This window comes from Phyllopteryx taeniolatus, chromosome 15, assembly GCF_024500385.1.
Source record: "Phyllopteryx taeniolatus isolate TA_2022b chromosome 15, UOR_Ptae_1.2, whole genome shotgun sequence".
Taxonomy (NCBI): Eukaryota; Metazoa; Chordata; class Actinopteri; order Syngnathiformes; family Syngnathidae; genus Phyllopteryx; species Phyllopteryx taeniolatus.
In genome coordinates this window covers 21,069,695-21,131,813 of record NC_084516.1, presented here as the reverse complement: position 1 = coordinate 21,131,813, position 62,119 = coordinate 21,069,695, and the positions used below count along the sequence as shown (strand labels likewise).

At 45.3% G+C, this 62,119-nt stretch overlaps 5 protein-coding genes across 18 annotated transcripts; 4 read left to right on the top strand and 1 right to left on the bottom strand.

The window, feature by feature from the left end:
* Positions 1-2,761: 2,761 nt before the first annotated feature.
* c15h18orf54 (chromosome 15 C18orf54 homolog) lies at positions 2,762-12,256 on the top strand. 7 transcript variants are annotated; one of them, XM_061747736.1, is made up of 16 exons: positions 2,765-2,959; positions 3,149-3,217; positions 3,878-4,013; positions 4,276-4,432; positions 4,658-4,825; positions 4,912-5,023; positions 5,093-5,156; positions 5,238-5,415; positions 5,769-5,854; positions 6,103-6,211; positions 6,304-6,396; positions 7,961-8,039; positions 8,122-8,179; positions 8,569-8,721; positions 9,408-9,460; positions 10,525-12,256. In XM_061747736.1, the coding sequence occupies exons 3-16, from the start codon at positions 3,879-3,881 to the stop codon at positions 10,667-10,669; spliced, it is 1,590 nt and encodes a 529-aa protein (XP_061603720.1). In that variant the 5' UTR covers positions 2,765-2,959; positions 3,149-3,217; position 3,878; the 3' UTR covers positions 10,670-12,256. The 7 variants fall into 7 exon arrangements, 6 of the variants coding, with proteins under 6 accessions (XP_061603721.1, XP_061603722.1, XP_061603720.1 ...); XM_061747737.1 differs by having other exon boundaries at positions 2,762-3,217; positions 10,512-12,256; XR_009784571.1 differs by having other exon boundaries at positions 2,763-3,217; positions 8,928-9,460; positions 10,525-10,686.
* Positions 11,078-15,965, bottom strand: LOC133465208 (sperm-associated antigen 16 protein). Of its 2 annotated transcripts, XM_061747732.1 has the most exons (4): positions 15,526-15,965; positions 14,411-15,452; positions 13,458-13,562; positions 11,078-12,923 (listed from the first exon to the last, which is right to left on the bottom strand). In XM_061747732.1, the coding sequence occupies exons 2-4, from the start codon at positions 15,407-15,409 to the stop codon at positions 12,276-12,278; spliced, it is 1,752 nt and encodes a 583-aa protein (XP_061603716.1). In that variant the 5' UTR covers positions 15,410-15,452; positions 15,526-15,965; the 3' UTR covers positions 11,078-12,275. The 2 variants fall into 2 exon arrangements, with proteins under 2 accessions (XP_061603716.1, XP_061603715.1); XM_061747731.1 differs by having other exon boundaries at positions 14,411-15,965.
* Positions 15,966-26,750, top strand: wdr91 (WD repeat domain 91). Of its 2 annotated transcripts, none has more exons than XM_061747729.1 (18): positions 15,966-16,253; positions 16,321-16,457; positions 16,589-16,768; positions 16,841-17,048; positions 17,453-17,535; positions 20,180-20,289; positions 21,952-22,126; positions 22,270-22,464; positions 22,613-22,809; positions 23,594-23,648; positions 23,767-23,862; positions 24,013-24,107; positions 24,377-24,497; positions 24,871-24,979; positions 25,130-25,242; positions 25,329-25,436; positions 25,567-25,656; positions 25,814-26,750. In XM_061747729.1, the coding sequence occupies exons 2-18, from the start codon at positions 16,335-16,337 to the stop codon at positions 25,976-25,978; spliced, it is 2,223 nt and encodes a 740-aa protein (XP_061603713.1). In that variant the 5' UTR covers positions 15,966-16,253; positions 16,321-16,334; the 3' UTR covers positions 25,979-26,750. The 2 variants fall into 2 exon arrangements, with proteins under 2 accessions (XP_061603713.1, XP_061603714.1); XM_061747730.1 differs by having other exon boundaries at positions 15,967-16,144.
* A 146-nt stretch (positions 26,751-26,896) lies between these two features.
* ccdc82 (coiled-coil domain containing 82) lies at positions 26,897-35,125 on the top strand. 3 transcript variants are annotated; one of them, XR_009784573.1, is made up of 3 exons: positions 26,897-28,036; positions 29,707-29,873; positions 29,966-30,980. XR_009784573.1 is itself a non-coding variant. In XM_061747744.1 (2 exons), exons 1-2 carry the CDS (start codon positions 27,437-27,439, stop codon positions 32,915-32,917), a joined length of 744 nt encoding a protein of 247 aa, XP_061603728.1. In that variant the 5' UTR covers positions 26,903-27,436; the 3' UTR covers positions 32,918-35,125. The 3 variants fall into 3 exon arrangements, 1 of the variants encoding a protein (XP_061603728.1); XR_009784574.1 differs by lacking the exon at positions 29,966-30,980 and adding an exon at positions 28,247-29,335 and having other exon boundaries at positions 26,898-28,036; positions 29,707-29,846; XM_061747744.1 differs by lacking the exons at positions 29,707-29,873; positions 29,966-30,980 and adding an exon at positions 32,774-35,125 and having other exon boundaries at positions 26,903-28,036.
* Positions 35,126-35,519: 394 nt separating this feature from the next.
* On the top strand, positions 35,520-37,964 carry thap1 (THAP domain containing, apoptosis associated protein 1). Of its 4 annotated transcripts, none has more exons than XM_061747741.1 (4): positions 35,520-35,779; positions 36,333-36,443; positions 36,601-36,793; positions 37,092-37,964. In XM_061747741.1, exons 1-4 carry the CDS (start codon positions 35,709-35,711, stop codon positions 37,485-37,487), a joined length of 771 nt encoding a protein of 256 aa, XP_061603725.1. In that variant the 5' UTR covers positions 35,520-35,708; the 3' UTR covers positions 37,488-37,964. The 4 variants fall into 4 exon arrangements, with proteins under 4 accessions (XP_061603725.1, XP_061603724.1, XP_061603727.1 ...); XM_061747740.1 differs by having other exon boundaries at positions 35,525-35,779; positions 37,089-37,964; XM_061747743.1 differs by lacking the exon at positions 36,333-36,443 and having other exon boundaries at positions 35,528-35,779.
* Positions 37,965-62,119: the final 24,155 nt, after the last annotated feature.

Below are 62,119 nucleotides of genomic sequence, written 5' to 3'. Positions count from 1 at the left end.
TGCGGCGCCCCAAGGTTGTGTCCTCTCTCCGCTGCTCTTCTCTCTCTACACGAACGACTGCACCTCAGCGAACCCGACTGTCAAACTCCTGAAGTTTGCAGATGACACCGCTGTCATCGGCCTCATCAAGGACGGTGACGAGTCTGCATATCGACAGGAAGCGGAGCTCCGGCCGACGCAACCTGGAGCTGAACACGCTCAAGACTGTAGAGATGATCGTGGACTTCAGGAGGCATCCTTCGCCACAGCTGCCCCTCACGTTGTCCAGCCGCCTTGTGTCAACCGTCGAGACCTTCAAGTTCCTGGGAATTACAATCTCTCAGGACCCGAAGTCAACTCCGTCCTCAAAAAGGCCCAGCAAAGGATGTACTTCCTGCGGCTTCTGAGAAAGCACGGCCTGCCACCGGAGCTGCTGAGACAGTTCTACACAGCGGTCGTCGAATCGGTCCTGTGTTCTTCCATCACAGTCTGGTTTGGCGCCGCTACAAAAAAGGACAAACTCCGACTGCAACGGACAATCAAAACTGCTGAAAGGATTGTCGGTACGCCCCTACCCACCCTTGAGGACTTGCACGCTGCCAAAACTAAGACAAGGGCGTGCAAAATCCTCTCGGACCCTCCGCACCCCGGTCACCAGCTCTTCCAGCGCTACCGATCAATGCAAACTAGAACTAGTAGACATTCCGACAGCTTCTTCCCTCTTGCGATCAACTTCTTAAACAGCTAACCTATAATTCCATTACAACAAGCTGGCAATTTTTTTTTTGGACTTGACTTTTTGGAGTTGGTTGTCACATTTCTGTGGGGCCAATGATGTATTACTCGTGCACTCTCTGTCGTTGTCTCGCCATGCTGCATGCACTATTTGCATATAGTGGCCACTCATGCCAGAGTAGCATCTGCTCCATTTGCACACTGATTGAGGAGTATCTGTAACATTTGCACAATCGACATTGTCCCAGATGATCACACTACTCGTCACTTTCAACCGCATCCACTCCTTGAAGTCTCGGCGCCCTTTGCACAATGCTCATTGCACCGGACTATTGCGATATTAGCCATTGGAACTGCTCGAAGTGCTTAGAGGACTCTGCATCTTTTTGCACAATTGTTTTTTGTCAATGTCTTTATGTCTCCAACGTGTTCTGTGTCAATTGACTGTCTGTTGTCGTACTCGAGCGGCTCCAACTACCGGAGACAAATTCCTTGTGTGTTTTGGACATACTTGGCAAATAAAGATGATTCTGATTCTGATTCTGATTCTGATAGCAGACTTGCTGTGTATGCTAAGCTAACGAGCATAACTAGGATTAATGACATGATCGTTTGAAGCCGAACTCGCAAAAAAATGGTTTTCTTCATGGCTCGTGTCTTTGGACAAAAGTTACATACATGCATGCCATTTATGCACATATGATACAATACATGTAAACACGAACAAAGCAAAAGACAATCGACTGTCATCTTTGGTCGTTCTGTGGCGATAGCTCGTGTTTAAAAAGAGACATTGTCAACGTTTAACGTTCCTATGGGTGCTTTGAAACACCCAAGCGAGGAGCAAGCGCTTTTCACCATTTTGCCAAATGCAGAAGTTGACCGGATTGGACGGAGTTTCTGTCGTCCATTACCGCAGCGACATTGTCCTGCTTCAAGTATTGATTGGTCAGTGATCATTAAGTGTTGGATCTGGATGACCAGCTCTTATAGGTCAACCACTCCCGCGCAGAAAGTCTCAGTCATCGTAATCATAAGTTGCAAGTCAGACTTATTGTTTCTAAACAGTCCCTGTCGAGGATAATCGGTTGTGTGTAACTATTGAAACATATTGTATAATCCCAATTATATATATATATATATATATGTGTGTGTGTGTGTGTGTGTCTATATACTCTGTATGAAAGGCTCCTCCCTACTACAGTGTCTCTACTACTATCCAGTAAGTTTTATGTTTAACATTACTCAGTATCACATATTTAGTGGACGTAGTCTCTCCAGCGTGTCCTGGGTCGTCCCCGGGGTCTCCTACTGGTGAGACATGCCCGGAACATCTCACCGGGAAGGCGTCCAGGAGGCATCAAATGCCCGAGCCACCTCATCTGGCTCCTCTCGATCGATGTGGGGGAGCAGCGGCTCTACTCTGAGCCCCTCGCGGCTGACCGAGCTTCTCACCCTATCTCTGAGGGACAGCCCGGACATTAATCATTAACATCTCATTAATGTACACACAGGACCCCATATTGACAAAAAAAACAACAAACGTAATTGTTGACTTTAGAGCGTCTGCCTCACAGTTCTGAGGACCGGGGTTCGATCCCCGGCCCCGCCTGTGTGGAGTTTGCATGTTCTCCCCGTGCCTGTGTGGCTTTTCTCCGGGCACTCCGCTTTCCTCCCACATCCCAAAAACATGCATGCTAGGTTAATTGACAACTCTAAATTGCCCGTAGGTGTGAGTGCGAATGGTTATTTGTTTGTATGTGCCCTGCGATTGGCTGGCAACCGGTTCAGGGTGTACCTACCCCGCCTCCTGCCCGATGATCGCTGGGATAGGCTCCAGCACGCCCGCGACCCGCGTGAGGAGAAGCGGCTCAGAAAATGAATGGATGGATGGATTAATGAAAAGGAAACTGATTGTCAGCCAAAGCAGTAATCGATGCAACGCTGTAGGTGGCGGTAATGTACTAATTCAGTATGAAAATTACCCTTAAGCGTCAAACAAAAGAAGAAGAAAGCTCAAATCTAACCAATCGAGGACGCAAAGGGGACGAAAAAGAGAATGACGCATAGATATGAACATGGGTGGAGAAAAACGAGCCTCCAAAGATATTGTCTGCCTAAACCGACGGTAAGATAGTAGGGGCAAAGTCGTCAGCACAGTCCATGTGTGTGGATGGCAAAACAACCCGAAAGAACAACGGTAACGGCACAAGTACGACAATGGACCTAGGAATAGACTTCACAGGTATAATGTTTTTTTTTTTTTTTTTAAAGTTTTGTTAATGTTAACTGTTGATAGAACATACTTTGGCATTGACAGTAAAGTAAACCTCGTAGCAATCTGTTGAGAAATGAGAAGGTTACGACTTAATTTCAAGACCAATGCATTGCCGTTGATGCGAAAGTCGCCCCTGTCAACATGGCCGCTTCATAGACACTTCGGTTAGCCGGACCTGTCTACGTTCCCCGGGAGCCTTGAATGTGCGCCTCAGAGCAACAGGAAGTAAGTTTTCTTTCTTTCTCCCCCCCCCCGCCCCCCCGTTTCTGTTAGTAGTGCTTAAAAAGTGAGAGGACGTCCCGGACACAGTTTTGCGTAAGTTTTGTCTATCTTACAAGAACATTAAATGTTGCTACTTTTGATTACGATGATGTGCGAGTTTTGCCAGTCACCTGGGTGTTCGCTCAACTATCGTTCGAAAAACAGCTCCTCTCAATCTTGGTTCTTTGGCAAAACGCAAAGCACAGTAAATGCTTTTCTCATCGGCAAGTCGCTTGCACGTGGAATGCTGAGACATCCATCCATCCATCCATCCATCCATCCATCCATTTTCTTTAGCGCGGGAGCCTCGTCGAAGTAAATTGCATTGTTTCAAATGCAATGTTAATCACATCATTCAGGACGGTTTCCTCAAGATTTGACCCCAAAATCGGAGTCACCGTAATCTCAGAAGGTCCGGATTGCATTTATTTTGTAACCAACAAAGCACTTAACATCGCCTCTTCTGAGTTTGCTTGAGTGAAATCTCAACGCAAGCAGGAGGGCACTGACCGAAAAAGCTTTTTAAGGATATCATTCTCCACGTTGAGCATTTTATACAATATACAACGGAAAATGTAGGTTTGTCTTCGTAATTTGTAAACGATCGACTTTTTTTTTTGTCAGCATGGACTCCACCAGCCCTGGGAGTGACTTCGTATCTCCAGAGTCAACGGTGACTACGCTGCTGTCAAGCTCTGGACACTTTAGGACCAGGCTGGTGACACCAGAGTTCAACTCAACCTTCAGATACAGAGAGAAGGTAGATTCCCTTTCTACACTTCTGGAGTACTTATAGTTATCTTTCATGAAATAACAACCACGCTAAGAAATTCGTCAACTAGAACTTATCCCAGCTGACTTTGGACAAGAGTCTGTGTATGCCCCGGACTGGTTGCCAGCCAATCGGTGGCATTAGCATACCAATTGCTCTCATGACTTAAATATTGATGGTTGAAAATATGAAGGTAGTCTCCTCTCGGGACTGCTAAATGTGAAATAGTCATTGTTTTTGATTTACAAAGGAATATGACTCCGCCTCGGCAGCTCTGGATGCCTACATCGCAGACTTTGACAGATGTCTACACACGGAGTCATCAGGAACGCTGGGTCTGGCTCTGCCACCAAATCCATTGTCCACCCCGAGAAGACCTAGAATGAGCACACCAAGAAACAAAGCTGGTAGGGAACCAGTCTGTTGTCTGCTTGTTTCTTACGCACGAGGTATGTCGGGAAAGCCGTACGATTGACAGGCTATCGGTCCAGGCGGTACCCTTTCCTCTCGCCCAAAGTCAGCTGGGATGGGCTCCAGCTCACCTGCAGCCCTAACCGAAGAACAGCAGTATAGAAATGAATGATGGGAGGCACTTTCCCGGACTATAACGTGTTTTGCGTTTGTACTTGTAGCTCTCAGGGAACGTTTAACTGACAGGGAGGTGGATTTCCTGACCCTCCCCGTCAGTTCCCTCCGTCACCGCGACAACCACGACAGACTTTCGATGACGACCGACGAACTGCTGTCCATCCCCCGTGATGGTTCCATGCCTGTCACCCACACAACTGCCTTCATCCGAGGTTTTAAATCCACACGCTGCGACGTCAAGCTAAATGATTGACTCTGAGCACTTCACCGCGCTCCTCTCGTTTGTTTGCATGTTCAGGTTGCCCGTCTCAGTCTGCAGCCTCTCAGGCCCGTGTTTCCTCCGAGCCAGGGTACCGAGCAAGGGATAACATATCCCACTCGCATTTAAGCAGGAAGTGCAGCAGCTCAAGGTTGAGCTCTCGCCCGCTTTACGTTGCGCGTCTCATTTGAGATGGTGACAGATCTTTGTTATCCACCAGGTGCAATCGAGAACCCGAGGTTTCCACTTTGAAACAAGATGTCCCCTTTGTCAGATGCTTAACAGTAATTACTATCCACTATGATCTTTGAGTCTTGAAGCATTTTAGGAGCATACTCTGACTTGAGCTTATCGTCATCTGTTAGTGTGCGCACAGAGCAGCGAGGTCAGAGCAGGTATTGCGGTCTCCGTCGCCCCGCTTACCGCGCAGGCTCCGTGGGAACGAGGCGGACGTAGGCCGCACCGGAACCGGTAATGTGCCTGCCTGGATCCGAGACCGTGAGCCACTACCCCCGTCTGAGGTCTACGTTTGTGACAAGCTTGGTACAGCATCATTCACTCTGTCAAATTCAAAGCTTTTTTCTTCCTTCCTTTATTTTTTTGTCATGACGAGGAAGAACCTTACTTATTCCGTAATGGAGCTTTCCGGGTACTTTCGTGCTTTGAGAAGTTGGTCTAAATGTTTACCGTTCCTTAAATGTTAACTCAACACGAGCCAAAGAATTCCTGCAACTAAAAATTCGAAACATTTCACAGTTGCCAGAATGCTTTTGTCTTCAGGAAACAATATGAATGGTACATTGACTATTAGTCAGTAGTCTATTGCGCAAACGAAAAGTATTTCCAAGTTTTTTTGTTTTTTGTTTTTAGCTTTTTGCTCTTCTTTGCTCCTGAAGGTGTTGTTCCATCAGAAGGACCAAGAACCAGAGCACCATCTTGGTTAGGAGACACAAAGGACGATGCTGCCATGACACCTAATCAGGTATAGGATGAAAATGCCTTTTCTTGATCAATGGCTGGATATTTGAAAACAGATTTTCTGTGAATGCTCAAGGTTCCGTCATATCATTGACGGGATTTATTTCTACGAATTTGTTGTCACTGCGTGTGCGATCTGAAATGTAAAAAAGAAAAAATTCCTATATCAAGCTTAGACTTTCAGAAATTACAAAAAAAAAAAAAAATGCTAATGGTTCATGTTTTTTGTTTTTTGAAATAACTAAAAATCAGGGTGACACCCAGCAGACTCTGAGAGATCTGAGGCTCCAGTTAGCTGAACAGATCTCTTTGATTGCCTCAGACAGAGAAAGCTCCCACTTCTCGGAATTTCTTTGGAAAGGTAAATAATCGAACACGCTATCGTGAAGCTTAAGGGACACAGCGTGTGGACCCCTCCTTATGTTCTGATGGGTGGCGATTTTCTTTTGGCAGACAACCGGCTAGAGTCACTGATCCAAAAAGCGGATCAAGTGCTGAACTCGCTCTCTCAGAGTTTTGGAGGAGCAGACAGTCTTGCAGGTTCAGGTAAGATTAGTGCACGGTAGGGCTGCATGATTGTGGGCAAAATAATAATCGATTATTTTGATCAATATTGGAATCACAATTATTCATCATGATTGTTTCTTGTGTTGGGGAAAAAAAATCTTTAAAAAAAAAAACAGTATGTAACGTTTCAGTTCAAAACGAATCTTTAAATCCGAATAATTGCTAGCTAATTCAAACAAAATTCTACTTGACGACAACTGAATGATGATGCTATTAGAACGGTATGTCTCCGTTGTTCTGCTTGACCATTGGTCAGCCGTGCAACGGTCACAATCTGCAAAGAACTCAGTGGTTGTGATTCCCCTCTCGATTTACTCGCGGTGTTTTTGCCTTGCGTTCAGGCCAGCCCAAAAGTCGAAGTCAAGGCAGCCGCTAGAACAATCGTTCGCGGTGTCTGACCGTGACACGCCGCCTCTTCCAAATAACAGATTCATATATTACTACCTTGGACATCAATGCCGTTTTAGGGTTTCATTTGGAAGTTGGCACCAGAGCGCAGTGCCCGAGCATAATGAAGCCTTAAGCGTGCATTAGCCCGCCCCCTGGTGGCTGGCTGACTAGGTTGCGGGCGCTGCTGCAAGCGTAGCACTTTTCATACGTGGCAGTGTCTGCATTTGAAATGTAAACAAATCCCCAACGATCGGGCTCCTTTGACGGTGGCAGCCCAAATCCCGATCATGATTACAATTCGCTTAATGCTGCAGCCCTCGTGTACAGTGTAGCATTACTTGGGTTCTCATTACCTGCGCTTTCTTTAAGAACCAAGTCATCAAACTGTGAGTGTCAGGTCTGATGGTTACTGATTTTCATAAGCATGTTGACTTTGATCAAATTATTTAACATGATTATTGTTCTTTGGGAACGGGTAGATCAGTACTGTAGATAAAAACATGGGGGCTGGTGATGAGTACAGTCATTGATGACATCTTCAAAGTGCACACTTCAGTTTCCCATTTTATTTCGTTCCGAAAAAGTGACTTTCTAACTCAATATTTGACATGCTTAATAAACAAGTAAAACAACAACAACAGCTGCATAATTCACCTATCTGTGTGTTGAAGTAAGATAATCGTTTTGAGGATGCGTGTATTTTTGTGGTGACAGAAAAGCTTCAAAATGGCTGTATTGCAACAATGCGGACAATTTGAAGAAACTGAGAACAAGAGGGTAACCTGCGCAACTTATAGCTTGGGCTGCAATAACCTTCTGCGACTGAACAAGGCGTTTTATTTGAGGCCGATCGATGGAGAGGTTCCGGTTCCCGGCAAGGCTTTGGCAGCCTCGGGCAAAGCACCCGACCCACAACTTCTCCGGATATCTTATCTCTCCGTTAATGAATGTCTATAGCATTCCTATAGATGTTCTCCTTGTCAATCTTGTCAATGGTTTTCAACAAACACATAGAGGGCAGATATGTTTTGATTCCCTCAAGGCGGCCCTTTAATGGCTCCCTGTAGTCCCCTTAAAACCAAAGAAACTAAATGTCCACTTTTGAAGAGACTTGGCCTCCCACCGTCTCATTTTTCCAAACAACTCTTGTTAGTTCGCAGTGATTCCGTGAATCCAGTGAACGGTGAAGAAATGCAGCTCAGTTCGATTTCGCAGGGTCCCCTGCTCCCAATGTAAGACTGTCTACACTTCCGCATTTACTTGTATTCATTGACAATGCAGCGGCGCATTTCTTCTTCTTTGTCGATGATGCAGAGACTTGACGGGAGCGGCACAGGGCATCACTGAGGCGCTGTCGGAGCAAACCACCCAGGTGGGGCTGACCCGGAATGCTTTGATGCTTACGTTAATCACTCCGCATGCTTTGGAGAGGAGAATTAAACAGGAAAGCGGCTTGGAGAACCACATTGTACCGAATGGGACACATTTTAAGACACGTCTTTACTCACAAAACAACTGGACGACGAGTGGTTTTTCTAAATGTTGATGTAGGGATGAACATTCAACCCATATGGCGCATCATTTCGCAATGTTTAGGACATGCAGGAAAGGCCAACCTTAGTTTAAGCCCTCAGATGTGCAAAAATACAACAGACACATTCACAGATTGTGAATGTGTATTCAATTGGGTTTTCTTCAATATTCCCATCCCACCACATGAAATGTGCTATTTTCACGAAAGATTGTCTCCTCTCGACTCAGGATCGCAGTCACGACGGGAGCGGCATCTGGAAACAGCCCGGTCCGTTGGAGGCTCTGAAACAAATGATGTTTCGAATGCAGGCGGTGGAGGCGGAGCTTCACCGACAACACAAACCACCGATTGTTCCAACTGGCAATAAGGAAACTCATAGGGTAATGTCATTTGTAGGCCAAATCAAAATTGATCATTGTGTTCTGGTGTAATACCATTTTATTTTTTTTTGTCACCCATCCCCCTTTGAAAAGAAATGTCATCGTTGAAAAACCTCTTTTTGGAGGCTTCCGATTTCAAACCGTGTCGTGTATACTGTATGTAATAAGAGTATATGAGGTAATCTTCCATTTATATGGGTTCACAGTCGTAGCGGCCCTCCGCGGGAGGTCATCAGTGCGATGTGGCCCGTGACAAAAATGACGTCGACAGCCCTGCTTTACACGATCAGGATTTTCGGGGCCGATCAGCAAGTTTAAAAAAATACAAATAAAAAAAATAAATAAAATGATATCCAATCCCAAGATGGAGCAAAATGTCTATTTAAAGGACTTGTTCCGTTACCGTCTATATTGTATAGCGAGTATCTTCAAAAGTATTTTCTAGTCAGGTCATGTATTCTAATCAGTCAGCTCAAATACTGCAGCTGAATACCTTTCGGATGAAAATAAGCATTATTACAACACTTTGAGATATAGCGCTTGTATTGAATCGCATTAGATTATGCAAGTGGACAAAAGGTTGTGATTGGTTGCTGTCTCTTGTTGCACGAATGTTAGTCCCTAGTCCGACCAATAGTAGGCTTCTTCTCCGCTACTTTATAGTGCATGGTGTATTTGTATTGCAGAGGCCTGAAAGTGAAGCAGAACAGAGTTTATCTGGTGCACCATCACTGCAAAGGTAACTAACTACATGTGTCAATCATATGCTGTGTCATTTCACATTATTACACACCACTTGAGCTCATTTGTTCTACAACCCCAATTCCAATCAAGTTGGGACGTGGTGTTAAACATAAATAAAAACAAACCCTTCAAAACTACTTTATTGATATGAAGATTCACAAATGCACACACTTGAGTCCCATCGAGGGCAACAACTGCAGCCAGCTCACTCCCGGTGTCGCGCCGCCGCCGCCTTGAAACGTCAGCACACTTGCCGAATACGAGATTACGCTTCAGATTGTACTGACTGATCAGACACTTTTAGTTCTCTTTCTCGCTCTTTTTTTTTTTTTTTTAGATCTAATGTGGAAAACATAACAAAAACACACTTCTGGAATTGTCCATTTCTGGGGTCTACATCTTCATCTTCATGTAGAGTTTTCTTGAAACAAACAAGACAGTTTTGTACAACGAAGTATTAAGGCCTATACTAAAAAAAAGAAGAAAAAAAAAAACATAATATTGGAATGTAATGAGAATAAGGTCATTTTTTTTTTGTTTAGACAAGTTGAACTTTTTCAAGGAAAAATTAAATTGAAGTTAGCTGCATTTTAACATTTTTTTGAGAAGTCTTTAAGGTTTATTTTTCCAGGGTAGAAAAAAAATATTTTTTTTCCCCCCACAATAAAAGGTAGTATTTTATGAAAAACGATGTACTTTCAGGAAAATATCCAAATGTTTTTACAAGAAAAAGGTTATTTTTTGGGGGGGGAAAAGTCTTACTGTAGTGATTTTCTTTTTTGCGGGGGGAACAAAAATTCAATATGGAAATTACAAAATCCCCCATCACCTCCCGGAGCCCTTTTATATTGAAAAAAAAAAATAATAATAATAATTCATTACATTTTCATGACAATAATTCACCCATTTAGCAACCACTGACCTTAAGCTTTTACCCGTTGTGCGCCACTGTGACGAATACAGACCAAAATGCTAATTGTGCCCTTTGAGGTGATAGACATCAAAAGTGCAATATTCTAACCACTGTAAGCAAATGAATTGAATAGTTTCCACCCTCAGGGCTCTGCATCACCTCAGTCGCCTGAAGCTGCTGTTGGAGGAACCGAGAGAAAAGCATGACGAGCGGGACAAGGATATAGATGAAGGACGCTACTCGTCTTTGTCTGCCGACAGACTCACCGGTTCGCAGCAGTATTGCCATTAAAGATGGAAACCCTGTCAGATGGCTATTTTTCGAGTCAGGGTCAGCTGGAGCTTCTCAATGTTGTTTCATAGTTTGACTTCATTTTAGTTATGTCGAGCAAGCCCGAGGAGCAGATGGATGAAAGGTTTTTTGTTTCGGGTGAAAGTGCGATACAGCACATCCAACGATACCCATCGATGCAGAAGTACAACATATCGAATGGGGATTGAAGGCCAATAGTTTTGGGCAAAAAAAATGGAATATTAGTCAATTGTACACCGGAGTGAATTATTGCAATAGAAATGGGAATAGGGAAATGTTTGTTCACCAGAGACGGAACTTTGTAAAATCCTTTTGTACGTAGGTTAAAATGCATAAAATCGCATTTTTACAGCCCACTATTTAACCTTCATTTTTTGATCCAGGTAAGGAAGTTGAGAAGAATGCTGACCTTGCTGCAGAGTCAAGCAAAACTTAAAGCTGTTTGATTAAATGCCACAAAGCTCTACTAGCAGCTCTTTAAGAGCCCCGTCGGCGCTAACCCAGAATGCGTTAAATCAATTCTCAAACCAAGTGAGCCAAGTGTCGATAGCGTTCAAACTGGTTTCAATATGTTCAAGTGTACAGCTTGTATTCTTGATTTCTGCGTTCATACCTTAATTATCTGGAAAAACAGCAACACATCACAGTGCCATCAACTTCAGTTACGGTTTGCATACGGCCATCGTCAACAAAAATACAGTATACTCATTTCGAACGCTTAGCGGTCGATTTGATCAGTTTCTTTTCCGTAGTGGAAGAGTGAGGCTTTTCTTGGCAGTATTCGTAGAGTTCATTTGAATTGCTCGCGTTGCCAGGGCTATCGAGGATTTTGAAATTTGAGCCTGCACTTTGCATCCATGCCCATAACACACAGTTGATCGCAAAGCTATCGAGGCTGCGTTTCTCGCAGCACTTTTTTCAACACGGATGCTAACAGCACAAGTATTGAGGCCATACTACATTCGATTCAAATGTACCGTGACCTTCGTGAATGTCGTTGAGCGGCTGAGCCAGAGCCCGGACTTGAATCCGTTGGAACATCTCTGGAAAGACCTAAACGCGGCTGTCCACCGACGCGGCCCATCCGACCTGACTGACCTTAAGAAGATCGGCCGAGAAGAGTGAGAGAAAATGTCCCAAAACAGCTGAGCCAAGCTTGTAGAGACGCACCCGAGAAGACTTGTGGTTGCTGCCAATGGCGCTTCAACAAAATATTAAGCCACTGGTGTGATTACTTATGTGCCTATGATGTTTCAATGTTTACATTTGCATAACTGTCTGAAAATAGGTTTTTACTTAGTCGTGACAGGATATTTTATGGAGAAGTAAACTACTCAAATCAGCTTTAGAATAAGTCCGTCACATAGCAAAGTGCGGAAAAGGTGAAGGGGTGTGAATACTTTCTGGTGGCACTGTAGATCCATCCATCCATCCATCCAATCTTATTACACACACACAAAGTCCGAAAACATGCCTGGGGTGTGCAACCATCTTGACTGTAATTGTTGAATTGTTTAGCAGTCGAATAAATGACACTTTCACGTGGGTATTTTGTTTTCCACTTCATTTGTGTCCTCTTCATTCTTTACATCCACACGTTAATGAGGCCGTTACTTCCTGCAGACATAACCGTTGTCCCCGTGTGGTCAAACGTGACACTTTGCACACTGTCCCCTTGTCCCGACAGGTTGCCGATTGCGCAGGAGTCCACGTTCACCAGTCTGACCAAACTGTCACTGCTCGCAATTGCAAGCATCCTCCCTGACGGACTGAACGCCACCTGATTGGCGCTCAGGGGCCCGGCGTCTATCGTGCGGACAGCAGAGGCGGGCCTCCTCGTGTCCCACAGGTTGACGGTGCCACGGGTGTCACAGGAAGCAATGACTTCCTCAGCAGGGCCTAAGGCGGCGTGGTTGCACGGGTGCCGGTGTCCGTCGAAGGATGCCGTACACACGCCGAGCCTGATGTCCCACAGGGCGAGAGTTTTATCTGCCGATGAAGTGAGGAGAGTGTTGGAGAAGGACTGGAAGCAGACGCTGTTGACGGAGGCGGTGTGGCGACGCATTGTCAGCCTGCAGCGCTGGCTGTTCAGGTCCCACAGCTTGGCGGTTTTATCAGAGGAACAGGACACCAGGAAATGGCCACACGAGTGGAAGGAGCACCCCCACGTGGGCTGGCTATGACCGGAGAATGTCGACACGCAGCGTCCACATAAAAAATCCCAGAGCCTTACCTGCAGGAAGAACAACGTAAAGGTTCGAGAGTGAAGGCGCAGCAAGCACGGAAAGTTAAAAATGACATGACATGCTCTCACATGAGCTGTGCCCCAAGGCAGAACAATCCTAAAGTGGGGGCATGGGGAGCGAGTCCTGCCACGTGTCGCGAAAATCTGAGAGGAACTACCCGTTGCCCTTTTTTTCTCTATGAGACAAGGGCCTTGTCACAAGGCTACGACCTGACTAAATGAAGCTTCTCCAGTTGCCGTAGACGTGGCTTTGGCCCGAGCACAGAAACATAACAAATAGTCCACTCTTTCAGTGAATAACAGAGAGGACAGGTTCTAAAAAAAAAAACAAGGTGGTACTGATGCTAAGGGGGTTCTTTTCTGTGTAAGAAAGTGCCTGCACTTTGCGTCCATCTAACCCTTAACTACAACTAACAGGTAAATGTCAAGTGACGAAGTGAAACATTAGCAGACGAGTCCAATGCAAAGAACGTTCTGAGATTCCTGTGGATGCTTCAAGGGGACAAGTGAATGCGAACTGACCGTGGTGTCTCCACTGGTTGTTGCCAGTTTAGTTCCTTCTGGGTGAAAACTGCAGCTGGACAGCCAATCGGAGTGGCCCTCACCTGTCAGGACCATCTGACCCACCTGATGACACATAAGACCATACAAATGTCTATAATATGTCACTTCGCATTGATGATGACAATATTTGATTGACCGTGTCACTCCCACCAATGATCTCTGTTACTGTCGGTTAGGCAAACGTACCAGGCGCATTTCTTTTTTACAATTCAACATTCACTGCGATTGGCCGGCGAGGTGCTTCTCATCCGAAATCACCTACGATTGGCTCGAGCACACCGGTCACTCTCATGGGGAGAAGTATAGAAGATGACGGGATGGATATAAAGGAAAAGAGCGTGGACTACTTGGAGACAGTATGAACTCGTGTCCAGGGAATACCGGTACTGTTTCTCCAAACATTTTTAATGGCTCTAAATCGTGTTTTGAAATCCCTGTTTGCATTAAAACACATTTGCAGGCTGTGAAAATCAAGCCAATGCAACCGTTGGTTCGTGAGTGCTAACATAGGGCCATTTTAGCCAATCAGAAGCCTGAAGAAAGTTCTTTCCAGAAAAGGCACATTAACGGCTATTGTGTTCGTCACGTTGACGTGTCGTGTGTTGCCTTTTAAGCTTGTGAATTGTTCTACTGACACTTGAGACTCCTCATCCAGTAAATCCACCAGTGAGCGCTTTCTGCATGTTTTTGTTGTGAAGTTAAACGAAACAAGAAGTTATTGTACTCATTGTCTGACGAATAGGTTATTGGAATTGTATTCTGCCAAATATCGGAATTGGCGCGGGCCTCCAAAACGCCATATTGCATATCCTCTGTAGGACTAAAACCTCCGCCTTGTTTTTCATGCTGCCATTTTTGTATTTGAATGTTCATGAAAGTATTTTGGGGAGTTTTGGAATAAACGTCGTTACCTTCTCCCTGCTGGCCGGCAGCGCCCACAGCTTCCAGCTGCGGTCATCGCTGGCACTCGCGAGGATTTTCTTCCCCGGGTGGAGACTGATGCGGCTTATGGGAAGCGCGTGGGCTTTGATGGAATAGAACAGACCGAAGGAGCCGGGGCTTTTCTGTTCGCCAGGACTTTGCGGAGTGCGGCGAAGGGTCACCGGCCGACTACAGACAGGAAACTCTGTGTCCTTTGGGTGTCTGGCGGCGCTCTGCCATTGGGTCGCGCTCTTCCCGGTGCTTCTCTCCGTCTTGGTTAGGGTTTTGTCCTGGCTTTGGCTCGCAGCCAAGGTGTTCTGCAACCGTTCGCTTTCCAAACTGAGAAGCATCTTCTGCCTCAGGGCTACCTCGTATTTGTCAGCCAGCTGCTTCAGCGCCGGCTCGTAGGACGCCAGGCGCTTCTTCAGCCGTTTGATGTCGTCCATCAGACGGCTTTTGTCAGCAACGAGTCGCCGGCAATGCAGCCGGTGTAGATCCCTGTCCCTTTGCAACCTGACGAGGTGGTCCCCTGCAGATAGGACCTCCTGTTTGAACCGGTCGGTCTCTCTGTAGACCTTCTGCAGCTCCGACTGCAGGAGCCGCTTGTGCGTGAGGGCGTCGGAGAGGACGGGGGCGCCAGGTGCCGGAGGAACCGTCAACAAGGGCTCTGTCAGGAGTTTCTGAGCTGAGCTGTACCACTCTTCCTCAAAACAGTTCAGAGTACGGGTCAGGCCAATTCTCTGGAGGAAGTTCCTGACAAAGTCATCGACCGCTTCTGGGGTGTTGTTGATGTGTTCTTCTTTGGATGGCCCGTAACGGGTAGTAGCAGAGGAGGCGGCGCACGTCTTCACTGGCTCCTTGACGTTCACCTCTTCCTTGCTCTTCTTGTCCTTGGCCTGAAAAAGCTCACTGGTCCCCTCCTTTTCCTTCTCTTTGGCCTCGGCGGACATGTTCTCCCTTCTGGCAGCTTCTTGTTTGGTGGTTGCCATAGTAACTGTACACTGAGCAACTGATTGGGAGTAGTAGTAAATCCTGCACATACATAGTGCAACTTTGTTATTATAGCATTAACTTATATTATTTTGCTGTTTTTTGTAAGGCAAACCTCGATCTGTTTTTATTCCCGACGTCGCCACTTGCTGACGTAATAGAGCGTATGTTACCTACGTCATCCCACAATGCATTGCGAGCACAAGCCCTGCATACGACGTAGGCACGAAAGTTGAACTGCTAGTACCAATGTTTGAAAGAAGCTTAAATGAATACATACAAAGCCATTTGGGAAAACGCTCGAGTTGAACTGGGGGAAAAAAAGTGTTGCTACAATCAAAGAAGAAGAAAAATTCAAAAGAAGAGTTAACAGCGACTGCTTGAATTTCCATCATGTACGGAGCTCGCAGTGCTTGTACAAGTCGTCACAGATGCATTATATGTTCGGTCCTAATTGCGTTTCAGTGCGCTGACAGACTGGCGACCACCAGGGGGCGGCCTTGCTTGAAACACTTGCCCGTACGTCACGGGGAATTGTCACATGACTGTTGGGCGACGAAAACAGGAAGCGTTTGGTCTTTGTCTGTCGATGCGAGAACTGTATGGAATTGAAATTCACAACATGGGAAGTTAAGCAGACGCCACTCTTGTTTTACACGTTTCAGTCAACTTTGACGTTTTGCTCCGACCGGAGAATTTGTTGGAATTTGAGGCAGCCTGGTTTGTGCCGAGAGGTACGTTGATGTTGTTCAACCTCGCATGTTTTAGGGTTATTCCAAATCCACACTCGGCTCGGCTCGGCTCGGCTCGGCTCGGCATCCAACGGATTCATCCGAACTCGATGTGAATATGACAAGCAGCATGGAAATGGACGCAGCGATGATGTATGTATTGATGACACTTCCTCCAGGGTCGGAGATCGCCATGGGCTCGGCGGTGGAGCGAACAGATGAACACGTGAGGGGATATCTGCTTTATCGTGGCTTCACCAACACCCTCAAACACCTGGACGGCGAGATCAAAGCCGACAAGGAGAAAGGCTTCCGGGTTGGACACGTTTGAGCGACTACGCATGTTTATTGGGCTTCATTGTTTTCGGCTAGCTCGCACTGCAGAAAGCGTGCTAAAGTGCATTAGCATCGGTGTATTGCCTTGTGTGAAAATGTCCTTGCCTTCAGGTGGATAAGATCATTGATCAGCTGCTGCAGTTCGTCCAGAGTTTTGAACTGTCTGCTCTGAAGGACTACTGGCTCTACTTGGACAGGCGCCTTTTCTGCAGACTGGAGGATGTTTACCGACCCACTGTGAACAAACTCAGAGCTAGCCTGTACAGATACTACGTTGTAAACACCGTCCAGGTAACGCACGTGGCTCGATTGAATTTCGATGGGTCTCGGAGCGACGGTGTCTCTGCTCTTTTGGCCTGGCAGAGAGGAAACTTGGAGAAGACCCAGGAGTTTTTCCAGAAGCAGGCTACGGAGCTGCAGGGTCAGCCCGAGTGGCGGGATTGGTTCCTCTTGCCGTTTATCCCTGCACCTGAGCAGAACCCGGCTTTCGCTCCGTACTTCTCCCGGCAGTGGTCCGACACCTTCCTGGTCTCGCTGCACAACTTCCTTTCTGTGCTCTTTCAGTGTATGCATATCCTTCAGTCGAAACCGGCCATTTCAGTGACATTGTACACGAAACTAATTGCTGCCAACAATACACACCCAGTGAGGACATGCAACAACTAACCAATAGGCTGGGCGAGAACGGAAAAGGCCTGGCCGAGTAGGGCGGGATGTGGGAGGGGAGCAAGGCAGCGCTGTGGTGGAACGTCTTGGATCGCGTCGAAGCACCCGTAAGAATCTTTGACTTGGTGTCATCGTGACACAACCCGAGGAACTGATGTGATTTGAACACATCGACGGCAGCACGATATTTATTGTCAAACTTTCAAAGTGAAAGTTAGCTAGCGGTTGTTCGGCACCTAAATTGAGGTCAATTGCTCTTGTCCTGGTCACCGTATTTTCAGTTTTGTTTGGTCCTTAACTGGGGTTCACCCCAACCAGTGCTGCTGAGTTTTGATGCTGAAGTCCAGAAGACAACGAGCCTCACTGAGGAGAATGAGCAGCTTCGTCAGCTGGTAAGACCGCGGCCGTGAATAAATTCTTCCTTCTTTTGAGCGCTCAAATATGATCAATATTATCAAAATCAATTTTACTGCGCTTTTTTTTTGGAAGGATTCCAATGTAGCCCCGAATGTCTGCCCTCAGTTTCAGGTTTGAGTATTGCCTATGCGGACTCCATTTGCACTGTAACCAACGTGAAAACCATAAAGCTGTCTAGAGGAGTGAAATAAGCAACTGTCAAGCTGAGCGGCTGATAACCGTGTCTGTATTCCGTGATGGTAAATTGCAGGGACTCATTGTTCCTGGGTTGGGACTCATTGATTGCGTGACACGTGCGTCCCGGGACTCGCAGAGTGTCGAGTGTAAAATGATCCGTGACGAATCGCAATCAATTTACCTTTGTACATTTTCTGCAAAGTCAATTTGAAATAATCGATGATTGAAATAATTGTCGGTTGCAGCTCCGCTCGTGACCGCAGACACACAAGCTTACATGTGAAGCTCAGTGGAGGTGATGTCATGGCTTGGGGCTTTCGTGGTTTCTTTCGGGAGGGCCTCAGTAATGTCAAATGAACTCCGAAGAATGCACAAACATTTTGTCTGTCAGTCTAAAGAAAAAATGCAAACAAACTCATGAGGAGCTCCTTCATCATGGAGCAAGATAATGACCAAGACACTACAATTTGCAATTAAACATTCAATCTGTATGTGGTCCGATACTTTTGCTCACCTAAGAATTTGGTCTTCTGTTACAAATCCGACTTTCTTCTGTGGATCAGATCCAGATGTAAATACATGGAAATTAAAGCTGAAAGGTTGATTTCTTGTCTCATCATCATCTTTGGATGTCATTTTGAATCTACAGCAGCACAAGTTTTAAATTACACTACACTTAAATGAATATAAATAATCACTAGAGGGGTCTGAATATACTCTAAATATAGCACCAAAGTTGGTAAAATGTAAATGCTAATAAGCACACTATCTCAATCGTTAGCTGGAGCTGTGCATTGGCACGCCCCGCTGTAGGGAGGCAGTGTACAAGCCCAAGACCTTGTGTTAAACATAAATACAAATAGAATACAATGATTTGCAAATCATGCTCAACATATATTGATTTGAATACACTACAAAGACAAGATATTTAATGTTCAAACTGATCATCTTGATTGTTTTGAGCAAATAATCATGAACTTGGAATTTTATGGCTGCAACAGGTTCCAAAAAAGCTGGGACAGGGTCGTGTTTACCACTGTGTTCCATCACTTTTTCTTTGAACAACATTCTATCAACGTTTGGGAACTGAGGACACGAATTGTTGAAGCTTCGTAGGTGGAATTCTTTCCCATTCTCGCTTGATGTACAGCTTCAACCGTTCAACAGTCCGGGGTCTCCGTTGTCGTATTTTACGCTTCATAATGCGCCGCACATTTTCAATGGGAGACAGGTCTGGACTGCAGGCAGGCCCGTCAACTACCCGCACTCTTTTACGACGAAGCCACGCTGTTGTAACACGTGCAGAATGTGGTTTGGCATTGTCTTACTGAAATAAACAGGGGTGTCCATGAAAAAGACGTTGCTTGGATGGCAGCATATGTTTCTCCAAAACCTGTATGTACCGTTCAGCATTAATGGTGCCTTCACAGATTTGTAATTTACCCATGCCATTGACACTAACACAGCCCCGTACCATCACAGATGCCGGCTTTTAAACTTTGCGTCCATAGCAGTCCGGATGGTTCTTTTCCTCTTTGGCCCGGAGGACACGAGGTCCACAATTTCCAAAAACAATTTGAAATGTGGACTCATCGGACCACAAAACACTTTTCCACTTTGCGTCAGTCCATCTTTGATGAGCTCGGGCCCAGAGAAGCTGGCGGCGTTTCTGGGTATTGTTGATAAATGGCTTTTGCTTTGCATGGTAGAGTTTCAAGTTGCACTTCCGGATGTAGCGCCAAACTTTATTTACTGACATTGGTTTTCTGAAGTGTTCCTGAGCCCATGCGGTGATATCCTTTACACGTTGATGTCTGTTTTTGATGCAGTGCCGCCTGAGGGATCGAAGGTCACGGGCATTCAATGTTGGTTTTCGGCCTTGCCGCTTCCATGCAGTGAGTCTCTGAACCTTTTGACGATATTATGGACCGTAGATGATGAAATCCCTCAATTCCTTGCAATTGTACGTTGAGGAACATTGTCCTTCAACTGCTGGACTATTTTCTCACGCACGTGTTCACAAAGAGGTGAACTAGTGCGCCCCATGTTTGCTTGTGAATGACGGAGCAATTCAGGGAAGCAATCACGGCACCCACCTGTTCCCAATGAGCCTAACCCTAACCCAAACAGGCGTTTGATGAGCATTCCTCAACTCCCTCGCTCTTTTTTGCCACCTGTCCCAGCTTTTTGGGAACGTGTTGCAGCCATCAAATTCTAAGTTCATGATTATTTGCTAAGAACAATCAAGTTGATCAGTTTGAACATGAAATATCTTGTCTTTGTAGTGTATTCAATGAAATATAGGCTGAACATGATTTGCAAATCATTGTATTCTGTTTTGATTTAGGTTTAACACAACTTCCTTGGAATTGGGCTTGGGCTTGTAGTTACAGAGTTTGTGTTAAAGAATTCTTCTCGTTCGTCTCTCCTCATCTTGTCTAGCTTTTCGCCCTGCAAACAGAAAGTCGAGACCAGAGCGACGGAGACGAGGTGGTCCATCACAAGCTCCCCCCGTATGTCCAGAACATGGACCGACTGGGAGATACCGAGCTGTGAGGCACTAACATCACTGTCTTTACTGATGTACCGTATGACTCCAAAACCGGCTGCCATTTTTGCTCCTTGTCATCTTCTTTCTACTTTGCCCTAATATTTCTTAACTTCCCTGTGACTCTGAACAGAATAAGCGGCAGATGACGAACATACATTTCGGTTTGAAATCATGAGGCGTATGTTGAGACTTGGTTTTAAGTCTGTTGAAGTACTCAAATAGAAAAATGGCAGCCATCTTTTACGTGAAATGTAATCTGCAACTTTTTGCTCTTTACAACCAAACAAGAAATTCGACTGTGAGCACTTTAACATCGCTTTATTACATTTTTAGGATGACCGAGTTTATTTAGCAATATGTTAGATTATGATGTTGAGAAATGTACTTTATTGGAAGCGACTGATTTGTTAGCGTAACATGCTAGAATTTGCAAATCATCTGCGGCACCAAATCTGTATTTACACTTTTCGCTCCAGGAAATGTGGTGATTATTTGTTTTGATTTGATTGGATTTTTTTTTTTCCAAAAATGTTTGTATCTGAATCACAGTTTTAAAACAATTTTCAGGCACTTTACAGCAGTAAAGTAACTGCATTACTATCTGTTTATAAAATGTTTTAATCAACTAAGTTATTTACTAAGTTAAATTACCGATCCAAGTTACATGCTGTTTACACTGTGCTGTGATGCAGTTGATGTTGCAAAATAAACAGTTTACTTATTAATGAATTATTGTTTTTTTGTCAGTAAATTATTTAAAAAAAAACAACAACAACATCATTATGGATCACTAAAATGCCTGATACATTTCAGTAATTGTTTTCGAATGAGGTCATGCCATGTAAGCATTTCTCACGTTAAAAACCGGCGACAACATACTTGGCAACGACTACTGTTGCCATGTTCTGGTGCTAAATTAACTGATTCTTTGAAATACGAATTTTCACATCACGAAGCAATGTTAAAGAAATGGCAATCTCCTATTCCTAAACTGTATAAAGTGCTGAAACAAAATGAATGGCTTTGGAGAAGGACACTACCTCTTTTCACTTATCCAACACTTGAGAACAAATTATGATGGGCAACTATGCCGACGGCTCAGCACGCGTGCCGATTTTTCGCTATACCTCCGAATCAAGATCTAAAAGCTAATCCATCAATCCATTTCATTCAAATACAATACATTCGTTGGAGTTAGGCAAACATACAATCCACACAAATGTAGGCCGGACGAGGAGAGCGCAGACCTCCACTGAGTGTTCTCACCGTTCTAATCTGGATTGGGATCAAATAATGACGAAAAGTGAATAACTGCATTTGCAACCACACCCCGAATGTCATGTAAATCAATAGAATACGGGGATGTCCAGTAATTAGCCCTACGTGGACGACATCGACTCCTAGGGTAGCTTGTTCTTTGGACACGTACTGCACCCATATTGACTGCTTTTAGTGGTCTCTCTGCGATTGGTGGGCTGGCTCAGGCAAAACTAGCGTTAGTCCTCGTGTCCGTATTTGCACACCCAATGAATTTAAAGAACTAATCTTGGTAGCAAAACGTCGTCCTCACTGCATTCGTCACTTTCGGACGTCTGAACGATCTATCCATTTGTTACGATATTTTTGTCTGCACCACAATGCTGACCTCTTCTTCTGCTCTTAGTGACTTAGTGTCAAGCCAGCGGGCTGTCAGTGTTGCCACCACACCATCCAGGAACTTCTTCTCAACATTCCTACCACAAGGTCGGCGCACCCCTGGAGGGAAAACGCAGCAGGTGACCTCTGTGTCTTCACCCGGCCAGGCGGCAGTTGGCAGAAAGGACCAACCGACTAGTCAGGTGAAAGGGCCAAAGAGTTTAAACACAATTGGCGCGACTTTACAGGTGCTACTGTTTGCAGAATTTGTTCTGTAGGATGGCATCATGTGAGAATCATGACTTTGAAATTGGCTGTGCCTTATTTGTACCACCACCTTTTCCAGTCTTCCAAGTCAAAAGATGCAGCCCAGGTCAAAGAAGCTAAACAAGGCTCCAGTCAAATATCAGCCGGCGAACCGTCAAGTGCTCAATCCCAACATGGCAACCAGCAGACAAATCAACCGACACATTTGCGACATAAGAAAATCCAGGCTCATGAAAAGGAGCGCAAGGAGCTTTTCTCCAAACCATCGTCACAGGTACCTGACAGTTCAACGGGGAAGTCGGGAATTCTTGCTCCGGTCACAAATAAACATGACAAAAACGGTGACATCGCTTTGAGTAAAAACGGTTATGTACGTGTTTATGAGGCCGATCAATTTACACTGGCTTAATGGTTCTCTTCAGTTACAAGAGAAAAAGGGGGAGGTAGGAGACGTGGAACCTCCAAATGAGACCTCGGCCGAAGCTCCCGACTCTTCCTCCTCAAGCAGCAGGAGCGCAGGCAGAGGAGCAGAAGGAGTCGGGCTATCGGCAGAGCAGCCATTTATCAAGCTCAGTCAGGAGGAGTATGGAGAACATCATTCCTCCATCATGCACTGCAGGTAGGCCTCCCGCAAAACATGTTGATGACAACCTAACCTTTCCACGTCACACCAATAACTTTGCGGAAGTCGCAACCCGGACCATTTAGGATCTCACCGATCGTCACTTTGTCTTTCAGTTGCAATGTAGCCGTCATGGCGCTAAAAACCGTACCAGTCTGACTTATTGCGGCCTTTGCCGGTTGCTGCCAAAAAGTGATAGCAGTTATGCTTCCATTGCTTTAAAACCACTCGGTGTCGCTGTGAGTGTGAGTCGGAGCCGGCCCATGCCGCCATTGGTCCCGAAGCAAAGTTTGATTTGGGGGCTCTCGGTTTCTGCTAGTAATATTGAATATGGATCAGTCGTTGTTGAATTTCCCTTGGCCATCCATTTCCTTCCACTTATCTTTGGTCAGGTCACAGGGGCATGAGCTTAAGTAGGGAAGCCAAGACTTCCCTCTTCCTAGCCACTCTTTTTTCGGGGGGGGGGGGTCCTGAGACAGTCTCACCAGCCTGTCTATGGTCTCATGTCACCAGTGAGGTTGCCCGGGAAGCATCCTAAGCGGATGCCCGGGCAACCTCATCTGGCTCCTCTCGATGCGGAGGAGCAGCATCTCTACTCTCAGCTCTATGCTCTACGAACCCATCCATCTGTAACGAAGAGAGCCCGGACACCCTGTGGAAAAAAAATCCATTGGTCAGGATAAAAAAATGATTGATGCAAAATGTTTGTTTTAATTGATGCATGGATGTCACCAACGCCCTTTAAAGCTGTTCTATGTCCCAAAATTCTTCTTTTCTTCAGGGTCGATTGCTCGGGTCGCAGAGTTGCCAGTTTGGATGTAGATGGTGTTATTAAGGTGAATCCGGGTCATTCATCTTCAGGGGTTATCAAAAAGTAGACCCAAGTGATTCATTCAACTCACGATAAAGCGTTCATGCACTCTCTGCACACACACGCACACACACACACTCCAGGTGTGGTCCTTCAATCCCATCATGCAGACCAAAGCCACCATCATGTCCAAGTCTCCTCTGCTTTCCCTAGAGTGGGCCACCAAACCTGACAGATTGGTATGAATGCACACACATTCCAAAAACATTGAACTACAAATATTTCAAAACGAGAACTAAGCCCTATTATCATTCATAATTGTCCTGTGTATGATATTCATGTCGTTCAGTTAAAAACAACAACTAATAGGTATTTGCGTGTGTGTCTAGTTGTTACTAGGCAGCGGTGTTGGCACAGTGCGGTTGTATGATACAGAAGCTAAGAAGAATCTTTACGAGATGAACATTGACGAAACCCATCCACGGTAAACCTTTCTGTCTTTATGTCATTGCAGCAAAGTTGGCTCACTGGACTACGGGATTATGTTTTTCTGCAAAAATAGAAAAGTTTGAGAAGGGGACCAATACTTTTTCACGGCACTGTATATATAATATTCTTTTTACAGTGCCATTTTATGTTGGGCGTCCATTATCCACGGATGTTCCCTGGCCTCCACTGTACTGTGTTGCCTCTGTGACGGCAAACCCATTCTGATGGCGGAACCTTGTTTTTCTTCTCAATTCTTCCTCTCAGCATCTTGTCTTTGGCCTGCAGTCCCAGCGGTTCATCCTTCGTCTGTTCAGCTGCGGCCGCCGAGCCAACGCAGGTGTCTGGACAGCTGCTGCTCTGGGACACCAAGACGGTGAAGCAGCAGGTACGACTGAAAATCAGTCGCTAACAGCCCAATCATGCATAAAATCATCATACTTTGACCTTTGCAAGACAGTGTCATTTATTTGGACGACCTCGCTGGGTCCGTTGATCCGAGGAAGATACAACTCGTAGTTGCAGACAAACCACTGTAATAAAACTTTGTCAGTATTTTTAAGTTATTACAGCCAAGTGTGCTATTGAAGGATTTTAGTCGTTCAAAGAAAACGAGTACTGCTACAGTGCTGCCAGCGTGTAGTGGGAGCGGCTTCGCAGTGCCGACAACCGGACGGACGCCGGTGGCATGTTGACAACGAGGACAAGACAATTTGTCGTGGGCGGCTTCTGGCATAATCATTGTTCTGTCCGTCCCTCAGCTCAGGTTCTCTTTAGAACCGGAACCAGTAGCCATTAACTGCACGGCTTTCAACCACAATGGGAACTTGCTGGTAACCGGAGCCGCGGATGGAGTCATCAGACTCTTTGGTCAGTATTTTTCAAGTGCACATTTTGGTGATTAACCATGTGCTTTTACTTGAGTTTTTTGGAACTGAAAGAGCTGAAAGAGTATTCAGAACATTTTGGGACACTGAGTCGTGTGAATTTGCAAAGGTAATTGTCTCGCTTTGCCCGTAGACATGCAGCAGTATGAGAGCGCCATGAGCTGGAGGGCACATGACGGAGAGGTTTACAGTGTCGAGTTCAGCTATGACGAAAACACCGTCTTCAGCATCGGAGAAGACGGCAAGGTGCAAGCGTTGTCGAGCACGCCTCGACGACCTCTCTTGTGCTTTCGAATGAGGCGTATGAATATGGGTTGCTTTTGTATCGTCAGTTCATCCAATGGAACATTCATCGATGCGGAGTAAAGCAGTCGGAGCAGGTTTTACCTCAAGACGCCACCGGGCCTTTTGTCCTGTCGGGGTACAGCGGATATAAACAGGTATACAGTAAGCGGGTGGAACTAAATGAATAAAAGGCTTTCTCCACTGTAGTATGCGCACTCCCCTCAGAAGTGTTGGAACGGTGAGGCCAAGATTTCCGCAAAGAAATATAATTGTACTTTTCTTCAGGTCCAGGTTCCCCGGGGTCGCCTCTTCACCTTTGACTCGGAAGGACAACACGTCCTGACTTGTTCGAGCTCTGGCGGCATCATTTGCAAAGTGAGGACGTCTCATTTAATGTGCAAACCTTTTTTTTTAACACCAGGTTTCTCGTGTGTATTTTCTCATTTTGGTTTTATTGTTGAACAGAGATTGGAATAGTGATTTGAAACATGTTAATGGGATCAAGCGTCTCATGGGTCTCCCTTTCGTCCAGTTGACAAATGGAGAACCTGCTCTGGAGAGCGTGCTGTCCCTGGGCGGACACAAAGCTCCAGTGGTGACAGTTGACTGGTGCTCGGCGCTGGACTGCGGTACCTGCCTGACCGCCTCCATGGACGGAAAGATCAAACTGAGCACGCTCCTTGCACAGAAGTCCTGAGTCGAACCCCGACTTTCATTTGAGGGACTTAATAGAGTTCGTGCAGAGATTATTCCGGAATCTGATGTCAGTGTAAGCAGTTTCATGATGCAATTCAAACCTGTTTTGACATTCATGTCAGTACAGTATTAAAGTCCACACTTTTTTTTTTTTTTTTTACAGACCTGAAAGTGTTTTCCTTTTTATGTAGAAAAGCACTGTGGACATTTGGCAGTTTTTTTTTTTTTTTTGTAGTTTACTATTTTGAAAGTACTTATCCTGTAACATTACACGTGTTCCGAATATTTCTGCAATGCAAAAAAAACCAGAAGGCTTCATGTCAAATCAAAAATTCGAAATTTGAAGAGAGAGAGAAACGGCGAGTTTCATGTTATATCGTTTCATTGGGTCATTTCTGTAAATCCACACATTTACAGTACATCAATAAATGTAACGGAAGGTGCCATCGTGAGTTGCATATTTGCCCCGAAGGTCTGAGGTTTGGGCTTTGAATCTAGACCACCAAACATACAATTTCATCGGTGAAGTATGGTGGCGGTCGTGTCATGGGGTGGGCATGTATGGCTGTCAAAGGGACTGGCTGCCTTGTATTTTGTATTTTTTTTGGGGGGGGGGATTCTGTGACTGCTGACACAAGCAGCAGGATAAATTCGGAAGTGTTTCTGGCAGAATGATCTGCTCAGATTTAGCCAAATGCTTCAGAACTAGAATTAGGATTTGAATACTGTGAACTGTGTAAACATAAACAAATAAATACTTGGAATTGTTTAAATTGTGGGCCCTGAATTTATAATCAATGAAAGTTTCGCTTTTTGAATAGAATTATGGAATTAATATTATTCCATTTTTGGGGGGAAAAGGAACGCAAGTCTGCAGTTCGAGTTTCATTTCAAATCCATTGTGGTGAAAAAGATGAGAATTGTGTTGACGTCCCGATATTTATGAATCCGCTGAGCTTAAAAGTCTCACAGAGTCATCGGCAGGTTGCGACAGCGATATGGAGACCGGAAGAGCCACAGAAAGGCATACGTAGGCTAGGTACTCTTCTACAGAGAACGAATGGGTTTGTCCCCGCACGTCGGGCCGCGAGCAGCTCCTGCGTGGGGGCACTCGCGCACTCTGCTGCAGTTTCTTCTTGGCGAAGAAGAAGAAGACGACGAAGACGAAGAAGAAAACGAAGAAGAAGAAGTGCGAGCCACAACAAAAACAGTGCTAGCAGCAAAGGAATGCGACGCTTTCAGACTTGAATCCAGCTGCAATAGCGGATGACAGCTGCTTTTCGGTTGCGCTTTTTGCCAAGCCACCGAATGCGGACGGTTGCGCCGCTTTAAGAGTCCCGATGCGGCGCACAGCTGCGCGTTCATTTCTCCATGCGCGGGTGACGGGTTAGCCTGCTCCAACTCTGTCGTCCTCGTCGTTTTTGTTTCATGTCACTGGCGTCAGGCCCCGAGCGCAAACATGGAGCGCTTGTACAAGCGCAAAATGTTCGCTTCGATGCGCAAAACCAAGACGGACCTGTCCAAGAAGCGGCAGATCGGTCTGCCCGCCTCCATCCTGGACGACACTGACGAGGGCTCCTTCTCCTCTTCGTCGTCGTCGTCCGGTTCCCAGTCCGACTTCCATAGCTCCCCGGAGGAGGACAGCGAGCAGGAGGAGTGGCAAAGGAGCGAGTCCGGAGCCACGTCCAGCGACGACAGCCGCTCCGTCACCCGCAGAAAGCGCTCTTTTCTGGGAGGCGACGAAACGTCCTCGTCTTCGTCCTCGTCCTCGTCCTCGAGCACTGCGAAGGAGCGAGACGACGACGACGACGACGGCGGCGGCGGCGGCGGCCATGATGCGGGGGAGAAGGAGGCGACGACCCAGCCGAAGAGGATGGTGCAGCCCAGGAAGCGGTGCAGGGTGCAGCGGCACGACGATTCGGACTCGGACCGTGCGGATGAGAAGCGGAGAGAGGAGGAGGAGAAGGCGAAGAGGAGACAGAGACACAACAAGCTGCTGGCGCTGTCCCGCAGGATGAAGGCCCGCCTTCCCAGCCGACGGAGGAACCGCGTGAAACAGGTGATACACCTGGGGAGGATGGGGAAAGGCGCCATCGCACAAACTCGCTTTGCACACCCAAACATATTATTACCGTTACGCAACCAATCGAGGGATAACTACTCTTGAAACCAGAAGACGGGGATAATAGTTTGCTCAAGTATTGTTGAGGTTACTGGAGGAGAACAGAAACATGCAACATCTCAACATTGTTCTTTATTGTTATGACAGATTTGAGCAAACATGACGGAAGTCGCGAGCCACCTACGATGACGTGGCGGGCCGCACCTGGTCCCCGGGCCTTGAGTTTGACCCCTATGCCCTCACGCGACAGAAAGCCCAAGTTCAATATCCTCGGTATCCGGCGGGGAGGGGCCAAGTAGCCGTAGCGGCCTTATTCGGAGGTGTCGGCCCACACTAGCTTCAGATACTTACAGGTGGAGTTGGCGGTCCAAAACAACAACAATATATGTTAAAACTGTCCTCGTGGCCTGACAGTAGAATATTACTCAAATGATCTTTTTGGAAAAAAAAATCATCCCTCTCTGGTCCCACGTTGTGCCTCTAATTTATTAGGGCCTGAGCAGCGACCACTCGAGGGCGGTGACGGAGAATTCCCCGAGCTCGTCGCTGACAGGCGCCCATTTCAAAAGTACTGGTATTCAACACTTAAGTAAAAGTACTGGTACTTGTGCCAGAAAACAACTCTGCCGAAAGTCAAAGTACTGAAGCCGCGTGCCGGCCACCAACATGGAATGCAATGAAACTTTGCCCCCACTAGCATAGCTACATGGAATGCGCCAACACTTTGACCCACTAGCTTAGCATCGCCATGTGCCGGCCACCAACATGGAATGCAATGAAACTTTGCCCCCACTAGCATAGCTACATGGAATGCGCCAACACTTTGACCCACTAGCTTAGCATCGCCATGTGCCGGCCACCAACATGGAATGCAATGAAACTTTGCCCCCACTAGCATAGCTACATGGAATGCGCCAACACTTTGACCCACTAGCTTAGCATCGCCATGTGCCGGCCACCAACATGGAATGCAATGAAACTTTGCCCCCACTAGCATAGCTACATGGAATGCGCCAACACTTTGACCCACTAGCTTAGCATGGCCGTAGGCATGGCCCGTCGTATCTACGACGTCTATGCCTGCGTTCCGTTTGAACTCGCAAGTCGGAAGTTCCGAGTTCCTAGTCGGAAATTCAAACGGAATGCCCTCTGAAGTCGGATTTCCCACTCGGAAAGTCGGAGATTTCGCACTACCCCTGAGTTGGCTTTCAAAGACGGCTGGCCCGAGTGTAAACAGTAAGTAGTAATAATCCCTTTCTTATCACTTCTGAATAGTTTTTTGTCAAGCTCGATCCGCCGTGTACATAGTATTGGTCAGCATAATGATATGGTGTTATTGCTGGAGTTCAAAATACCTTTTTCATGTGGTATATGCGAGCTACAGTACCGCCCGTGCTAACGCTAGCCTGGTGGCTTCGTTTTCATTTGTGTTTATGTGGCAACATTTCCAAAGTAAAAGTACTGTGTAGCAGTCAATGACCTCTGGACTAGGGATGCGCATTCTGAATATTGTTTCAACTGATGTACAGAATTTGTATTCCAAAATATTTCTGATGACCAAAATGAGTGTGGGAAATAGTTGTAATGTAAAGCTTTTCTTCCTCCAGTCTCGTTGGACAACAAAACTGGCCTGTATTTGGACCTCCACAGGAGGACATGTTTCCTGGCCTGTATGTTCAAGAGAACACACGATGCAGCTACAAACTAACTAATGCACTAACTCCTGTGGTTAAGCTGGTTATGGCTAAGGAGGAGCTGGAGCTCATCTCAACAGGTTAGAAAAAAAAAAAAAAAAAAAAAAGAAAGTTAACAAAAGTGATGTCTATATTACAATGTTTGATAGCCACTTGCTCATATGTGTTGTAGAGAGCTTGGAGGAGAATACTCCCTCCATCCCTTCACCTCACCTTCTCCTGCCGTGCTTGCAAATGAAGGCTTTAATAGGGACCAGATGCTGTTCCTGGTTGACCTGAGGGCATCGCGATGTTGTCTTTCCTGTGGCTGGCACGTCCGCGACGGTAGAAGTCAGAAGAGCACAGAATCTCGGACCTTCAGGTGTCACCCTGCCCCCCGGCTCCGGCACCCACACGGCCTCATAAGCGTCAGCGGGAACAAGATGACGCCCACCGATTCCTCCGTGCTGGCTCAACTGAAGTCAGCCCAGCAAGGGGCTTGAGGCCCTGAAGGCTCGACTGATGGATCAACTTTAAAGGCTTCTTTATACTCGCGCTGACGTCACTGCGGCTATCCCGCGCGCAGTTTGCCTTTATACTCGAGCGCAACCGCTGTTTTGAAAATGTGCCGCAGTTCTCCTCCGAGTCGGGGGCGTCGCTACGGCCGGTATCGGCGAGGACACCACAGGGCGGAGGTTCCTCTGCATCTAATGGCCCATTCCGGCAGCCGTTTTGACTTTCCTTCCCGTAACAAGGAACAGAGCAACAACAATGGTGACCGTGGAACAGTGTCTGCCAGAACAAATGGACCTCGATGACCAGATGATACGTTTAATTATGCTGCAAAATCCATCGAGAAGTCGGCGGCGCTGGTATGCGCAACCGAGGGGAAAGCGGAGTACGTCATCGCAGCACGCGACTAAAACAGACCAATCACGAGAGATGATCTCCGCGGCGTCAAGTGCCGCTTTGGGCCTGCGCGGCCCAATGCGGCGGTCACGTGACGCGACGCGATGCGATGCGGCCGTTGTCGGGAGTACAAAGAGGCCTCGAGAGTTAAATTGATCACACTTTTCTTGGAGTTTGCATTTGATGTTGACACTTTTGCACAATGTTCAATACTTTGCTACAGGGAGAAACTTTGTTTTGCCCAATTTGTATCTTGGTGGTGTTTTTTGAGTATTTTATTAAACTGTATTACATTTCAACTTGGAGTCTTTGCAGTTAATGATAAAAATAACTTAGTCAAACTTATTTACTGACATGCAAAAAGCAATGGCAGCAATTCATTGTTGATACCCATTTAGAGTATGAACATTTTAAGAAAAAGCAGGATGACGTCCTAGCACGGCCTCATGACATCTGCAGCGTGGCCCGTAATCCTTGAGTTCTTCCTGTCTTGGGCGTCCGTTTGGCCGTTTCCGAAGCACCCGTGTACATGATGTGGAGGAAACCAGCCGCCATTGTGATGGTCACCGCGACATCCATCTGGGTGCTCCGCAGATCTCGTAGATGCCGCCGCAAAAAGAGAGAGAATATAAATGAAGAGATAAGCCAAAGTTTATCCGAAAATGCAGGACGACAATAAGAACAATTAAGGAAGAAAGCTGCATATCAAATAACGGTGTGAGACTACGGAACAGAGGAGTGTGGAGCTGAAACAAATGCGCAAACATCAGTTCAAATATAAATATCAATGATCATTACAAAATATGAGGAAGTAGTCAAATCAATATTAACCATTATTATATGGGACAAGAAATGCATTAATATGTACAGTATGTTATATCGGTGTTTTTATAGTTTTAGTTTTGTTTGTAGTAGTTGATCTTTTCCTTCAAATCCAACATACTGCTGTTACTGATATCATCATTTGTATTATTGTATTAGTGTATATAGGAATCAGGATGTGTATATATTCATATACACTTAATTCATATATTACTATAGTACTATATTCATGTCCTGTAAAATAACAGTTCTATGGTTAGCGTCATTGGTTGCCGTCTTCAATTCGCTGTGTATGCTGCAGCGTAGCGATTATTCTAGAACATATTTTAGTAAAGAACATGACACAATAATTTACTCGTACATTACTCGTGCACTCACTGTAGTTGTCTCGCCACGCTGCACTATTTGCATATCTGTTGTTGACCAATGCTGGCCACTCATGCCGGAGTAGCATCTGCAACATTTGCACAATCGACATTGTCCCAGATTATCGCACGACTCGCTTGAAGTCTCGGCGCCCTTTGCACGATGCTCATTGCACCGGACTATTGCGAGAATAGTCTTTCGAAGTGCTCTAAGTGCTCGAGGACTCTGCATCTTTTTGTCTTTTTGTCCAAAAAATAAAAAGGTACCGGCATTACCAGATAACTAGCAACCCTTTATTGCTCAGTGACTGTTTTTTTTTTTTGTCAATGTCTTTCTGTCTCCAAAGTGTTTTCTGTCAATTGATCGTCTGTTGTCGTACTCGAGCGGCTCCGACGACCGGAGACAAATTCCTTGTGTGTTTTTTGGACATACTTGGCAAATAAAGAGGATTCTGATTCTGATAACATTTTATGAACCGTTCACCACTTAAATCATTGTTTTAAGTGGTAAGCGGTTTATGCCAAATGACCCTTCACCCGCTGGTTGGGGACCCCAGATTTTAAGTGCTAATTCATCATTTAAGCGGTCGTCAGTGCAACCTCCAGCGGACAAAATTAGCAACCGCAGTTACGGTTACTGAAAAATTGCAGTTCATGTGTTTTTTTTATTCACGGGCCCTCCCTGACAGGCCGGTTCTGGCCCGCGGAACAACCGTTGGACACCACTGCACTAGTCCCTCCTCTTTGTTCTACTAGTGCGCTGATTTGTCTTGCTAGCGAGGATAAAGGAACGTAATCTGTATATCGAGAAGATCAACTAGAAGAATGTCACTTTCTATTTTGAAGACAATAGCGCACCAACCCAAAGTAACACAGTCATACAAAGTTGTTGTTGTTTTTTTCAGCCTGAGGACGAATCAAAAGAAGTGGAAGACGGGGCTCACGGAGAGGAGGATGGAGGAAATAATGGCAAGGCTGAAGCTTCGGGTGGAGATGGAGCAGAGAAAGAAGAAGAAGAGGAGAAAGAGGAAGAGGCGGTGAAGGAATAGATTCGAGGCTGCAGTGAAGGCTACAAGATGTGCAATTGGAATGTGGAAATATTGCAGTCTTATTTTGGAGTTGAAATGGAACTCTGTACGGCGTTTTGTCTCCTCCTGCAGCAGCAGCAGCAGCAGCAGCCACACGCAATCAGGAGGCTTTCATGATGGATGATCCCTTGCTCCCGAGACTGGCATCAGCGAGTTACGGAAGAACCTTACGCACCTGACACGGCTCATCCCGCAATAGCAGTGGATCCTGAAGTCGGACCGGATTTGTTGTTTCAGGCCTATCGCACCCTAAAAGTGAACACTGAGGAGTCTCCTTGTTTTCGTCAACTGGTTTTGCGGTCATATTCCCCCCCCCAATCTTTCAGTAGTTCATATGAACAAGCCAAATTATGATCTTTCTGTAAATAAGAACGATCCTATTTGCATCGGGGCAAATGCTCCCGATTGAAAAGATTAAAAAGGCTGCTTGTTCCCAGGACAGTAGAACTATCAACGTTATCGCTTGAAGATAAAGGGGACATATTATGCAAATGTTCAAGTGCACACTGTTACTTTTGGAAAAATAGACACAATTGTATGCTCCAAAAAAGTAGTTGTTTTTTTTTAAACATCCCTTGCTCCTCCTTCCCTCAAAGTGCTAAAACTACAATATTTTGCATTATGTCTGCTTTCACCAAACCAGACTCCCAGAACTGCGCTGACATCGCGTTTCAGGGTTTTGTGAAAATTTTAATTTGGAAATATTCATATCTAGTTGATTCCCAATTTTGGAATCAAAATGAGCTGAACTTTACGGAAGCTTAAGTGGTTTGTTCATAACTGTGCTGTTCTTTCAATTGCTGCTATCTTATTAACCTCCTTGAAGACACGTCGGCTTCATTTACGTTAAACCCCGCACTTCAAACGCATATTCGGTCACCATAAGGTTTGCTGGGTTTGCTGTATCTGCGGTAACCATGACATTTGATTTTTTGTTAACTTTCGGGCTGAAGATTGCCCAAAAGTGAAATGCCTGTAAATCAGCATTCACTTTTAAGGAATCGGCTTGTGAGGATTTACAGTACCAGAGTACTGAAGTGTCGCCTTCTCGTAACCTCTCCTAATGCGTCGTCAGTGTAAACGAAGAAGCCTTGTGTTCTTTTGCTGGGCGGCAAGTAAGATAAGAGACCATACCATGTCCGTGATCATGACTCCGAACAAGCCAATCACAGAGCTCCTCTTTTGTGTGTTTGTGTGTGGCAACATGCAGTATTAAGAGAAATTCAATACACTTCTTTGACAAAATGTTTGTCTTTCGTTGCTTGAATATGTGTTCCAAAAAAAAAATCAATGAGTAGGCCTGCAATGTACGCGTATTTTTCCACAAGCTTATTAATCAGAATTTGACATGTGGCGCTGCTCTTTTTTGCAGAGTCCTAAAGAGGAGCATCCTTTTTTCTTCTGTTCTTCTGGAACAGCCGGAAGGAACTTGTTTCTGTTCCGTTTTTGACAGACGTTGATTGGCAACGAATGCTTTGGACTGGAAGGCCAGCAGACAATGTTACTTATTGCAGACATTTATCGGACTTCTATAAAAGATTCAAATAAACTCTCAGTCCCGTGGCCACTTTTTAGAACCCGAATGAGTCTCAGACACACACATCCATGATTGGGAGAAAAAAAAACACAAACAAACCCAAACCACTGAATGTAATTGCTTTCTTCCATGTCCAATAAATGTCAGCTTTGGCTTTTTTTTTTTGGCTCCAAAAATGTTTGGCTTCAATGCATTTTGCATCGCTGTGGTCGATGATAATGTATTTGCGTGCCTACGGCATAAGGCAAACAACCAGTACTTTCTCTTTTCACAAATGTCCCATTGTTCTTTACACGAATGACATTTGAGTTTGATCTCACTTTGCTCTATTTTACCCACCGTGCAAAAGTGGTCAACTTTTGATTTATCTGCCCAATGTCAAAAATACAGCACATGTCGGTTCGAGATAAACGAAATGTTTTCATTCGTCGGCAACGTCAGTGTTTTTCAGTCCGAAGATTTTGAGGCCTTTTATTGTGTTTTATTCCTTTTGTCCCATGTACTATCAGTGCTGTGTATATGTTTTCTGAGTGTGTTTCTGGTGGCTTTTCGTTCTGTATAAAACTTTGAGAACCGGCCTGCTTTCTAAAATCAGCTTCATGATGAATAAAATGTCTGTTTCATGACCCAGACATGTTTATCGCGTTTACCGTATTCTCACACAATACAATAGAGTATCAGTAAAGTGAGCGTTTGAAAAAGAAAATGTGTTATTGGAATTCCCCCCCCCCAAAAAAATCTCATTGTACTTTTAATGTCAAATCAACTGAGCTATCTTTCTTGACTTAAGGAAAAAGGACCGACATTTTCGTGAATGCACTTCACAGAGAGGACTCGTAGTACTCTACATTTTTATAATACAGTAATGCGCGGAGAAAAGACACTCACAACCAAATCAACATAAAATACACTGTTACGTGAATTCGCCTCAGAAATATAAATGGCAACAAACACTCTTGTGACGTCACTATTTGATTGGCTGAATCTCGCTTTGAAGGCAATCCATTGGGTGTCAGGGGGACGTAATAGCCAATCGGGTCGGGCAACGCTTGCACGTGACTACAACCTCATTACGCTGCGGCCGCCATCTTTGTTAGTGGCAGCGAGTGAAGCGCGCGGAGGAAAAGGTTAGCGTCGTGGCGCAGTGCGCTAATATCGTCAACACGCAGCACGAGCGGACTTGCGCCTGTCAGATCGGACGGCAGCTGCTCAGCTATGGTGCAGACTTGCTCTGCTTACGGCTGTAAAAACCGTTATCACAAAGATAAAGAGATCTCCTTCCACAAGTGAGTTGAGTATTAGCATTAGCAACATTAGGGAGACACCTCGGGAACTTACTGTGCACAACGACGGGCGCTCTTCACCGTTTTCTCACAAAAGAAGGATCACTTGATGTCATTGGAACGTCGCGAAAACTAGACGTCGTATTTGCAACTTCATACACGCACCGAATCGCGGCTTTTGCCGCAATGATGTTTTGGTTCCCCGCAACTCGCCAATTTGCAGTCCAATTGCCTTGGTTTTCTTCCTTTGACGGTTTGGGCATTTGCAGCGGCTCGCCAAGAACCAAGTGTTGTTGCTTGACGTCACTCGACTAAGGCAGCACCAAAAGCATCTTGGCCGGATGGCAACAGGTGGACGCAGTTGTCGAGTTGTCGAGCGGAAAAGCGGCTCATTGTTCTCCCTGTCACTGAATACCGCTTGACAAATTGTTTATTGTGGGGTGGGGGGGTCAACAAATCATCACTTTTGGACTACTGGCGTGAAACGGGATCATTCGTGTTTGGGGAATCGCTGCACTGTGCAGTTTTGAATTGCAGTTTTTTGTGTCACTTTTAGGCGCTGTCATATGTTCTGTTGCTTTCTGAAAGATTCACTGAACCCCGGTGGGGCAACATTTGCTCTTTGCATTGTGCTCACCCCTTGCAAGAACTGCACTCGGCGTCACAGGTGAGGCAGCCCAAAATAGTGGGCACGCACGCCTCTTGCGGCGGGCCTCGCTGGAAATGACTTGAGTAACTGCGGGCAGTGTCAAACTCCACTTTGGGTCAGGATTCAGAATTCACTTGGCTCTCATTCAGTTGCGCAATTGTCATTGTTCACTCAGGTTTCCCCTCGCGCGTCCGGACATCTGCGATAAATGGGTGGCGGCGATGAGGAGGAACAATTTCAAGCCGACAAAGTACAGCAACATTTGCTCACAGCACTTCGCCAAAGACTGCTTCAAGAGAGAATGCAACAACCGCGTGCTGAAGGACCACGCCGTGCCGTCGCTCTTTGACTTGAACCTCGACATCAAGGTAAATTCATTAGAGGGAAATAGATCTTGTATTGTATATCTTTTTCATTGTAACAAATCAAATCAAATGAAGTATGAAGTTTAATATTGGGAAAAATGTCCACATTGTATACTAAGGCTCTCTCAGCTATTTAATTGGCGAGGCGTTGGTGTGCTTCCCGTAGCCCGACCAATCATTGGGAAGGAAGCCTGTGAGCAAAAGAACAGACGAACGAATTGTGTGACCCTTAATGACCCAATAAAGTCGCCGAGCACAATTGGATCAAAATCTCGATTTTCTTGTTCCGATCTGACAGCAGGAGTGTCTGGAGGATCCCTTCCCCTCCGAGATCCACTTCCCCCTTTCCTTTCCTCTGACCTCCGACGATGTCGTGGAGGAGGTGGAGTCCGAGCCTGTGCGGAGTGCGCCCGACACCCCCGGCGACACGGCGGTGGTCTCCTGTGACCATAACTACACGGCGGAGGACTCTGCGCGGCAGAAGAAGCGCATCCAGCAGCTGGAGGAGCAGCTGGAGCTCCTCAGGAAGAAGCTGAAAACAACCCAACAAAAGTGTCGGCGTCAGGAGAGGCAGCTCAAGAGCCTGAGGGTCTCCTGCAAGACGGTCAGGACGCCGCGCCACGCACCGAGCGCTTTCAACGAGGGTTATGTCATTCTACCAAAACACATCTACCGCACGCTCCAAGGCATCGAGTGAAAGGATGACACAAATATGCCGCTGACGTTTGAACAGTAGGTGGAGCTGTTGCACATGGCAGCAGAAAGAACATCGACCATAAATGGAGCGAGCGGGCCGTTGCCGTTTTCCCAAACGTGTTTTCCCGAGCGACTGTTCACGTCACGCCGGCCGTTTTGCACATCACACGACACCAACTCAGCGGTGACGTATAGCTCCTCGTGTTGACAAATTCCATTCAAATCCTGGGATTTAAGGTCAGGTGGAACATTGGACCGAGTCAGACTCGCTGTACCCCTGTCGCTATTGCGCAACCCAGTGCCTGCTAATGTGTTGAGCTTTCCCCCTTAATATTATAGTCTAGACATCGGTGCTACCTTTATTTACTTTGTTTTTGAAAAGGTTGTATTTCTACAAATAAAAGCGGGCTTAAGTGACTGACTTTGGACTAATTGCAAATGTTGAAAGAAAATAAAAACAAGCATTTGGCGTTTCCCAGTTTTTCCTCACTAAGCCTGATTCTCTATTTAGCCATTATTAACTTCATCAAGCCTTCCCGCCTCAGCATTTTCAAAGAAAAAAAAACATATTTCTCTATATGTATTAAGAGTAAAGGTTATAAGACCTTGATGTCGCTGTGACGACAGTTGCACATATTGTTGAGAGTTTTAAGGTCCACGGGGCTGTGGCCAACCTCCCTGGATGGAGCCACAGAAGGAAAATGTATGACATCGGAGGGATGGCTAAGAGCAGTGGTAACAAAAGAGCCCGGGACAAGTGGCCCAAAATTAAAGGGGAACTCCAAGGTCAAAGTACATCAGTGCCAGATCGCACCATCCGTCGTCGTTTGAAAAATCATAAAAAAGCCAGACTGGAATTTGCCCAACTGCATGTTGACAAGCCACAAAGCTTCTGGGAGAACGTCCTATGGACAGATGAGACAAAACTGCAACTTTTTGGCAAGGCACATAAGCTCTCTGTTCACAGATGCCAAAATGAAGCAGGCCAAGAAAAGAACGCAGGCCCTACTGTGAAACATGGCGAGAAGGCTATGTTATGCTCTGGGGTTGCTCTGCGGTCTCAAGACTAGCGAGCTATTCGAGAGAGAAATGTGTTGCCCGGTGTCAGAAAGCTTGGTCTCAGTCGCAGGTCGTGGGTCTTGCAACAAGAGAGTGACGCAAAACACCCAAGAATGCCTGAGAACAAAACAATGGACTATTCTGAAGTGGCCTCCTATTGAACATGTGCGGAAGGAGCGGAAGGATGCCACCTGGAGAAAGCACCCTTCAAACCTGAGACAGAAGAAGAGTGGGCCTTTCAAATACCTGCTGACAATGAGAGGGGCAGAAGTCTCATTGAAAGTCTCCCAAACCGTCTGATGGCAGTGATTTCCTCAAAGGTTTGTGCAGCAATTGTGTTTAAGGGTGCCATTCATTTTTATGAGTTTGGTTTTTTTCACTAATTCTGTCGAACCGCAATTTACGAGCAATGTCTTGATTTTCATCGGTTAATTGCCATTGCATTTGTATTGATGACTTCTTTTGTTAGTTCTGTGACTCGTGTGGGGTTTGCTCTCATGCACCGACAATTGTGTCCACGTGTGTCTCTGGATGCGTTTGTTTCGTTTCATCTGTGGTTGGCTTGCGCCCAGTCCGGGGTGCGCCCCGTCTATTAATCACCTCTCGCAGCTGGGATGGCCTTCAACTCGCCCGCAATCCTGCTTTGGAAAAATGGATGGATTGGGATTAGTGCTTTCCTTTGCCTTGCCTCATGCACGGCATCGTCTTTCTCTCCTTGAGCTGGAAGAAAAGAAGATATGGAAATGATTGGCGTCACAAACGGTCTTTCTGTTCATACAGGTACTTGTTTTAACATACTGTAACTGTAATGAAACAAATGAGGACTCTGCATCTTTTGCACAATTGTCAAAAAATAAAACAAAGAAATTGTACTGGCATTAGCAGATAACGAGCAACCCTTTATTGCTCAGTGACTGCTTTTTTCTTTGTCAATTGGACCGTCTGTTGCCGTACTCGAGCGCCTCCGACTACCGGAGACAAATTCCTTTGTGTGTTTTTTGGACATACTCGGCAAATACATTCCGATTCTGATTCTGATTCTGATTCTGATTCAATTGCAATGACATACTTGGACAGCAGGTCGCGTTGCAGACTAGGCAAGGAAGTGCTGTCCGGCCACCTTTCTTAGCTTACGAGATATGTCTACATGCAGAACTCTCACTAGATGTGAATTTTGTATGAAAACAAGTGATGTCGGGATTTGCTGTGGGGCGGATGCCATCGGACCCGTTCTCGGGGCACCGAATCCATCGCAACTGGACTTTTCGGGGCGTCGGGAAAGTGTTTTGTGCCTCGTCTGAGGAGGAATGCGCGACCGCGAACCACGGCGCAACACAGGCTAACTTTTCAGAATCGGCGGTCGACCCGAAAACGGCAGCGTGACGTGGAGGCCTTCTCCTGCTTCGAGGCGGTTGCTCGACTTTAGCGAAGATGGCCTCTCTCGCTCCTCTTTCCAACCATCTGTCTTCTCTTTCCATAACACGTACATTTTTGCCGTTTCTCTCTGAGGTGCTGATTCGTTAGCATTTTGGCCTTCGCGTCCCTCGACCGCCATTGTTACAACTGAATGGAATATTAACAAGGGTGGCAGGCAGAAGTTTCTCTTCAATAGGGTTACATTTAGGGGATAAATAGTTGGGTTTCTCTCCAAAACTCAGGCTAGAACTGCCCAACTAACCGATGAAGCCCGCTCGGGTGATCGGCCAAATGTCACAATAATACATTTTTTGGATCATCCGTCCATTTTCTGTGTCGCGGGCGTGCCGGAGCCTATCTCAGTTATCTTTGGGCGACAGGCGGGGTACACCCTGAACTGGTCGCCAGCCAATCGCAGGGCACGTATAGATAAACAGCCATTTGCACTCACATTCACACCTACGGGCCATTCGAGTCTTCAATCAAGCTACCGCGGTGTGTTTTGGGGATGTGGGAGGAAACCCACGCAGGCACGGGGCGAACGTGCAAACTCCACACAGGCGGGGCCGGGGATTTGAACCCCGGCCCCCAGAACTGCGAGGCAGATGTGCGAAGCAGTCGTGCTGCCGTGGGAAATCAATGAACAAAACAAGTCTATCCACTTTTATATTTTGTACACATTATTCCGTGCCACAAGGACAGTTGGAGTCTTTCCCATCTAAATGACCTTCATTTAAAGACCGTGTCCACCCTGGACTGATCACGAGGTCTCCAACAAACCCATCCATCCATCCATCCATCCATCCATCCATCTGCTCAGGGACACCGCTGAATTTGGACACCCTGGAATTGTCACCAGTCAAACACGGAACACGTTTAGAACAACAAACACTCACATTCATATAATTCAGAGCGTCTTCTGGAATGCGGGAGTAAGCCGCAGTACCGGGAGGGAGGAAAACCACGCGAGCACCGGTAGAACACGCACAGAAAAGTCAGTGCCAAAATTCAAACCCAGCAACAGAACCTCGAATCTTGAAGTGCCAACTGCCGCTTTCATTCAATGATTGTCCACTTCTCACCCATGTTTGTTTTCTGAGCATTTCCCGAGGTTGCTTCATTTTCTGTACATTGAACAAACAAACGTCAATGTCATTCTGGAAAAACAATAAGAAGAGAAGCTCCTGTACATGAGACAATTTCTTTTGTACTCTGCGCTCATGATCTCAAGAGCCACAAGCGAGACCTTCCTTCCGCTCTGGTGTTTTTGCAGTCGAGCCCCGGCTTCGATGGCAGACTTCACTTCTTCTGTGACCTCCCCTCAGGTGAACTGACCTCACACGGCATGAATCTGATCCAGGTGAACCGGTCTAGTCAAAACACAATACGTCGATTCGCCGGGCCTCCCCGACGGTGTGGCGTCAAGGTTATTGTGTCGTCACTGGAGGCCGCGGGCCGGCTGCTCGGACGACGCGACGCCCCCGGCATCTCTGCTCTCACTCGCCCCTGAAAACAATGGCTTCTTTTCGTACACGCTAAACTGGTGCCGAATTCATTTTTTGCACCACAACTAATCAACTGAATTAAACAACAGCATTACAGCGTACAGCATTACAGGCATTTCAATGCAGATGACATTTTAGTTTTGGGGGGTTTTTTTTGGTTGTAATTTGATGTAGGCTACAATCAAATTTAGGAACATACTTTTTATTATTGACTTAATTATATGATGTAGGGTGTAATGTGCCCATGAAAGAAATTCCAAATATCTGAAATGAGTTGATCTGTTTCCCAGAGCCAAGCTTTGCTTTATTAGGACTTCATATTATTCCATGCATGCTTTTCTTCTGTCAAAAGCACTTTGTAAAAGTTTCTGTTCCATTATTACTATTACTATTATTAAATGTGCCGGTGAGTGCACTCAAACATTGTGTCATGTCATATCTCCTCCCCCCAGAATACAGAGCGCTCCCAGTACCGCCGCCATGAACAACATTGAAATACAATAGCGCATTAGGTCGACGTGTTCATGAAACAAACATTACTGTCGGTCACTGTAACATTTTGCACAGTTCCAACGTTACCACGGCGCCTAAACATCGGAAAGCTGAACTGCAAAAGTTCAATACAACTGAAGTGTACTTGGGCAGGGATTCTTTCACGTACCCCTGGAGCGAGCGAGCGAGCGAGCGTAGCACACTTGAAGAATAACTGTCAGCATCCTGTCGCATTTACTGTGCGTCCATAAACTTAAACTGTACATGCATAGTTGTCACTACAACGGAAAGCTGTTTTCTTCTGCCGTGTAGGCACGCGCCTCGATGCCAAAGTCCCAGAAACTGCTACCGTCTGGCAACGAAAAAGGATCAGACGGCAACAAAGGACTATGTGCCCATTCCTCCTTTTCTCGGAGAACCATGCCGGTGGTGACATCATGTAACAACGAAGGAGTCATGCACTCGAATGTTGAATGTTCCAAGTGTTCGTTTGTGTTGGGAGGAAATGGCAATTGATTACGTGTCCGCTACGTTGGACGTCATGCATCGCTCAATTCATACTATTACTGTGGCTTTGTGGTTTTTGAAAATACCGTATCTATCTGGAGTAGCTTTTATTTTGGCTGGGAATCAATTCATTCATTCATCTTATTACAATGTTCAAGGTTCGAGGTGCTTTTATTGTCAATTCTTCAATATGCATAACACATACAGAGGAATGAAATGGTGCTACAAAAGACAAATCATAACATCGATAAAGCTATGGGATATACAGTATCAAAAGTAGGGATCGAATGTGCAAATGTCAAAGATCAGGCGACGTGTGCAACATAGTCAAGGTCAGAGAACTCAGGCAAATCATGATAAATCAAAATACTTTCAGCACTCAACCCTGAAGCATTTCGATCGATTGATGACGAGATGATCGCGTTCAAGGGCGGCCGGCCGGACTCTCAAGCGGTGCACGCCCGCCACCCCAAAAAACCCAAACCAACCCTCGGTTCGGTGTGCGAAAGGGCGGGTGAGAGCAAGGATCTTTGGATACGGCGCGTGTATAGATTTGAAGTGTATCAGGGTTGAGCCGGGGGTGCTGCGGTCAGCACAGATGTCATCATGCGGCCCTGCGATGGCGATGGCACAGAGCAAAAGCATCACGTTTGGGTTCTTGGGACAGTTTTTGACTGGCTTTTGTAGCCTGGGTGCATTGTCACTTCCGATCAGAAATTCAGCCGGAGACTACACTGATATACGAAAGTTCATTTGAAAAACAATGTTTGTTGTTAGCAGGCGTACATATTGTTATGGCTAGAGTCCATGCGACTGCACTGTGCAGGCTCGCCCGGACCGGGAGTGGCTCCTTCTCGGGAAACTCAAGAGATCATTACGATGGATGGAAGACTGAGGGGGTCAGGAGGTCGCACGCTTTTGCATTGCATTGAACAGGATTAGAAGGAGTTCAAATAGGCGAACAACGTTAAAAGATGAAGCGCTTCATCATGTGTCATTTCTCTTTATCGTTTTGCTCAAAACATTTCATCGGTTCAAAGCTGCAACGCATGTTGGCTACTTTGTTTTCATAATTGTCATAATTCATGCATGCAACAGTGAATGAATCAATCCATTTGCTTATTTACATCCAAGTCATAATGACTTGTAAATAATATCATAGCATCGTTTTTCGACACGCCACTTAACACCACTAAATGGTACATTTCAAGGGAAATCACTGTTCACTCATGATGCACAATCTCCCTCCTTCTATCGCGTCTTTTCTTCTATTCAGACTGATGCAAATCGGATGCTGATGAATCTGTTCATCCTCTGACCCAGATACAAACCGCACAACTTCACTTTTCATTCTCTTCACTTTGGACTCCCAGTATTCAGCCTGGAGCGCAGAGCCCAGGATTGCTAGTAAGTGGAGGTTAGCGAACAAATGATGATGGATATAAATAAAAACACAGCCATTATCCAAAATATGTGCCTGGCAGCATTGATCAGATCTATAACACTGTCTGATCTCTCTGCCAATAATCGGCTACTTCCACAGAAACAGCAGCAAAATGCAAAATAGGGGGGGGGTTGGGGGAGGGGTGTGGGGGGGCGAACACACTTGAGCTCAAGCTGTGGGTTCAAACCTCAGGAAGAAAACAAGAGTTGAGAGGGCGAATGAAGCACTCTGGTTGCTGCCGAGGTGCTACTGAGCAGTGGACATGCACGTCGTACACATGGGTTAGGGTTAGGTGAAAAAGTTCAAAGTTCAAAGGCCTCATCCATTGCTAAATGACTTTAGACTTGTTGAAATTACTTGCTGTGCGTACTAATTTGGGCATCCTTACTCATTGAGAAGCTTTCATTCCCCCCCCCCCCCCCCCCCTATTTTTTCATGTTAAATACAGTCCTGATCCATGCAAAAAATAAAAAGTCAATTCGTGCTATGGGAATACTTTATAATTTTGTTCTGAATAGAGTTCGACAGACGCATCAGTCGTGCACTAAATAGCAATTCATGTGGAAACTGCTCCTTTTCTGTGAACAAAAATGTGATGTCAGTAGTCGTCAAGCGGATGTATTTCCACTGTTTTGTCACTGACTCAATGATCTGAACCATTTTGCAGGGCTTCCTAGAAATTCTCAAGATCTGTTAGGATCTTTTAGCCCTTCTACCAGTCTCAGTATCCATTGGATGGATCTTACACAAGGGTGAGTTTTTATGTTGTCCACAGTGGAACCTAGAAAATCGAACTAAGATAGATTTAAAACATTTGGAAACTATGCGCCTAAATTTGCACCTACCGTAATTTCTCGTGTATAATGCACCCCCCCCCCCCCCCCCCCCAAATTGTCAAAAGTCAATTGTGCGCATAATACATGGGTATAGGGGCAAATGGAAAAAACGTTCACATTTTATAATTGTATGCCGCCATCTAGTGCTTATGAAAAAGCTGTACACTTTCATTCCAATATGACAGGGGTACGTATGACTGCGTATATGCGCATATATGTGCTCATAAGTTTACATACCCTGGCAGAATTTGTGAAATATTGTTGTTAATATGACTGATGACTGAACAACAACCATCATTCATTTCTTTATGGTTATGTTTTGATTCATGATGATGCTTTTCTGAAATGCTTGACCGTTTAAGTTGAATCCCATTCAAATAAAATGAAGTGTTTCGCCTGGTCCTTCGTGTTTTCTTTCAAGAATTGCACCCATCTTACAAATTCTGCCTGGGAAATCAAACATATGAGCACAACTGTGTTTTCTAATTTACTAAATCAAAGTAGGGCTGTGAGTTTCAAAATGCGAGCAAGTAAATTAAAAAAAGTGCTCAACTTCAGAATAATTCTTTGAAAAAAAACTAACAATACAGATAATACTTCATGTTTTGATCATATGGGTAGAAGCAAAATCATAAGTTGTAAAAAGGCATTATTCATAGGTAGAAGGGTTTTCCAGAATTTTGAGGTCAACTGGGGGTGCGTATTATACATGGCTGCGCAGTATACACGAGAAATTACGGTATTTGGAGTGAAATGATATTTAACTCCATATATGAATGTGCGTCATACATCATTGATTTTCAAACTGTATTTATAAAACAATCCAAGGTGATAAACATGAATGTTACTATTTAAAGAGGGAATGTTAAAACTGCTATCAAGATTTGAACCTAGCGTCACTTCACTAATTGCCCCCGGGTCTCCGACCAAAGCCACACCCCTAACTAACCTGCATGAGACTTGCACTGAACATCAACGGCCACAGATGTTACATTGGTAGCATGACTTATTCCTCATGGAGTGTTACTATAACACTAAATGCTATCAGTTTGAAGTTTTACTTTTGGGGGCAGTGGTCCCACATCCTGTCCTGTCCTGTCCTGCCCTTTTCTGTCCTCTCTCATCTTGTTGTCTTGGTTATTTATTGCATGTCCTCACCTGCCCCCCATCCACAAATAGTAACACGATTTGATGTTGCTACTTATGCATTGTTTCTGAATCCTTTCAGCATCCTGCGTTCCCTCTGAAAGGCAACTCCTGCTGCACGTTCAACCCTGTTTTGTCTCAACTCCTTTTGTAGCTTTTTAGTTCTGCTCCTGTTTGCTAGTTTCGCCCTCTTGTTGGCAAACAAGGGATGGACAGATTTTGATCTTTTGGCGGTGGATAGCCCACCATAGTTTCAGTAAATCTCCCGAAGCCCATGGTAACCTGTCACCACGAGGTCAAGGCTGTGTGCCCGCGAGTGCAGAAGTGTCGGGGGTCGTGGTTACTTAAAAATCGAATTAAAAGTCAAATTAGAGGTAAAAGATGTGACCGAGGAGTGCAGATCACAGATCATTTGACTTATTACTGTCAGGTCACAGTGACAGTTTTCAAAATATGACAAAAAAGGATTTTCTTGAAAAGTGCAAATATGACTCCAAACTCAAGAAAATCTCAACGAAGAAACACGATGTCACAATATCACACAAAACTTGAGTTCAACAAGCCCTGGAGTGTGTTGATCTTCTTCTTTGAATTTTTGGGACCATTCATTCAAAATAAAAAACTCCCTCAACAAGTTATATATAATATTGATCGATATTTTCAATTATTCCACTAAAAACAAGAGAGTACCAAATAAAGTACGGTAGGGCACAAAGATAGGAGCTCTTTAAAAATTCAGATACTACTTACTGCAAGATGTTGTATTTGAATCAATACAAAAATGAAAAGCATATTCTGCGGTGTTTGGTTTTGAGTGTGTGTGTTTTTTGTGTCCCAGTTGCCTGGGTGAGCATTGGTGGGCGGAGTCTCCTTGTTTCCCACCTGGTTTCCATTTTGAGATGTTGGCCTCCCGCAATTGTTTACCTCCATTTGTCTCGTGACTGTTCGTGTCTCTTGTATTGTTTTTCCCATTTACCTTCCATTGCGCTGACTGTTTTTTTGCCTGTCCCTGTTTAACAGGAACCCAATCTGTGACTTCGGTTTCTGGTCCATTTTTGGAATACTACTGTTATTGGTGTCTCCTTTCCAGCCGCGGCTCTGTCCACCACCTTGCCAGTATTTCACTCGCAGCATTGCCCTTTTGTCTTGTTCGGTTTTGTTACTCCGTTCGTGTTTGGGATTCTCGTTACGGCTAACAGCCATACTTGAATAGTTCAGTAATCCTTTTGTGTTGCTGCAGGCCACTGACAATAACAATCGGACGTTAGAATAACAAAGATTGCATCATCACAAGCCACGGTTGCTCCTCTTTGAAGTGAAATTCATCTTTTCCAGGAATTACCCTGAACGGAGACCCCTAGAACAGCTCCAAGTGGGACACTGGTCTAAACTCACTTCTATTAGATTATTTTGAACGTTGTTTCTTTCCACTCAAGAGAAGTCTGAAACCATCAATAGTTTTACACTGTTTGAAATGTGTGCAAAACCTCAAAAACAACCTGCAGGTGAGCAACAAACATGATTATTCAATGCGGCTCAACCAGATGACTTTGGAGTTTTTCATGAGCTCCGTAAACAAATTTCCGACCGTTGACATCACCCTGACGCACACAGGGTGGAGGCCTTGTGACCTCACTCCTCTGGGGTTAAAGAGCGTCACCGTGACACGCCGTAACCATAGCAACATGGTTTTTCTGCATTTACACAGCTGAGGTGTGTGTTGTTGGTTTGAGTCATGTCTGACACTTTAATTCCTTCCTTTCCTGTCCTGAAAGCTTATAAGAAACAGGCGGTCTGACTTTGACACATGGTCACAGAGGATCGCATATTCTGAGCACCTAAAGGAGGCATTCACTGGTGTGTTACTAAATGTTACTAAAAAAAAAAAATGCTTGTTAGTCCCCTAAGGTTTCATATGTTGAATTGTATCTAGTTGCTATGGTGGATTTAACCAGTCAGTGCAAAAAAATATACACATCATTATATGTATATGTGTGTGTGTGTGTGTACTGCATGCAAATGGACAGGCAGGTATTTACATTACTTGTGAATTTAAAGAGAACAAGATTGTTGACATGGCGTTCCAATTTGAATAGACGATAAATTGAATGACACCTGGGGAAAGGTGTGCAGGTGCTTTGACTTTCGCAGATGACACGCAGTGTAAAACATTTATGGCCTGCAAAATTTGGGCTGCTTTCTTGACAGTATTCTCATTCAAAATAAAGAAATACAATAAAAGAAAGACTTGAAATTGTTTCAGTTGTGGTCCCTGAATGTATAATCTACGAAAGTTGAACTTTTTGAATGGAATTAGGCAAATCAACACGAAAGGAGTATTTTCGTGTCATTTGATCAATAACGGTCAAGGCACGGCCCACTGAATTTCCTCTTGAAAATCAATTCATTTGACTGATATGAGTACTTGCATTATTGCCATCATAATTTGTTGTCAGAAAAATATGTTATATATTATGTATCAATACAAGGAAATGTCATGATTTGCAGCATGTGTTTTGACGATGCCCAAAATGTCATCATATATTTTTTCAAAATATATGAAAAGGCTAAAATAATAGAATAATAGACTTCCTGTGAAACATCTTTACTTGTTCGAAGTAGCCACCAAACAAACAGCATGCGTCTCTGTCAATATGTAGGTTAGTTAAAATATTCGCTCCCTTCGGACATACGTTGATTAAACAATTCACTTCCTTCCGAGACCTTCCTTTGTTTACTCTGTTGCTGTTAATTCAACAACAGTCCTGTTTGGAAGGATCTTTTCTCATTAAATATTTGAGTAGTTTCCCTTGTTTGTATGTTCCTACTTCATGTTTGTCAATCATCCAATCAGCTTTAAGCATACCCTTGTGTGCCATCCCGCTGCGTCTCAGTGATTAATCAGAGTATAGAGCATCCTAAAGGTCGTATCATTTGTAAATAGAACAACATTGCAACATCGGACAACATCTGCCCAAAATGTTCCTCAAAAAGCTGAAGCGCCGTTGTTTTCTTCCGTCATAGAGTGGCTACACTGTAGACAGGGGACACAGTGGCGCTTTGTGATATGGGCCAAATGGGCAGCTGCTCATTCTTTCGATTGTTTCCGTTGGGATAAATGAGTTTGTCTTCACAAGCATGTTGTTGTGTTTTTAAAAGCACCATTTAATAAGTTGGTAACATGATGGATTACATTTTTATGAGACATTACCAACCCCCCTCCTGGAAGCCGTCACCTTATCGCGGTGGAGGGGTTTGTGTGTCCCAATGATCCTAGGAGCTACGTCGTCAGGGCCTTTATGCCCCCGGCAGGGTCACCCATGACAAACAGGCCCGAGGTGAGGGACCAGGCGAAGCATGGCTCAAAGACCCCTTATGATGATGACAAACTATGGACCAGAACTCAAGCGCTGTTCTGTTATTGGACTTCTGTGCTCGGCACGGATTGTCCATAACGAACACCGTGCTCAAGCATAAAGGTTTCTACACGCGCACTCGGCACCGGGACGCCATAGGTCGCCGTTCGATGATCGACTTTGTGGTCGTGTCATCTGACCTGCGCCCGCATGTCTTGGACACTCGGGAGAAGAGACCTCCCTGGTAAGGTCTATTCAGGGGTGCTAGAGAGCCAAGAATGCCCTTTGTCACCAATTCTTTTCAATAACTTTGATGGACAGAATTTCTAGGCGCAGCCGAGGCGTAGAGGAGGTCCGGTTTGGTGGCCTCAGTATTGCTTCTCTGCTTTTTGCAGATGATGTGGTTCCGTTGGCTTCATCAGGCTGTGATCTCCAACTCTAACTGGAGCAGTTTGCGGCCGAGTGTGAAGCGGCTGGGATGAGAATCAGCACCTCCAAATCCTCAGTCGAAAAAGGGTGGAGTGCCCTCTCCGGGTCGGGGATGAGATCCTTCCCCAAGTGGAGGAGTTCAAGTGTCTTGGGGTCTTGTTCACAAGTGAGGGAAGAATGGAACGGGAGATCGACAGGCGGATCGGTGCGGCGTCTGCAGTGATGCGGACTTTGTATCGGTCCGTTGTGGTGAAGAAGGAGCTAAGCCGAAAGGCGAAGGTCTCAATTTACCGGTCGACCTACGTTCCTACCCTCACCTATGGTCACGAGCTGTGGGTCGTGACCGAAAGCGGCCGAAATGAGTTTCCTCCGCAGGGTGTCGGTCGGTGAGAAGCTCGGTCATCCGGGAGGATCTCAGAGTAGAGCCGTTACTCCTTCACATCGAGAGGAGCCAGATGAGGTGGCTGGGGCGTCCGATTCGGATGCCTCCCGGACGCCTCCCCGGTGAGGTGTTCCGGGCACGTCCCACCGGGAGGAGACCCCGGGGACGACCCGGGACACGCTGGAGAGACTACGCCTTTCGGGTGGCTTGGGAACGCCTCGGGATCCCCCCCCCGGAAGAGCTGGATGAAGTGGCTGGGAAGAGGGAAGTCTGGGCGGCCTCCCGCGACCCGACCTCGGATAAGCGGTAGAAAATGGTTACCAAAACCATCCCTATGTCCGCAAACAACATTTTTGAAATCTTGATCAGCTAAAAAAAGAGCTCACCGGCTGAGACCCTATCAGCAAGCATAACCGCCCTGTGTTTTCTCTGTGGACCATCAGACTGTTAGTTTGGTCACGCTCCAATTAACATTTCACTTCGTTTGCGTGATGGCTAAATGATTGGCAATTTTAATGTGTACCCCAATTTTAAAACAAAAACTAATTCAAAAAAATCAATTGGAACCCAAAGCACTTTTACAATCATTTGACAAAAAATGCCATGCTTAAAAGACTGGGAAACCCAAAAAGTTAAGTCTAACATATGTATTTTCCCCCTCTGTTTGTCTCTTAATGACAGGATTAATGTAAATTTGTGCCTACCAAATTCATGAATTATTCATGTGTTTATGTGTGTGTGTGTGTGTGTGTGTGTTTTGTGTGTTTTGTGTGTAAGCCTTCTGGCAAATAATAATCTGAAGGTACAGACAGTGGAACAAATCAACACTGAGAGTATGTCGCCATCACACACACTCTCATGGAAGTCAGTCAGTCTGTCGTTGGGAATTTGTCATGTTGAATTGAGAGACTGACAGACAAACTCCACAGACTGAAAACGACGATTATGATTGGACCCTGATTAGAGAAGCGTCCACGACCAATCAGAAGTCAGTGTCTTTTTTAACACTTGCAGTTCACGGCATAACACAGCACTCGCCGGACCCCGCAAAGCAAAGCTGTGGCCAGGAGATCCTCGTCTGCCACCACGGGGACCCTGGTTCACGTCACCGACCGGCAGTCGAATGTTGGCGAAAAACACTGTAAGCTTGACAGAGCTTGAGAGGATGTGGCAAGCGTACCATCCATCCTCAACATCCCCCGGACCCACGGCTGTGGTGGCCCTCAGCCCTCGGCAAGACACCGATACCCCAAACTGCTCACTGCACACTTAAGTAGTTTAGTGGAGTGTCTAGTAATAATAACAGTAGTGTGACTATTTCAATTATTTCCCCAAAGGAATACAACTGATTACATTTTGATTACTTTTCTTAATTTTGAAGGAATGCATCAACAGGACCCTTGGATGTTTCCGCTAACAAAAAAAAAAAAAGTGGATTAAATAAATAAATAAATAAATAAAAACGTGTGTTTGTTGCATTATATGTGTACAGCATGTGAAAAATATGATACCATGTTGACCTAATGACAAATGTGGACGATAGCACTTCATATAACCTAGATAAGTGGCGTGCTGGAGCCTTTCCCAGCTGTCATCGGGCAGGAGGCGGGGTCCACCCTGAACCGGTCGCCAGCCAATCGCAGGGCACATACAAACAAAAAAAAACATTCACACCTACGGGCAATTTAGAGTTAATCAATTAACCGACCATGCATGTTTTTGGCATGTGAGAGGAAAGCGGAGTGCCCGGAGAAAGCCCACGCAGGCACGGGGAGAACATGCCAACTCCACACAGGCGGGGCCGGAACCCGGGTCCTCAGAACTGTGAGGCTGACGCTCTAACCGGTCGGCCACCGTGCTGCCAGGTAGTGACTTTTATGGAAAATGTTATTATCTAACATGGGGAATCTACGGAAAGAACAGAAAAACACAAACCAGACAAAGTACAGACGAACATTGGCAAAGGAAAGTGACTTGTGATGTCCGATTGGTAGAATGAGCGTGCAGCGAATGCATATTGCTGGGGATTCCTGTTCTCGTTAATTTAAACCCAAATCTGTCATTTTAGTAGACCGCAATGTTGGATTTATGTGTCTTGAACACGTTTGAGGCAGGCGGGTCAAGCTTCCTTGTGTTCGGCCGGCCCGGTCCGCACCGGGAACAGGTGGATTAGGCGGAAAGGAAGAAGAAAAAGCAAAAAAGGAGCCCAAAAGGTTCCCAGGCAGGACGGCCGGAGCCCGGGTGTCTCGACTCGCAAGATGTTCGGAACGGGCGCGTTGTGCCCGCTTCCGTTCTCTCGGGGCGAGCTCAGGCCCACAAACAGGGTAGCTCGGAGCGCTTGCAGTCGGGGATGCCCCGCTGTGTCCTCGTCACCTCGTGGTGAGGCGGACGTTCTGCCTGGGCCAATCGTCGGTAAATTGGTCGGGTGAGACAAGAGCTGACACAGAGCGCGTCGCTCCGGCCTTTTTTATTGCCCAAGCGAGCCAACAGACTACAAATGACAATGATCCGACAAGAACTGAAAGAAACCACGGAGCTAAATACAAACAAACGGAGGAGACAACGAGGAACACCTGGACAAGACACGAGTGGAGGGTGGGAGCTGATTGGTTGACACAAGGTAGCTGGCTGACGAGAACAGGTAAAAACAAAACCCAAATGAGCAGACAAAACATGACACCGACTAAATCTCATCAAAACAAAGTCAACCAAAACACAGATCATCACACAGTTTCATCTTTATCATTTTTTTATGGAACATTGATGCCATCCCTTATCCTGGTTGTCATAGGAAGCAATATTGTCACACACACACACACACACACACAACATGGCATGTACAGCAGCTGAAATATTTAACACATCACTATTTTTCTCACTAAATATATTTCCAAAGGTGCTACTGCTGTTGCGAACCACCCAAGTAATCCATAAATACAAAGAAAGTAGAGCAAATAAGATCAGAAATGAAGTTTTGTGTCATGATGTGAAACGACACAGGGGAAAAAGTATTGAACACATGAAGAAAGGGAGGCGCAAGAAGGCACGGAAAGCCAAGACAACAGGAAAAAAATCTAGGACCAATCAAGCAGCAATCCGGCCCCTTGTCAGGTTCAGGCTGCTTCAGTCCTCATTGATGGCCTACAAAGAGGTCTCGTTGCCAAGGTGTGAGTCAAGACGCATTTCGTGATGGGTCAGAGCAGAAAGCTGTCTCAAGACCATCGCAAAGTAATTGTTGAGCTGATTTCTTTGACTTCCTTTATAAATATGGATTACTCGGGTTGCTCCCAACATCTGCTAACATTTTCATGCCGATAACACCTTTGGAAATATATTTAATGAGAAAAATGGTGACGATAAATACTTATTTCAGGCGCTGCATGTGTGTGTGTGCGTGTACATAACACACACACACACACACACAGTGGCTACGGAAAGTATTCAGATCCCCTTCAATTTTTCACTCTTTGTTATATTGCAGCCATTTGCTAAAATCATTTAACTTCATCTTTTCCCCATATTGACAGAAAAAAACTGAATTGTTGACATTTTTGCAGATTTATTAAAAAAAGAAAAAATGAAATATCACACAGCCGTAAGTATTCAGCCCTTTTGCTCAGTATTTAGTCGAAGCACCCTTTTGAGCTCAAAAGGGTGCAGCCATGAGTCTTTTTGGGAAGGATGAGTTTGTCACACCTGGATTTGGGGATCCTCTGCCATTGCTCCTTGCAGATCCTCTCCAGTTCTGTCAGGTTGGATGGTGAACTTTGGCGGACAGCCATTTTCAGTTCTCTCCAGAGATGCTCAATTGGGTTGAAGTCAGGGCTCTGGCTGGGCCATTCAAGAACAGTCACGGAGTTGTTCTGAAGCCGCTCCTTTGTTATTTTAGCTGTGTTCTTAGGGTCATTGTCTTGTTGGAAGGTGAACCTTCAGCCCAGTCTGAGGTCTTGAGCACCCTGGAGAAGGTTTTCGTCCAGGATATCCCTGTACTTGGCCGCATTCATCTTTTCTTCGATTGCAACCAGTCTCCCTGTCCCTGCAGCTGAAAAACACCCCCACAGCAAGAACATGCAAACGTGAAAGTGAAAAATTTGGTTAGCACATCTGCCTCACAGTTCTGAGGACCGGGGTTCAAATCCCGTGTGAAGTTTGCATGTTCTTCCCGTGCCTGCATGGGTTTTCTCCGAGCACTTCGGTTTCCTCCCACATCCCAAAAACATGCATGGTAGGTTGATTGAAGACTCTAAATTGCCCTTAGGTGTGAATGTGTGCGCGAATGGTAGTTTGTTTATATGTGCCCTGCGATTGGCTGGCGAGGAGTTCAGGGTGAGCTTCCAGAAGACTGGACCACTATAGCCAAGGTGATCAGAGAGGCAGGCAGAAGAGTACTTGCTGTATCTTCTGGTAGGAAAAGGAAGAAGAAGACTTGGTGGGGGAACATCAACGCACGGGAAATCATATAAGGAAAGAGGTTAGCTCAGAAGAAGTGGGCCACTGAGAGGACCGAGGAGAGAGGAAAGGAATACATGGAGATGTGACGTAGAGCAAAGGTAGAGATGGCAAAGGCCAAACAAGAGGCATATGATGACATGTATGCCGGGTTGGAAACTAAAGAAGGAGAAAAGGATCTATACAGGCTGGCCAGACAGAGGGATAGAGATGGGAAGGATGTGCAGCAGGTTACGGTGATTAAGGATAGAGATGGAAATGACCGATACAAGTAGCGTCCTAGATAGATGGAAAGAATACTTTGAGGAGTTGACAAATAAGGAAAATGAGCTAGAAGGAAGAGTAGAAGAGGCAAGTGTGGTGGACCAGGAAGTGGCAATCATTAGTGAGGGGAAAGTTAGAAAGGCACTAAAGAGAATGAAAAATAGAAAGGCAGTTGGTTCTGATGCCATACCTGTGGAGGTATGGCATCACCTAGGAGAGGTAGCTGTGGAGTTTTTGAACATCTTCTTTAACGGAATTCCAGCAGGTGAGAAAATGCCTGAGGAATGAAGATGTTGAGGTTCTTTCTAGGAGTGACCAGGTTTGATAGGATCAGATCAAGGTTGGATGCTTTGGAGACAAAGTTAGAGAGAGCAGAGTTGGTGGTTTGGACACGTCCAGAGGAGAGACAGCTACTACAGTGGTAGAAGGATGATGAGGTTGGAGCTGCCAGGCAAGAGCGCGAGCGTAAAACCAATGAGAAGTTTGACGGATGTCGTGAGGGAAGACATGAGGGAAGCTGGTGTTCGAGAGGAGGATGCAGGAGATAGGCTCTCATGGGAAAGGGCGACCCCCAACGGGACAAAAGAAGAAGAAAATAATTGAAATAGTGACACTACTATGAACTAATTATTTTCAACATGGTAACTTGTAATTGTACCCACCTACATTTCCAAAGTAATCTTCCCAATACTACATCATAAGAACCACAGGCTCAACATGTGTGGTCTGCTCTCGTTTGCTTCAATTCCTTCACATGTCCACATGAATTTGAGCAGCCGGCAGTTTGGGGCATTTAGCCTGATGGCCTGATGGTTTGTGCTAAATAAATTGCTGCCCAGCCGTCCAAGCAGACATATGATGACATTTGATCTCTCTGTCAACATCATGGGAAAGAGAAACTTTCAAAATGAAATACGAATGCACGGAAGATATTGTACAGGGTGGTATATCAACTACAGCCATACAGTATATAGCTATAAATAACATAGTTATTGTTTCCCTTTCATTAAAAAGAAAAGAGACTATTTCTTTCAATGTGACGTAAACTGAGAGTAAAGTATTCACAACTGAAAAACTGCGGTAGATTCCGATGATAAAACATGTCAGATTATTCAAAAATGAGCTGTGACCACAACTGGATAAAATTAGTACATGGCTCCGTGAATGGGCCGATACACAGAGATGTGCTTGCGCAAACACACGCACACACACACACACGCACACACAGCCATGCACCGCTGGCCTCGTCCTGAACATGACTCTGATCAGATGTGATCAGTTTACGCTCAGCTTGCTCTCGCACAGCGTGAACGCAAAGAGGCAGCAGCATAAATTTCCTCGGCGTGCTTTTCTGTGTAATTTCATGCAGCAGAGCAGCTGCGGGGGCTGCTCCGTCCGGAAATCTGACCGTGCTCGCAGGTTGCAAGACCAACATCGTGAGCTGCGTCCAAAATTAAGCTCAAGTCTATTCTTACTGACATCACTGAATTGCTCGAATAAATAACCCTCTTTAACAGTTACCTTTGCGCTCAGGTTGCGGTACACGCTGTCAGCGTGGGATTGGTGGCGTGTGTAACTGGCCTTTGTTTCTTTGAATGGGCTCTGATTGAAATCTGCTGTGTTTACGCCCACAGCGGTGCAGACCGAACCTCTTTTAAATGCGCCAGCTTGCGTTCGTCTGCAAAACCACCAAAACCCGGTCGAACCCGCCAAAAATAGAGCCCTGGACAGCGACAGTCTTGATAGCTGATGTACCCTTAAAGATAACAGTGTGAGAGAAGGTATTTTCTTTTTTTGATATCTTAATACAAAAATGTTGGTTGTTGAAAATGAAGATAACTACTTATTCCACCGGAGTCAAACTCAAGGCCCGGGGGCCAGATCCGGCCTGCCACTTGATCTTATGTGGACCCGCGAAGGGCAAATAAGGTGTGTCGACTTCTATGATTCTTGTGAGAATCGCCACCGAAATTTCAAATCGTCATATATCATAAATGGTAATGTTGGGATACTGTTGGGACGTATTCTATTAGAAATGCACAATTGTCTACCGTTGTGTCTTCATTCTAATCCGCAAGTGGATGAAGGCAAAATGAGTGCGGCGATGCTGTGTGAAAGTTGGTAAATACGGTTTCGTGGACCATTGAATACATTGCCAAAAAATGTCCCTAAATGAATACAAATTTGAGGAAGGGCCCACCATTTTGATATGATGAGCACTGTTCAGAATATAAGCGTGTACTGTTGAGACATTTCAAGTCGTCAGGTGTCCTGCTTGGTGCTTCGTCCTTCGTCCTTCGTCCTCATTTCCCAAGCGTCTGGCTCTGCATCGTCGGTGGGTAGTCGCTCCAAGGCCCTCGAAAGTATTTTTGGTGCGTTGACACGTTTAACTTTCTTCTGTTGCCTCCTCCCAAGAACATGCAGCTGGTGTTTGGCAACGCTGTGTGGATTTAGTTAGTGTCTACAGATTGATCACACCGGTTTGTATTTAACCTACTTAGGCAGGGAGTGAACGAGCTAAGCTGAGCCCCCTGCAGGATTTAACATTTCCAACTGTCAGGACGAATTAACCGGCACTAATACCGCTTTCATCCCTCACTGAGTTCCTTCACTGGAGTGACTCACGGCTCTGTGACGCCGAACAGAAGGATGTTGGAACGTTTCTGAGAGTGATTCTTTAAAACATCCATGCTGATTAAAGTTTGATCTGCTCCCAGTGCCTTCAGGAAGAAAACAAATCAGCAGGGGGTGATTTATGATACAATAATATAGGAAAAGACAATCAATCCCTAGGTTGACTGCCAAATGTTATGACTTTTGATCGCTTCAAGACACATTTTAGAGCCCCGGAATCTCCAAACTGATGGTTTAAGTGAATGAATTAGAATGAATGATTGAATTCTCCATTTGAGATACTACATACATCCAATCATACGACACGATATCGCCAAACGTGATATCCCATTCCAAATCCATATGGTTTCATAGGACGTTGGACAACCCTTTAACAACCGTTAACAGCTTCAGCTCTTGTGGAAAGGCTTTCAACAAAGTTTAAGAGTGAGTCTTTGCCCATTCTTCCAGGAGCAGATTTGTGAGCTCGCACGCTGAACACTGTCCGCTCGAAATCAACCCCTGGTGTCTCTTCCTCCTGACCTCAACCCTAGAGAACACTTTGGGATGAATTAGAACGGAGACTGAGAGCCAGTCGGTCAGTGTGTAACCTCACAAATGTGCTCATAGATTCCCACAAACACACTCATCAACCTTGGGGAAAACCTTCCCATGATGAATTGACCATGTTAAAACTGCCCCATGTCATTATTAAACCCTGTAGATGAAGACTGGGATGCAAGCAAATACTTCTGGCAATATAGTGCACGTGCCTATATCGTTCATCGTTCAAATATGTTGTGCTTGCAACTACATGCGTACATCAAATGAGTACGAAAGAGGCTTGTAGAGCTGAAGATCTAACCAGTGACACTTCTGCAAGCTGCATTTTCAATTTGTCAATGTTATATTGTAAACAAACAAATACAACAATACAAACCAAACTATGCAGACACATCGTGTTTGGAAAAGCACACATGGCAAATTAGAAGCCTTGACATTCAAAGGGCATCCGTTTTGGGTCGTGGCAGATTTGTATTCATCCGATTGATGTGGAACAAAGAGCTTTTCAAATATAACTCACAACAAAGCTGTGGATGTCTTCAATATTTATGAAAACGAGGGAAGGAATTTGTTTGTACCCGTTATGCAACTTCTAAATGGTGTCATGTTGTTTGTGCGCGTTTTAAGTCGCTATTGTTCTTGCCTGGTGTTTTGTGCCGATTTGTCCCAGAGGTCAGCGGTAGGCAAAATACCGAGATGAGGAAAAAAGTTCAACATTCGCGTTTAATTCCCCCTCTTGCAAACGACCGTGTACTTAATATAGTGTACAATTCAAATACGCTCCTCTCTCTCTCTCTCTCTCTCCTCCAAGTCCCTGAAAAAACACCTCCATGAATTATAGATGAGCGTGACAAGGATTAATTATAGCGCAGTTAAAACTGTAGTTAATATGCTGCACTCAGACCGACACTAATGCTCTTGACAGACTTATAGAAACCTCAGATATCCACACAGGAGCGTCTCAAAATAGTTTCGGTTTTCTCTGCAGGCATTTGATTTGATCTGAATAGACAGCAGTGCTAGTCAATCAGTCTTCATTGCCACGTTTGGGACTCTGACCGGTTTCACTCCAATTCTCCCGAGTTTCCCCCTCAACAAAAGGTCACAAAGATACCGGTGGGGATTTCAGGCAGGATCAGAGCTGTTTTATCGTGCTTCAAATTCAGTATTTGATTGACATATCTTGTATTCTGTGTGCGAGTGCGAATGGTTGTCCGTGTCTACGTGTGCCCTGCGACTGACTGGCGACCAGTTCAGGGTGTTCCCCGCCTTTCGCCCGAAGTCAGCTGGGATAGGCTCCGGCGCCCCGCCAACCTTGTGAGGATAAAGCGGTGTTGAAAATGGATGGATGGATGTATTCTACGTAATCCTCTATGATTATCAAATATCAAGTGAGGCATCTCAACACTTTTACTTGAATTGATAAGAACATGAATTAACATTGAATATCGTTTAACATTTGAACCGCTTTGATACCCAAATCCTGGTGATGGAAAGCGGCACTTGCGCCACTCTCCGCTTCGTCTCTCCACTCGGCTGCCACTGGCAAGAGCATCCTTATACACTATTAAATTTTTACAAGACATGAAGCTAAATTACTGCTGGAGTGGAAGGTTGTTCTTTTTCCACTTCAATCGTAAAATAAACATTTGTTCTTCATATCCATTCGTCACTAAATCGCAAGCACAATATATGTTTTTAAGAGAAACCCCAAAAAACCCTCGCAATACAGAGTATTCTCCCAAATCGTTCGGCCCTCCTCCTGATCGATGGCTAGGTAGTTTTAATTGGGCCGACATCGCTAAAGCTTATCGGGTTACTTCCCAGCGACGAGCAAAGGCTAAAGTGTTGCTCAAGGTTTGGCCACGTAAACACACGTGACGTTGCGGTGAACCACACACACGTGTGACGAGGAGATTTTGATACTGTTTAGCCACATTGGCTAAAAGGTTTCATGACCCAGTGCACTACCGATTTCGTACTAGGGCCCGATCGATATGGACTTTTTGAGGCCAATATTTGACAGAATAAAATTGGGATAAATGATTAATATTGCTTATATAATGAATAAAATAACTTCTTTTTAGGTCCCTTAACGCTTACAACAATAAAGATATGAATTACAAAACTTCTTGACTTTTTGCTAGCCTTCACCTAGCTGTACACAGTATCAGAATCATCTTTATGTCCAAAAAAACCACAAGGAATTTGTCTCCGGTCGTCGGAGCCGCTCAAGTACGACGGCAGACGGTCAATTGACGGAGAACGCTTTGGAGACAGAAAGACATTGACAAAAAAAAAAACAGTCACTGAGCAATAAAGGGTTGCTAGTTATCTGGTAATGCTGGTACAAATGATTATTTTTTGGTTTGTTTTGTTTTGTTTGACAATTGTGCTATATAGAATATTTATAAAGGTTCGAGCGTTGCTTCACATATCTTTACCTAGACTGATGAATTGTTTTTTAGCAAGGTAAATAAAGGTGAAAAATATCAAAGTGGCCTTTGCATCCATTCATTTTTCTGTTATGTGGCCCTTGGAAGCAAATGTTTGGACACCCCCGCCTTAAACCCTGATTTCAGGGTTTGGTCATGGAACAGAAAACAATCAAAAGAGGTGGATTAATACAGCATGAGCAGCAAATGAATCGGGCAGGAAATACAAAATGAAAAAAATACTCTGGAGGCAAGATGGCACATGACAAAGCAAATGTCATCTTATTGGATATGTTACCATTGACAATCACTACCTTTTCTTTTTTGCTGTAACAAAGATGACTAATCGACGGTGAAGTCGTTGCTGTCTGTGCAAATGGGGCCAACGTGAGGATAAGTGGCACGGAAATGGATGGATGGAAGTTTCAGAAAGCTGTGGTTCTTGGACTTCGTCTATGGCCAAAAGCTAAGCTTAGTCCGACAACATAACATCATGCATATGGCTGGGTGCTTTAAATAACATCAATAAAAAATGAGAAACTTTCCTACAATCCGAATGTTGAGTGGGTGCAATTGCAGTGACCTCCGCCTAATGTGATGTCATGCGCATACACGCTCTTCTAAGGGAGGTTCATTCTTCCCTGCAGTGTGACTTTATTGGCACCTCTCCATCAGAGGAAAAGGCCAGAACCCATTAGCCTGCTGAAATATGGCAGTCGGCTGGACTTGTTTTGGACCACACTTGTTAGGCTGTCAAATGATGTTCCACATGACTGCAACATCCCATCTTCGAGATAATAGGGTCCTAGTTGACATTCTCGGTTGTCCCGTTCCAAATGTGTTACACTTTGCTTCTCAGTGCCCGTGTTTCACAACTTTCTACTTTTGTGTTTATTGAATAGAAGAAGCTTATCACCATAACAAATCAGAAAAGCACTAAAAATGGTTGGCCTGTCGTCTCAATCAAACAATCAAACTGTGTCGAACTGTGGCTGCAAACTTCATGCCCCCCACCCAATTGACCTTTTTTCTTGTTGATGATTTTAACAGCAGACTTTGGGCAAGGCTGGACTCGGTTGCCCCACTAAAAACAAAAAAGCATACCAACAAAAATGAACCCGCCGTAGAGAACTGATGTTGGCAAAACAATATCACAAAATATGGACAAAAAAAGTCCACGATCATTTATCAGATATTCTGTAACCAACTTAAATCTTATAACAAGACACAATCACAAACCGCGAAAAAATAACCCCACATTTGTATTTTCCACTATTAGTCATTGATTTAACTGGTTTTTTTTTTTTTTTTAAACAGCTTCCATGTAAACCCAACTTGACTCTGTGAAGATTTTGCAATCCACTTCAGAGGAAAGATGGACACTATCAGATATAATATTTTCCCCAGTGGTAACATGGTTTTAAACACATCTGTGTGTCCGTTTTTAACTGAGGAAACACTGGACAGTTTTGTCCTGGTTGATGCTGACATGCTTGGCAAAGTTCGCGTCATCGCGTGTGTTCACACCTGCCACGTTTGATCTGCTTTCAACGAACCACAGTTAGTTTACCCCCTGATCCAGACCCTTTGTGCAGGTGTGAATACAAACGATTCCTGGTGCGTTCGGAGACCTTGAGGCGGACATTCCAAGCGGACTCGGTGCGGTTGGTTTTTGGCGTGAATATGAACCAGCCTCGAGCCGACCCCACGAGCCAATATCCCAATAGCTTATAACG

Coding starts and splice junctions, on each gene's coding strand:
- c15h18orf54 (XM_061747736.1), top strand. CDS start 3,879: ATGGACTCCACCAGCCCTGGGAGTGACTTCGTATCTCCAGAGTCAACG. Junction 6,397..7,960: donor AGACAGTCTTGCAGGTTCAG/GTAAGATTAGTG, acceptor AACTCTTGTTAG/TTCGCAGTGATTCCGTGAAT. Junction 8,722..9,407: donor GCAATAAGGAAACTCATAGG/GTAATGTCATTT, acceptor TTTGTATTGCAG/AGGCCTGAAAGTGAAGCAGA.
- LOC133465208 (XM_061747731.1), bottom strand. CDS start 15,460: ATGTGCAGGATTTACTACTACTCCCAATCAGTTGCTCAGTGTACAGTT. Junction 13,563..14,410: donor TGCCGGCCAGCAGGGAGAAG/GTAACGACGTTT, acceptor ATGTGTCATCAG/GTGGGTCAGATGGTCCTGAC. Junction 12,924..13,457: donor CAACCAGTGGAGACACCACG/GTCAGTTCGCAT, acceptor TTCTTCCTGCAG/GTAAGGCTCTGGGATTTTTT.
- wdr91 (XM_061747729.1), top strand. CDS start 16,335: ATGGGCTCGGCGGTGGAGCGAACAGATGAACACGTGAGGGGATATCTG. Junction 25,243..25,328: donor GCATCGGAGAAGACGGCAAG/GTGCAAGCGTTG, acceptor TTGTATCGTCAG/TTCATCCAATGGAACATTCA. Junction 25,657..25,813: donor CTGGCGGCATCATTTGCAAA/GTGAGGACGTCT, acceptor CCTTTCGTCCAG/TTGACAAATGGAGAACCTGC.
- ccdc82 (XM_061747744.1), top strand. CDS start 27,437: ATGGAGCGCTTGTACAAGCGCAAAATGTTCGCTTCGATGCGCAAAACC. Junction 28,037..32,773: donor GGAGGAACCGCGTGAAACAG/GTGATACACCTG, acceptor TGTTTTTTTCAG/CCTGAGGACGAATCAAAAGA.
- thap1 (XM_061747740.1), top strand. CDS start 35,709: ATGGTGCAGACTTGCTCTGCTTACGGCTGTAAAAACCGTTATCACAAA. Junction 35,780..36,332: donor AAAGAGATCTCCTTCCACAA/GTGAGTTGAGTA, acceptor TGTCACTTTTAG/GCGCTGTCATATGTTCTGTT. Junction 36,444..36,600: donor AACTGCACTCGGCGTCACAG/GTGAGGCAGCCC, acceptor TTGTTCACTCAG/GTTTCCCCTCGCGCGTCCGG.